The sequence below is a fragment of the Oryza brachyantha genome, chromosome 3 (genome assembly GCF_000231095.2).
Source record: "Oryza brachyantha chromosome 3, ObraRS2, whole genome shotgun sequence".
Lineage (NCBI taxonomy): Eukaryota > Viridiplantae > Streptophyta > Magnoliopsida > Poales > Poaceae > Oryza > Oryza brachyantha.
Window position 1 is genome coordinate 13288876 of NC_023165.2, and position 72089 is coordinate 13360964.

Here is a 72089-nt window from a genome sequence, read left to right on the forward strand (position 1 = left end):
TGCTCTTAGTCAACAATTAAGCCATTTGACCAAGACACTATTTACTTGTTCCTGTCGACACTAAATTCCTGTCAACACTTAAGATTACCCCCTTAGGCCTTGTTTGGTAGCCCGGGACGGCCTATTTCCTGGGTGGCCAGCCCACGAGGATATTTTTCATGGGCCAAATTTAGTACTCATGTATTCGAATAATACAATAATAAAATGCAACTTAGCAGGTCGAATTACCACTTAGCTGCATATGATTTTGTATCGTTCGCATTGTATTAGATCATTTTATGACCTAAACGTTGGTCGTACTACTCATGCCTACCTTCGGTTTTGATCTAATCCTCTCGTGTCGTCGCTTTGGCAATCCACGTATTTCAATTTATGCCAATTATGCTTTCTTATTACAAGAGACATAGCGGTCATCGTTTGGCTTTTTAAAACAATTTATAAATAAAATTTTTTGTGTTCTTAGTAATCTAAAAGCAAACGCTAAAAATAAACTACGATGAAAAACCCAAAAAATCAACTCCGGATTTCAAGTCAAAAATTTAAATTTAGCTTATATAAGCATAAACATAATAGCAGGTACAATAGTAGGCTATAACCTAGTATAAACATATTTTAACGAGAGAGTAAAGTACATGACCGGTCCTTAAACTTGTAGCGCGGTACCACTTAGGTCTATAAACTTAGAAAATGCACGTTTAGGTCTATAAACTTGTTTTAATGTACCATCCAGGTCCATAAACTTGTTTTAAATATACCATCCAGATTCATGAACTCGTTTTAATGTACCATCCAGATCCATAATTTTAGACATTAAAATAAGTTCATGGACCTAAACATGCACTTTCTAAGTTTAAGGACCTAAGTGGTACCACGCTATACCATGTACTTTACTCTTAATGAGATAAGAGGCGAGAGAGAATAGCAGTGGGCTACAGATTTATAGCCAGCTGTAGCACGGACTCCAATAAGCAATGTGTGTATGATATGTGAGACATATTAGTATGGTTTGTAGGTAAGTTTTGTATGAATTGGCTATTAGATTAACTATAGAAAAATTAGGACTAAGTAGTTGGCTATACTATTGAACTTGCTTTAAGTGAACACCACTTCCTGCTCTTCTTGTAGTTCCCCGAGCAAAAGAAAAAAGATGAGAAGAAAAGAGGAAAAGGCAAACAAATCAACCAAGCAAAAGGGATGCAGGCAGCGATGGAGATGGGCATGTCTCCGTGGATGCAAAGCACGGGCGCACGCACGCACGCTCACTTGCTGAAGAGAAAGCAAGCAACGAAGGCCGAAACACCTACATGCATGCACACGCAATGAGAGTAAGTTCAATGGTACAACCAACTACTAGCTTTAATTTTAATTTATATATAGTTAGTCTAATAGTCAATTTATATAATAATTGTATTAATACATAGTCTCATATATCATATATATACACTGTGTCTTGAAGTCCGTACTATAGCTGGCTACAAATTAGTAGCTCACTGCTCTTTCCTCTTATCTCTTATGTGTTTATAACTGGCTTTAGTCTGCTAAATCGACAATAGTACTTCAGTTTGATAGGTGACAAAAGGAAAGCAGAATGCCTGTATGAGCCTCCGTGGACGCATCCATCCATGTATATGTGCATTGGTGCTCGATGCCATGCGCACTCCATTGCGTTGATAGATGCGGCAAAGCAGTGCAACGCAATGCATGATAATATGATATGCAAACCCCACAAGCAAAGCAAAGTCACAGCACCTAACCTCCTAAAGTGAGGCAGTATGTAGCTAGTGAGTATAATTAAACTAGCTAGCATAAAGGTGTGGATCAATTTTCCCCTCCTTTGCCACTTAATTTTACCCGATGTCGTTTGTATCTTTTGATCTCTTATATACCATTGAGTTTTTATTTAGATTTTCTGCGTGCTAATTTCGTTAGCTAACCATTAGTTATTCTAGAAATGATTTTATTGTGCTTGATCTCTTATGTATAAATTATTTGGGTTGTGAAAAACAAAAAGATAAATTTCTAAATATTTGTTATTATTGTTTGAAAAAACGAAACATAATTTCATTAAAAATTTTAAAAAAGATTTATTGTAAAAAAATCGAGCTCTGCATCAGATTTAGAAATTACTTTTCAATGAATATGTATTGAAAAAAGATTCATCATTAAAAAAGGGATGAAATTGTTCTATCACCAATTAAAAACCATATTTAAAATTTTTAAATAAATTTCAAATCAAATTTGATGAATTTCATACATCTTCACAAAATTTTAATTTAAATAACATATAGTTTTAGTTCTCAATATTATGATAAAACTGATGTATGGATTTAATCAAAATTAAAAAAGTCAAAAAATGCTTTTCGAGTTTGCCAATAAATACTTTTACTTTAGTATAAGTTAATGTTTTTCAGATGAAAAATTATGTAGTAGATAGGACCTAAGTATGGGGGGGGGGGGTTAACGAAGTTATTTTGTAAATATTTAACATTCAATTGATGGACAACTGACGAAAGAGGTATAGAGGCGATTGAGATGAATTTCTAGAGCATGAATTCAAGAGTATATAAGAGATTAAACAAAATTTTAAGGGTAGCTAGGTAGTGAATTTTATCTAACACAAACTAGCTCATTTGCCTTGTTGGCAATTAATTACCCTTCCTTTAACTGCTCCTTAATTACGGCCCTAGCTCCTTTTGTTTCCATCATGCACCGACACACCGTACCTGCTGTCGATCGTGTGTCTTTTTTTTTTCTCCTTTGTGGAACACGTCGATCGTGTGTCTGACTCCGAGATTGCTGCCCACACCTAGCCAGCCGGCTCCCTGCAGTGCGAAAAAGTTGAAAAAAAAATGCGAAGAGTTGAGCCCCTTTATTTGGAAGAGAAACTTATGAAATTTGGAGGAATCTAATCCTATAAAAATTCCGTAAAGAAGCTTTTGAAACAAATGGCTGAATCCTATCCTTTTCTTCGAAATTCTTATATAACAGACAATCTCACAATCATATGGAGAATGTGGAGAAACAGTCAAGAGATCATCATTGTTCATGGTTTTTCAATCCTTTGTCCCTTGCAATTCTACGTTCTTTCTCTGCTGCAGTCAGTCGAACTCCTCTTTTGAAGTTTCCATGTAGTTTGTCTCTTCCTGTATGTAGAAATTGATAATCCATGCCACTTGATTCCAATGCTCTTTCAATTATTAATATGTTTTAAATTTACTGTGTTTTAAAAGAGGTCAAATTAAGAAGAAGAAGCCGGAAACTGAGGTCAGAGCAGAGAGAGACGAGGTCGGATGGTGTGTGTGCATGTGCCCCGTAGAATTGAAGGTGGTCGGGTCCGGCCGCACGAGCGAGAATTGTAGGGTGGTTCCGTCGATGCATCCGGGGCGGAATCAAGGGCAGAGCAATTAGAACTTAAACCCTACTCTTAGCTATATAATTTCACTTATACCTTATTAATTTATCATGTAAATGTAAATTTTATAAATAATGAAGTCCCTACATCTGAACCTAATTAACTCTTGGTTCCGCCCCTCATGCGTCATGCATGCTCGCTATCATCAACCTGCACCTGGTAGCTTGATCGATCAATTGCTCCTACATCTCCCACGACCTTATTTTTTTCCGTGCACGTGTGGTGACCTCGTCAGCCGTATATTTATGCGTGCATAAATTTTTTTTAATAAGACGAATAGTTAAGCATAGATTTATAATTAACGGTATCAAATAAAACTGGAGGGAGAATGCAATTATTGTTTGCAGGTCATATATTGATGCAAAGACTATTGCAACATCTTTGTTCAATTTTGTGGAAAAATAAAGTTGAAGGATCATAATTTTAAACATCCACTAGTTTTTTCACGATTTAGACCGACAAAATACCAAAGCAATTAAGAATGCCCAACCATGAATAAACTTTTTAAAACATCTTTTCTTGAAAACGGATCGGAGTGGCTGAACATTAAAATTAAGAGAAGTTATTTTTTCCAAGGCAGGACAAAAATTGTCTAAGGGCTTGTTTGGTTGTTACCCTAAGGCCACGTTCATCGTTTGTGTAGGGGTAAGTTAACTTACACCGGCATAGAATACATAGTAATAGATTAGTACATAATTAATTAATTATTAATTATTAAAAAATATAAAATATATTAATATGATTTTTTAAAATAACTTTCCTATAGAAATTTTTTACAAAAGATACACCGTTTAACAGTTCGGAAAACGTGCGCGCGAAAAACGAGCATACATGTTATCTTACCTAGGGGGACAAACGCGGCCTCCTAAGCAAATATGCTTGAACTGAGTCCAAGCCCATTGGCTGAGTTGTGTTTGATTGGTGTCCTGAAGATATTGGCCTAATAAAACTTGCCTGAGTGTGCATGTCTAAGTCAGGACTAGAAAATGGATCGCCTGAGCTAACCTCCCCACTTGCCTTAGTATTAATTATCCATTTACTGACAAAACATAATCTCAGGTACAAATTGAACCAAACAATGTCTAACCATTGTATTCCCTAGGCTTGTTTTTGCATCAACTGAACAAACTACTCTCAGGGAGATGTGCCTGACAACTTTGCTATCCAAGCTCAGACTACTCTTAGGGATGTAAAATGCTTATGCAGGTTGCTTAGGACCAAACAAGCCCTTAATCCTGGATATTAAAATGAACATAGGATGATCAAAATTTCCCCGGACATGAAATACATTATCTCTGTCATGAACACGAAATAAACTTATGCAGTCAATTTCCTTCTTTTCTTTAAAAAACAAGATCTCCAAAACATGGTCCTATGTGTAAGCTACCACATAATCTGTGTGTGCCACACTTGATCAATTTTCTTGTATGAATCATTTTCCCCAGGTTCGTATAGATCGGAATGAGTAATTTACAACTTATTATTCCTATTTACATCCATATCACAAGTTTATTATAAGCTAGGAACACAGCTTACTATGAATTATATATATACCTACTACACCGGAGAATATAGCTCATTTTATATACTCTATCCAGTAAAAAATATTTATCATTTAGGACAAAATTTGATCAAACTTCTAAAATTCTAACAAATCATTCTATGTTAAAACAAACTTATAAAATCTAACAAGTTTATGGCACTACGATAGTATTTTTTGAGGAGAATTTATATGCCTAATTTGTCTTGTATTGCAACTAAATATTTAACAGATTATCGATGGTTGGAGTTTTAGAAGTTGGAATAAACCATGTTTTAAACGACGAATATTTTGATCAGAGGAGTAATTTAATTTGTATGGTCGGCGCGTGTTGGCGAAATAAATAAATCAGCAAAAGAAATAGAAAACAAAATGTTCATACGTGGGCCCAAGTACATTGAAGCTCTGAAAACTAACAAATAGAGTATTTTGTCGGCCTAATTTTTGGCCCACGGGTCCAGTTCATTTTGGCAGGTTGGTCCGGAATGTGGGATGGGCTACAAACCAGCCCGGCCCTTAATGGGCTCAGCTGGCGAAGGAGTGGGCTGGCGCTGAACAGGCCACGAGTTGGCCGGCGGAATCGCCACTTTTCATTTATTTTTTTTGTTTTTTTACGCATGTATAAATTTATATTTATAAATACTTTATATATATATATATATATATACACGCACGTAAGTTTGCATGTCTAAAGTTTACCTATATAAATTTTATGTGTCTAAAGTGTGTGTATATATAAACATGCATGCGTACGTACGTATACGTATCTAGGTCCTGGAAACAATCTTTTCGCCGGTGATTTCAACTGTTTATCTGCTGCTGGCTCTCACCATAATAACGTCTACAGTCATTTGCATGGATAGGCGAAATACGAGTTGACCAAACAAATCAAGTCATAAAAAATATTGAGCATGGGATTCCTGATCGGACACATCGGCATTCTTCAGTTAAAATGGAAACAGCCGAATTGTATCATTACTGAGCAAATTAGAAAGTTCAAATTTGATATTATTGTTGAATCACTATCGATCGAGTCATCGAGCCATTTACATCTCTCCCAAAAAAAAAAAAAGATAGCCTCGATCAGCTAGCTGTAGACGGGGCTACTAGCGAAGTTACCGACGGGGAACGACACGGTGCTACTGCCGACGGTGAACTTGAGCTGGTCGCCGGCGCGATCGACCTGGGAGATCCCCAGCCACGCCCACTTCACCTGAACCCTCACGCCATTGACCTCGCTGATGGAGCCCGGCTTGACGAGCCCAACGAATGTGCTGCCGAAACGGAACTTGTACTGCGCGCCGGCGACGGTGACGACGAAGTTGCAGTCGCCGGGGAGGGTGACCTGCAGGTGGCCGTCGGGGTGGAGCACGTACGACGTCACGCCCTGCGGGATGAGGCCCCGTGGCAGGTTGTTCTGCTCGAGGACGTCGATCGTACACCGTGGCGGAGGAGGCCGCGTGGAGGATGGTAGCCACCACCAGGACGACCACCAGAAGATGCTGCTGATGAGCCATGGAGATAATTGCTACTACCTGGTAGCTATATGTCTATCTTAAATTTCTCTATTTCAACTCTCTTCTCTTGTTCTTCTGAATCAGAGAGGCATGGAGTCATGCATATATATATAGCTGGCTGGCTGCCAATGGCCGTTTAGGGTGGGTTTGGTTCAATGATAGGGTGGGTTGGGATAGAGCCAACCCATCCCAGTTTGATTGGTGGATGAGTGAGATAGGTTGGAATTGGATCTGGGAGAAACTTAACCCATCAAAATAGTAGGACGGATCCATCCCAGAATAACCACAACCCACCAAAATAGTAGGACGGATCCATCCCATAATAACCACAACGTAGGGAGGGGGTATCTATTTTATTTATTAAATTTATTTAAAATATATTACTTATATAAATATACATCCAATTACTTTAAATTATTCATATATTAATCCTAGTATTTAATATTTTATTTTGGATATAAGATATAACCTCTATCTCATCTCATCCCTTCAACCAAACAAAAATAGATACAACACATTACATCTCGTCCCTCCCACAAAAAAAAACAGGTCTAACACATCCATTCAACCAAACAGAAAAATAGAACCAACACATCCTACATTCTAAAATGGTTTCAACCCAACCCACCTCGTCCACCAACCAAACGCTTCGTACAAATCCCAGAGTTAACGTAACGCAATACGATTTGTTTCTTTATTAAACAATCACAAATATATGCAAATAATGCCATTCAATTACATAGGTTTATTCCGCCTAATTAAGTTTCAATCAAAACATTAATCACATATAGAAAGCTTGATATACGGCCACACCTTCATTAGTTACATCATTATTTTGTTACTTTTGTCCGCCTAATTAACTTTCAATCACATAGAGAAAGCCTGCTATACGTATGTCCCCCACCTACACCTTTAATATAATTTCTCTCTTTAATTAATTGTATTATTTATAATACAAAAAATATAATACATTACCTATCATTTTGCGAAATCAATCATTCCGAGAATATGTACTAATAGTTACACTAGTAAGTGCATGTACAAAGATATTTATTAGCTGACTCTGACAATCGCTACGTAAGCAAATTTGTGACGTGGAGGACAAAGAGGGAAGGAGAGAGGAAAGCCGTTGTCATGCGGTCGACTCTTAGCATTTATTAAAGGAAACTTTTTACATGAGGCTGGATAAAAAGGAAACTAGCGCAATAAAAAATATTTTATTGCATTAATGAAGAAACCATACCTGACTATAGCTTTGTATGTATCATTATAAAATATGTTCTTGTTGCTGATATGAATCAGATATGAGTCGATAATGAGCTCTATCTTTAAACATACCCTAATATACTCGTGCTAATGCTATAACTCAATTTTGTAAATAAACAAGGTATTATAAATTCTTTTAAATACTATCACATATAAACCAAACATTTGAATTTGTTTATCTTTTAAGCATATATTAATCTAACTATTTAAGCAAACTCTGGCAAAATAGCAACAATAATCAGTTAATAGTGACTTATTATAACTTTACATAATTAATTATATATTGGACCACATTGTAATAAATTAAAATTTTCAAGTTGGATGGTAATTGCATAACTTGTGAGGCAAAGTTTATCTGCTAATTTTAGAAACATTGGAACAACAAATTGATGCTAATTTCAGAACCAGTACAACAATATCAAGTTTACATAATGCAAGGATAATTTTAATTAATTAGTTTCTCCATATCTTTTTATACGACATCGTTGACTTTTAGGTCCACATTTGACCATTCGTATTATTAAAAAAATTATATAATTATTAATTGTTTTATTATAATATGATTTATTATTATAGGAACTTTAAGTATGCCTATAATTTTGTATGTTTGGATATAAATTTTGAATAAAATGAATGGTTAAACATAGATTCAAAAGTCAACGGTATCATATAAAATAATATACATGGAGTAATTTATTCACATTTTCTAATATTAACATAAATTTAAATTCTACAAAGCTAAAATTAGTAAAACTACTTTTTATAAACATGAGTTGCATCACATACAATTTTCTATCTTCTTATAATAAATACAATTTTGTTGACGTTTGTATACATTGAAGGAACAAAATAACTATGCAACTCTCAGATAATACATAATTCCAAGTCTAAATTTATTATAAGTTATAAAAATTTTCATCATGTCATTTTATATTACACAAACAGATATTTAAATTAAATATTAAGTGATCATATAATAATTAGATGTTATTTTTGATTAGTTGTGTTTCCTACTCGTTATTATCATTATGTGCACATATATTTTAACGATTTTAAAAATATTTCTGGAGTGATGATAAATTTTTTTACATATTTCAAATAAAAATATGGTGTTAACAAAATACTTATTGCTATTTACTAGAGATTTGTCTCTATTTTTTTTGTTGGTGATTTGAGTATATAGGCAACCAACAATAGTGATCTAGAGCCTTAATCGATCTTATATTTAGTACTGTGGCATGATGTTGCACATCAACTTTATTGTCATGGTACCCATTATCGGTGTTCTAATAGCGTGACTAAAAAATTGTGAATGAACTTGCGTTCTAAAAATATACATCGCATATTTATAGAAACTTTATGATTAAAAATATATATTTATCTTTATATAAAGTCTAATATATAGAAAATGTTTCTAAATGAAATGCTATCTTATAACATATGGAAACTTCATAATTAGTAAGATAATTTATAATTTAAAAAGTCTCTGATATATGGTTACCCTCTAGCAGTCAACTTACTAACCTTGCACCATAGTAGATCCAAAAGTTGATCAATCCATACCTAGGCCAACCCGACCCTATCACGTCCACCTTTCCTATGTGCCTAGAAAAGGAATGAGCTATACTTCAAATCCAATTTTACTCACGGTGGCTCATGGTGTGTACCTAGAGCCACAATAGGGTGTCCCGTGATCGGTCATTAGTTGCCATGAGTATGACTAACAACAACATACATTGACAGCTCACTATTAAATTATATTTTAATTTAAATGGTTACGCTCGTAAGCCATATTTCAACAACCTGAGCGCGAAGCTCAAATGATCATGTCACAGTAGTAATGAGTGACAAATTAATCACAAATATATTAGCTAATTTATACTAAGTAGTGCTAAGCATGCATCATCCTAGTTCTAGCCAAAAGTGATAAACTCAAGCTAATCACATTATTTCCCAAGTTATCAAGGCTTTCATCAAATTGACAAGGCTAAACAATAAGCAAACAGAAGTAATCCAAAACCACATGATATAAGAAAACAATGCAATTTAATTTGCAGAGTACGTAATAGTTCACAATATAGGTTCAACATAATCAATTAGGGATCGTATGACTTGCTTGAACTCCTCGTGCAACCTGAAACTTTGGATTCCATAGCATACAAAGGAAACAATAAAAGCGGTGCATTAGGTCATCCTCAATGTAAGTTTCACGAACACGATTATCTAGAGTGATATGTCATCTAGAAAGTTTGAAACTAGGATAAAACACCCCTCTCTCAATGCATGGTTTCATCTATCGTTGTTTCCTAGGTTACATATAAGACACAAGCTATCTAGGTAACAGTGCATAAAATGTTTCATCTCTATAAAAAAACTCATTTCATCTCTCTCTTCATTAATACTTTGCCACATCATCAAAAATGTCTATATGACACCCTATTTATTGCCCATAAAACTCACATTGAGATTGGCCTTAGACTACTAAAACAGTAAAACAAACCATTTATAAAAGGATCGTAGACATTTTTAAGAATTTGCTGCTACCTCCGTCCTATAATAACCCTATTTTTCAGTTTTTTGATACAATGTTTTGACTCTTCGTCTTATTTGAAATTTTTTTGCGATTAATATTTTTTTACCAGATAATAAAACATGAATAGTATTTTATGCGTGTCTAATTTTTTTAAACTTTTTGTACAAATTTTTTAAATAAACGAAAGGTCAAACGTTGGATACGGAAAAATGAAAAATAAAGTTATTGTGGGATATAGGTAGTACCATTTAAATGGACCAAAACAGATTTCTAATAAATTACTCATTAATTTTAAAAGTTTTCCTGTGTTATTCTATCTAATAGAAAGTCCTTGATCAATAATTGTGCATTAAAAAAAGAGCGCAGATGTTACCAAACAGGGATTGGCACAGGAAAGCGGGCCCCACCCATCAACGGATGACTTGTGCACGGTGGTCTAGGTCCACAGTGCAGATGCAAGGGTGGAGCTAGAGTAAAATAGAGGGGTTGCCACTTATTTGTTTTTAAGTATAATGAACGAAGCTTACACTATACCGGGTGTCTAAATTTGGATCAAGTAAATGCATATACGGAGAGAATCAGATAAACTCTGGCTAAAACTTTTTTTTTTCCCAAGAAAGAGCAGCTCGGCCCCTGTGCGCGCATGACCACGCCATGTTGCATAACCACGCAGTCTGACGTGATGGCACACGCGCTACCATCCCATCCCATCCCATCACTAGGTTAGTTGTTCGCTGTACTGATCCACCACCGGTGCCGTCGCCGTCGCGCGCCATGACACACCGCCAGCCAGGCTCGCCATCGTCCTCGTTTACCCTAACCATTCCTTCCTTCCTGTGGCTAGTCTGTAGAGCACCCGAATGAGCGTTACATCAGCCACCACGTTCGGGACCCCATCTTTGGCTTCCAGAGACAAAGCAGAGTACGTGCTACCTATAACAATGGGGCCTGAGAGGAGAGCTCGTCAATCTATGGCCTAATTACCCTTCCACCCTTCGAATCAAAGCTAGCCTAGCCTAGCTGCACCTCAATCGATCTATGGCCTAATTACAGCGCATACACATCTATCTTTCTAGTTAATTAATTGTATCTGCTGGTTCTCACCATATTAACGTCTACAGTCATTTGCATGGATAGGCGAACTACGTGTTGACAAAACAAATCAAGGCGGAATCGGATGAAAGAAAAGCAAGATAGTTCGCTGGCCCATTGGACTCCTGATCAGACACATCAGCATTCTCCAGGTAAAATGAAACAAAAAAACGAAAATGTATCATTACTGAGCAAGTTCAAAGCTGATATTATTGATGGGTCACCATGCAGCGATCTACCTGGGAGATCCCCTCCAGCGCCCACTTCACCTGAACCCTCACGCCATTGACCTCGCTGATGGAGCCCGGCTTGACGAGCCCAGCGAATGTGCTGCCGAAACGGAACTTGTACTGCGCGCCGGCGACGGTGACGACGAAGTTGCAGTCGCCGGGGAGGGTGACCTGCAGGTGGCTGTCGGGGTGGAGCACGTACGACGTCACGCCCTGCGGGATGAGGCCCCGTGGCAGGTTGTTCTGCTCGAGGACGTCGATCGTACACCGTCGCCGAGAAGGCCCCGTGGAGGATGGTAGCCACCACCAGGCGAACGACGAGCAGAAGATGCTGCTGATGAGCCATGGATCAGCTAATTGATACCGGCCTGGTACTACGCCTCTGCCTTAGTTTTCTCTCTCTCTTGCTAGTCTTAGTCTCTTCGTCTCTCCTTCCTGTGATTAGATAACAGATGCGTGACACAGGCATGGAGTCAGGCATATATCATATAGACGTCCGGCTCACTGGAATCCCAGAATCGACGTAACGTAGCGCCATTTGTGTATTTATTAAAGAATCGGAAATAAATGCAAAGGATTCCCTTTAATTACATACGTTTATTCCGCCTAATTAAGAATCACTCGAAACGTAACGTACATTGATCGCATATAGAAACCTTGATATATATACAGCTAACCACACCTGTATTCAGTGACATTATTTTGTTATTTTTTCTCGCGTAATTAACTTTCATTCAGTGCGCTCGTCACATATATATACATTTGAAAAGCGTTTATTAGGTAGCTTTCATTCAGGGCATCTAGAAAAGCGTTTATTAGGTAGCTTTCTCCATTTTCATGGAAGTAAACATGACAATACAGAGGACAGTGAGAGAGAGGAGATGATACAGAAATGTTGTTACCACGTCGACGTCTCGGAGCTAACTTTTAGTTTTTATTAAAACAATTGTTGCACGCGGGTGGATAAAAAGAAAAAGATGGTAATAAAAAAATTTTACAGATTACCTGTGATGGGGACATCACTCATTCGGATACACACAATAATCCTCTGAATTTACAGGTGACCTCCTGCTTAAGTTCTTCTCTATATGATTTAAGAATATATTGTTATCTAATGATTATATTATGATTAGGAATAATGGAGAGGGAAGGAGACACTTAGGAGGGACTTATATGTGTGGAGTACCAGCAAGAGTCATCCAAATCAAGATGGAGGCCCAAACCAAGTCGACTTCGAGTATGATTTGGAGTCTAGGACCAGTCTGCACTAAAGTCGGTGCCTAGGTCGCATACGAACTCAGATTGGAGCGTTCTTTATATGGATGAAAAGCTAAGAAGATAAACTTTCCACTGGTTCTAGTCTCACGTCCAAATTCATTACAAGTCAACATGAATCTTCCTAACAAGCTGACATTCAGAATATGTCTTGGTGCTACGCCACAAAATTTTGGACCTTTGTGCCGTGTATCGTGTTGGAGTCCATTACGGTTAGGTAAAGAGGAGTTGCACGACCCTGAACTCCATATATTAGTAGTTGTCGCTATAGTTAAGGTTTGGGTTTTATTTAGATTAATCTGTTTAGAACAGTTCTGCTGTTCGTTCGATTTGTGAGGCCCCAACTTGTGAGTTTAATTAGTCATCTACAATTTGGTTGCGATCTTTCTTTTTCTTTTATGTGTTCTTCGATTCACAAGAAGGGATTAGCCTTCTTGGTGAGGTCAACCGGGTTTCGACACGGTTGATAACTGGAGGAGACGTGGTGCTGTGATTACGGGGCTCAAGGGCGTGCTCATTCAGAAGCCGGATCAAGTTGTGTCGTGACTCCACTAAATCGAGAGATTATCATAACCTATCGGAAGATTGGGAACTCTAGCCCACATCAACCTGATTTTATAAATTTATAAATGCCATGAGTCTCTAGCTAGATGACCATTTTAAGATCGAGGACAATCTGTGAATGAGAAAAATCATATATTTATAAGTGGAAGGGTATCTATGAGTAAAATGAGAAGAAATTTAAAGGCGATGTCATAGGTGGGCGAGAGTGGCCAGTTGTTTTACGACATTGAATCACATTATTAATTTTATAATTATTATTATTTACTAAAATAAATTTATCAAATTATATATGACAATCAAGCGTGCTTACCATAGCTAAAATTATTGATTTGTCACTGGCTTTGGTTATTGGGGGATGTACATGAGTTAAACATGAATTGCACAAGTCACAACTATCCAGGATTCAGTTGTGTACAGAAAATCTAACCACAAGCTTAGCAAAAAAATACTTATTTAACAGTGAAAATATGGCATGTCGGTCTAGCTTTTCGAAAAGACCAACCAGACAGCAAGGAGAAGATCCAACAACTCCACATGCAAACTTGAGTGAATGAGTGACCCTAACACAAGCAACCTTGATGAAGACTTCATCTTCTGAACCACATTTTATGCAAGAGGTGAGTACAAATGTACCCATCAAGTCATAACCATAATTAAATGATTATAATACATGCAAGGAGTACAAACAAAAGAAATATGGTTTATCAAGGAGTGTGTGGTAACAAACCTATTATAAATAGTTTTGCCCTAGTTTCATAAATATTTTATTCACAAAAGGTATAAAACAATATTTTAAAACAATAGCAATATTAAATCACCATTGCTCTCAACATTATCAATTCCACATTTCAATTACAAGAGACTAATCACACCATGAGAATAGGAATCACCCAATGACGTTCTCCGTTAACTGGGAGCACGACCTATTCGAATACTATACAACTCTACAACGTCTGTCTAGCTTTACCTGTATGATATCCATAGTTTGCAAGGTTATAGATAACATAATTTAATATTGCCCCAAGCTCATATAAGATCTGCCTAGTAGGTTAAAAGATTTTGTGACTGTTGGCCCTGTCCCGAACGCATAGGGTGTGTGTTCCAACCCGCCACAACATACACCCACTATTGCACGATATAGAAGGACATTAGCTCCTCAGACTACATTAGGCACTGCAACACCCTCACTCAATCAACTCCCATAACACTTAGTTGCCAGTACACACCTAAGGCCGATAAATATTGTCATATACATTGAAAGGCTACAGATCATCAACTCAATGGAGCAACGTACTGTTAACACCGAAATTTGGTAAATTTTCGTATTGGATTCGGATAAGGAAAGGTGCAATTGCTGATAGAAAATCTTATCCAGAAGAGACCGAATTCAAGTAGGGATCATGAAGACCAAGGCTTAACGGCATAAATTTATCTATTAATTAGAGTTAGTTAGGATTTTTATTTTATCTCTAAGGTTGTTAGAGCCTGATGGGGATTTGTGTGTTAGAGATAGAATCTATCTAGCAGTTTGTTATTTCTTTTTATCTATTAGGAGTTGTGTGTTGTGTCCGACATGGACTACTTTCCACCCGAGGGTATAAATATGTGTGCACCGGATCATTGTAAATCATCTACACATCAATTAGATCAATACTTTTGGCGCATCGCCACCCTCCTAACGAGGTTCAACTCCGGCAGAACTTGGCACCTGATGCGGGGCTGCATCGCTTTGATCTCCAGCGGAGGGGTAAGTCCATCGTTCCGCCGGGCCACGGTAATCGTTCGGCTCGATTGGAACTGTCTTGGTTCGGTTTGATCTTCTAATATAGTTGTGCGATTGCTAGTTATTGTATCAGTTTCAACTTAGATCACTTTCGTGTTTTGAGTTGATCTGGTCAACCACTTTGGGTGATCTACATTGGTTTGATATTCTCTATTTGACAAATTCAATCTAGTACTGTCTCGGTTCGGTCCGATCTAGTAGATTGCATTTGTCAGATAGTTTATATCAGATTGATGTATCTTACTCATTGTTTTATCGGAGTACTAGCCGATAAGATACCAGTCATCGGCTCATTGGCTTGATAGCAATCTAGATCTGTTTAGTATCTATCCTGACATTGCTAGGTTTAATCTTGAACTGTCTCGGTTGGGTCCGATCTTCTATGATTATTCTTAGCCATCTGGGCTAGGTAGATCTTGGTTGTTTACCCGCCATCTATAGCCGATGATTTCTGTCGATCTACACGCTTATCATATTTACATCAATAGAGTAGCCGATTGCTTCACTGCATTATTTTTACACCAATCGGCTTGATTTAGTTAGATCGGCAGTTATTTATGTTACATCGGCTTATGAGAATTACATGCGAGTTGGGTTTAGCCGATCGTAACATATGATTCATTGTTTATTCCAAGTAATTCGTCTGTTTATTTATTAGCTTTATCGATCTTCATGTTTCCTATAATCATATCGTGCTCGACTGCATACTGTCTTGGTTAAGTCCAATCTCTGACTAGTTTGACCTGGTTATAGGGGCTCATCCAATCGACTAAGATTAATAAGTAACTTGGCGGATTACGTTGGTCTAATATTTAATTTAACTCTATTTCTACCAAGTTTCTAGCCGATCAAGCTTTTTATAGCCGATCGTTCATCCTATCGGCTAACCATTACAACATCAATATCCGATCGACTAGGTATTTAGTTACCTATCGGCTTGATAGCCGATTGGCTTGTTTCACTTTTTATCTTGTCAGTTGCAGGATGAAACTGGCTGGCGTGCCCGCGCATCATTCTAAGAATTTAGGTCTTGCACTAGAGCTGTCTAAGATTGACTCCTAGGCCTTCGTGTGTGATACGTCAGATCATATTTTTGACGTCAACACATACGCTAAGTTCGAATACCTCGATCGTGCGATCGGGCGCAATTACATCACTTTGCATGGCACAAGAGAGTGGTCCAAAAAACATCATCTTTACCGGAGTTAACCTCCATATCACTCCAAGATGAGTGGTTCACATCAAAATAACATTTTATAGAGTCCGATAGCGTCATCCCGTGATAACAGGCAAAACAGATGTATGTATATAGGGTTTTAGTGTTATTACCTACTACATGTTATTCTGAAGTATGCAACCTATACTTTGGTTATCGGACAACATGATACGGTAGTTTATAGTATCAACAATAATAGTAAATTAAATACAAGGCATTAGCTAATGTAACATGAATATTTGTAAGTACTAATACGCCAAAATAACTTTGCAAGTAAATAATGCATGAAATAACTAAGTGGTTCTCTATATAGGTTATCAAGTTGATCAAGGATGGATAAATGCCTTGCTTTGCGATATATGGTTTTTTTGGGAGCTTCAACATAGTTGTCTGGCAGGGTCCATGTCAACTCTTGTGGTGGCTCGATAGACTTTTCTTCCATACAATCACTAGTTTAGGAGATGGAGCAGCGGGGCGAAGAATTTCACAAAGAACGGCGTCGGCGGTTGCACTGTTACCAATGGTTTCATGTCATCAGCGATGGCAACTCCGGTGATGAAGCTTAGCATGGCTTTGGGGAAGGGAGGAGGAGGCTAGGGGGCTTCTCCCTTCTGTTGGTGGTGGCCAAAGAAGAGAAGCAGAGAGGGAGATAGCGAGAAAGACAGAGGCGGCAAAGGAAAGGGCGATGACTAAATGAATGAACTCGACTTCAAGTGAGTTCCAGCACGTCGGTGGCGAGGCTACGGGTCTGACGATGAAACGTGGGCACAGGGCGAAGCAGGTGCATGGCAAAGAGATGAAGACGACGACGGCGGTTGCAGCGGCAACTTCTCTCTGCCTCACCGAGAACAGGGCAGGGAGCTAGAGGCGGTGGAGAGGGAGTGAGCCAAGGAGATGGGCTGCTTGGGGTTTTGGCCCAAAATTAATTTGGAGAAGGCTTGAGAAATTTAATTAACAAGATTTTAGATAGGCGAGCGAATCAATAGTTCGCTAGGATTCGGTAGAACTTTCTGAGTAACGAACTTAGAAATTTTGGTAACCAAAGTAACTTTGGGACACTTTTGGATAGAAAATAAATATGAAGGTTTTGTAATTTGAATGGGATAATTTTAAGTAGAGATTCGATTGGAAACTTTGGATAGAAATCGGATGAAGCAAAATTAAATAAATGAGACTGGAATTTCCGGATATCGGTATGACTTTCAATAGGAATATTTATGACCACTGAAATTTTGTGGCAATGACTTGATAAACAGATACTTGCAAAAGAAATTGGATCAGCACTGGACTCTTGCATCAATAGTGGGAATCAGGTAATAGTTAATTACGGATAAATTTGAATTAATGATGAAGATTTAGATAGACTGTGATGGATATGAAAAGAAAAGGGGATGGGATAGAATGGATTCAAGGGCTCCAACCTAACAAAAGCAAGAAACAATAACTTAAAATATTTTTCGCAAAAAAATTACCCTAAAATTTATAGTATGTTACAGTTATGCTCAGGGTGGACCGGCAGATGTAGAAAATTAGTTTATTAGTGTTAGAATATGCTAAACTTGTTCTTTTAACTTTTAGTGTTATCTTTATTCCCTAAACAATTTAATTATAGGTTTCACTGGATGTGGTTGGAGTATTACTAACCTTGACCAGGGTTCTGTGGTCAGAATATCTAACCTTCCGTATGTATATTTGGATAGTTTTGTAACCTTGTATACATACGACACTACCCGGCTGCATTTGAGCATACGTGATGTGACCACAGTGGTTGTAGTCGGATCGTCAACGTTTCTTTTAAATCGTAGTTTCTCTTAAATTGTAGTTATCCTAACTCACCGAAAGATCCGGCCAACCCTGTGCACCTCAATACGTGGTGGTCGTCAGCCTTTGAAAGGAACATAGCTTGAAGTCGCGAGTGTACGCGTAACGGGTATCCATAGCAAAATAATGTACATTAAAACTTATAAATATACATGGAATCTGTAGGTGTTTGATCGATCTCTGTGAGTACGGTAACAATGTTCGATGTTTCTATGTATAAATCATGGTATAACATATTTTCTGTTTTTTTCATTTGATGCAGTTAATTTTGGGGTATATGTTTAATGATTCATCTTATTTAAAATATATACTTATTAATTATTTTGTTATAATTTGATTTATTACTAAAAATATTTTATGCATGATTTATAGTTTTGTATATTTGCATAATATTTTTGAATACAAATAGTCAAATGTTGTTTCAAAAGTGAACGGATAAAATAAAATAAAATAAAAAAGGAGTGTGTATGTAATTATTATTTGCAGGATTTATATTGATGTAAGGACTATTGCAACAGCTTTGTGCAATTTTATGTAAAAATAATGTTGAAGGATCATAATTTCAAACATTCACTAGTTTTTCAAGATTTAGACCGACAAAATACTAAAGCAATTAAGAATGCCCAACCATGAATATAAACTTTTAATTAGAAACACCATTTGAAGAAAACGGATCGGAGTAGCTGAGAACAAGAAAATTAAGAGGAATTATTTGTGCTAAGGCAGGAAAAAATGTACTAGTCCTGAATATAAAAATGAATATTCGATGATCGAAATTTCCCAAGACATGCTATCTCTATATTGAACGTGAAATAAATTTATGCACAGTCAATTTCCTTCTTTTCTTTAAAGAAAAATAAGATCTCCAAAACATGGTCATATTTGTAGGCTACCCCATCATCTGTGTGTGCCACACTAGATCAATTTTCTTGTGCGAATCATTTTTAGCCAGGTTCGTATGGATCGGAATGAGTAATTTACAACTTATTACACCAATTTACATCCATATCACAAGCTTATTATAAACTAGGAGCTCAGCTTGCTCTGAATTATATATATGTACTAACTGCACTGGTAAATATAGCTCCTCTTATATACTCCCTTCAGTAAAAAATATTAAATTTGGTCAAACTCCTAAAATTTCAATCAGCATTTTTTATTAAAAAACTTATAAGATATAATAAGTTTACGGTATTACGATTGTACTTTTTTAGAAGAATTTGTATGTATCATTTGTCTTATATTGAGACCAGGGTTTCATTTACCACGGAAGGGGCCAAAACCGGTCCTAGGGAGAGTGGCAATAATGGATGATTATCGTGATTATCATTAAAAAACCATACGAATTCAAAACTCAAAAATTTTTAAAAAAAATCATCACTGTTTTGGATGTTTTTGACACGATTACCATGCGGTTTGGAGAGATTATTGCAATGATTTTGAAGCCGACGATAATCACGGCTTCAATAATGATAATCGCACGGTTTGGTGCGATTGTCGCGTGATTTTGAATACAATGATAATTATGGTTTTGATCACGGTAATCACACATTTTTTTATGATTATCGTGCGGTGTGCTACGATTATCGCGATGATTTTAAATTCCTATGCATTGGACCCTATTTGGCCTCGGAAACAGTGCATTAAAATATCACCTTTTGACCTTTTTAAAGTTGATTCATGTTTTGTTTTCGAAAAAAGTTCGCCACTATGTTTAGGATAGATATAACTTCACCTATATTTTTTACTATTTTTTTTAAAAAAGAATTGAAACGATATTATTCGTGGAACCGTATCGCCAAAACCTGTTACTGTATTTTGGCAATACATGTGCTATCACGATAATCGCGGTTTTGTGAACAGTGATTCAGTCTAAGGATTTAAGAAATTATCGATGGTTGAAATTTTAGAAGCTTGACTAAATTAAATTCTAAATATCAAATATTTTTTAACGGACGGAGTAATTTAATTTGCATGTATGGTCGGCGCGTGTCGGCGAATAAATAAATCATGAAAATAATCGAAAACAAAATGTTCATACGTAGGCTCAAGTACATTGAAGCTCCGAAAGTTGCATATGAGTATCTTTTATGAAATCTTTTATCGGCCTAATTGGTTGGGCTCATGGGCGGAGTTTATTTTGGATTATTTGAATGTTAAATTTTTAACATTAAATTTAGAGTTTTTTTTTATTTGTACTCATGCTTAACTTTACATAACTATGAACACATAGATAAAAGTTTTATTTATAGATTATATTTTGTCTGCATATATATATACCGATTTATGTTTTCTTTAAAATAACCAATCGATCAGACGATCACCACCTTCAATTCGCAACTAGCGAACCACCGTGTTTAGCGTCACATCAGCGTTGCGCGTAAACGACGTTCCATATGTCGCAAACGAGAAAGATCGCGGACCTGCGATCCGTGCATGAGAGCTCGAAGTAGCGCGCTGCTCCGATCCTGTGCGTCTTTGGAACGACCCGCGATCAATTAATTATCCTATACTAGTCAGTCGTAGGTGGTGAGTAATTAAAACAATAATATTCTTTTTCTATAAAAAGTCAATAACCGTAATTATAAGTTATAATCTTTCACTCCAAAATTTTATAGAACAACACAATATTATTGTATAGATTAAACAAAATTAGGGTATTAAGATAAAGATGTCAACACACGCATATCAACATACACGTATAAGTAATAACAATACTCTGAATGGAAGATTTGTACACCTTGCTTCGTACATGAGAACTACAACGAATTAGCGTATATGGGCAAGTGCAATTAATTGGAGCTGAATTAATACAGCTGATCAACCATTTGGCGGATATATCCCGTCGACCCTAAACTTATTTGTTCGATCGATCTAGCTAGCTAGCTCGATCGGCTGGGTGATAAAACCAACTGAAATTTTCTCGGTGTTTACATATATACATAATTCCGCAGGCCTTGCCGGCTGCTGTGTGGCGTTAACCTTGAAAGTTACTCCCTTCAATTTTATTTAATTAATACTATTGACTTTTAAATTTATATTTGATTCATCGCCTTATTCAAAAAAATTTCAAATATACAAAATCATAGATCATACAATAACTTAGATAATAATATAGTAATTAAATCATAAATTATATATATATATATTTAAATGAGATGAATAGTTAAAAGTATATTAAAACTTAACTGTGTCAATTAAGAGAAGAGAAACCCGGAGGGTCTGGTCGATTTTGGGCTGATGCACAGGACAGGGGCGTCACGTACAGCTCGCGAGATGGAGAAGCTAGCTAGGCGAGTAGAGATCGACGATCGGCGCGTGTCGGGGGAGCTTCTCCCTGCAGTTTTCTCCAAAAATACTTCTGTGAGAAGCTATTTCAAACGGTTCACAGCATCTGAGATTCTGTAGTTATAAATTTTAAAAAATAAACTGAGGATCCAAAAACTGAAGAAATTGGGTTTAAAAGACTTTCCAGATTCTCAGAAGCTGACCATAACCGCTTATCAGAATCTAAAACTTTCCAAAAACCGAATAATTTGCATACGTCGATTGGCACCAGACACCGGCCCCTTGGGATGGCGAATGGCCATCGAGCCTCTCTCTCTCTCGTCGTCAGGTGTGGGACTGTGTGGATGGACAGACCTCACTGCACATGAAAAATGATTTGATTTACCAAGGGGTAACCGCGATTATCGCGGAAGTTATCGCGTGCTCCACCAGCGATAGGGGTCGAGTTGTTTGGTGACAGAAATCTGTGAGTTTTTTTTTAAGCGAAGATTAGGGTCTAAAATATTGTTAGCCCGGGAAAAAAATAGCATTGTTTATCAGGACGTTTGAAGGACCGACTATAATATGTGTACTTGTACTGGTTATTAGCGTATTATGGTGTAGGCATGTATTTTAATATCCAATTGTGTTCTTGTCGTATATAATTGTTCAAATGACCATATTTTAGTAGAGTTCATGCCGAAATTTTCTATTTTGCAAATAGTATGTCCTAATTGTTCCAAATATATCATATTACATACATTTGAGACTAAAGTGATTATTATTCTATATGTCGAAATTAAATTGACTCTAACATGCAAGTACAAAACTATAGAACTAATTAACTTGCCCCAAGAATTAAAACACATGATTAACCATCATTGAATTAACTGTAGAGTAGATTGACAACCTGATCTAGCTATCTATAGTACTCCACCTCTACCGCATCCAATATTTGTCACATGGAAGTAGAGAAAAGCTAGCTCATGGGTCAATATCATGATATGGAGCACATCAGTACATGAACAGAAGCTAAATGTTACTCCCCCCATTGCATATTATAAGACATTTAAAACTTATATAGATTCATTCCGGAATATATATATGTGTATGTGTGTGTATATATAACTGTATGGCCACTGAATTCATGGAGAGAAAGGAAAAGTTCAAGAGGAAATCTAGCTAGCCCTAGCACTAGCATCCTTTGTCCATTGTGACAAGAGGAACCTCCAATATTTCAGGGTCCTTGATGTTTTGCATTCAATTCCATCTTGATGGTCAGGTTTGGTCCCTGCCAGCATCAGGAGTTCGTGAGAAACATGAAACTAGTGATAGATGTCTACATATCCTGGGGGCCCCACTTTGCAGGCATGCATACATGCATGAGATGAAATGGAGCTCAGCTAGCCAGCCATCATCAAACTAACCTGAGCCATCTCAGCTTTCTGGACTGCACTAGGTTACCGTGTACTTGATAATACTGTAGGAAAAGGAGCTACAGCTGCAGCCTGCAGAGGCCCCTGGCCCCTCTCACCTGTGCTACTGTTAACTGAAGATCATGTCCTCAAAGATCCAATGTGTGATCAGAGCAGACTGTCGACCGGCCTCGAGCATTGACCATGATCACAGGGCTCAGGAGACAGTAGTACATCCTACTATATATCCTAGTACAAGATGTATTTATTTCCTGAACCAATGGTAGTACAAGGTTAAACTGATGGTATCTTCAGTAACTTGTGCTGCACTGTTCCATTGCTAAAGACCTCTCACCATGTGCCCCGCTGCTGCCTGTGACTGAAATGTGCTCGATATAAATTCAGTGGCAGGAGGCATTTCCAACTTAAGAAGTAGGTAGATTCATCGATTGCTGAGTTTATTAATACGAGGTGATTCGTCAGTTTGCAATGTAACTGTTGGAACTTTCCCCAGATGCTACAGTATGCATTCAGAGGTGAGAGTCTCATGAACTGTTGACTGCTTACAGATTGCGACTTATCATGGTACAAAGCCTCGAGAGAAGCACTAAGGCCTGGTTAGTTCCAAAAATTTTCACGTTCATCCGTCGCATCGAATATTTAAACACATATACAGAACATTAAATATAGTTTAAAAAATAACTATATAGTTTGGAAGAAATTTTTGAGACGAACATTTTGAGCCTAATTAGTCTATGATTAGCCACAACTGTGACTCACATATGCTAATAACAGATTAGTTAGGTTTAAAAAATCGGTCTCATGGTTTCCTGACACTTTATGTAATTAGTTTTTAATTTAGTTGTTAAAATAGTATTTCGATATCTAGTCAAACATCCGATATGGTATTCAACCTAAAATTTTCGTGAACTAAACGAGCCCTACACAAGAAACAGTACATGTTGTTGGATAACAGGAATGCTTGGACTATTAGCTTGTCTTGAGTATCTTCCGTCATAGATTAGTTGTTAAATGTGACAAAAGGGCCGGGACCCTGGGTAATAAGCAGTACCCTTTTGTTTTGAAGTGTAATTACGATTGACTCTCCTTTTCATGTAGTGATCGAGGCGTAGTAAAGCCTGACAGGAGTCAACTCAGTAAAAGAAAGGGCAACGATGTGGAAGAGATGCATGGGCAAGACTGATTTTCCATGTAGTCAAACAACAAATAAATGGATGTTCATTTCTCTGATTTTGTTTCCCTATATATCTCTGAAGGAGAAGACTGTATTAAGAAGAAAGAGAAAACATATGTAGCTAGGACCAATAGGATTGAATAAGAAATATGATTTTTTTTTCTAGTTACCGCATACTGTTTTTTCCTTTTTTTTCTAAATTATGCCTACTACCGAATTCGGCAAAACGATAAACAGAATATCAATCTGGTATGCCTATGTATGTGATCTCATGACATTGGTGCTGCCTCTAGCCTTGTCCTTTTGGAAGCAGGAGTGCAGGCCTGGTTGTTGTTGTTGTCACTGTTGCCATTGTCAACTTGTGGTGGTGATGTTCCTGGTGTTGTGTTGTCATCACTCTTAGAGATGAAACATGAGGTGTCCAACACATCAGATGGACTTTCTGTGCTGTTGAGCATCACCAATGCCATCTCTTGCATTGCTTGATGGCATCTCCCCACATTTTCCTGCAAATATAGCAGGTTTATTTCTTGGAAAACAATGTAAAGGAAATGACATGATGTGATTCTTCTGCTAGATCATCGATCCACACCTTATCTACAGGTATGTTACAAGACTCAAGAACACTGCCCAAGTCAAGAACGCGGCCGTCAGAAACTACAGAGAGAGCTACAGCTGTAGCAATCTCAGAAGGCCTGAATTTCAGGAACTCAGTAACTGCAAATCAAAGGCACAAGACATTCCAATCAGATGGTATTTGATACTGGCAGTAGCAGTGCAGATGAGTATGCTATCATCAAGAAGTCAAATTCAATGGTACCTTTGATAGTGCCGAGTATGATCTCGGTGCATCGAGAAACCAGCTCGTACTTTAGTGGCTCCCCCTCATTGATCTTGTCCAAGAAATGATCAATGTAAGAGAACGGGGTCACGGCTTGCATCCTCCACTTCAGAGTGGTTAGTATAACAATCTCCATCCTGTGGATAGTCTTTGCATCGAATACGTATTCTGGATTGCAAACCTGTGACAAAATGATAGAATTTCAGGAAAAACATCGGTCATCAAGCAACTTTTGAAATGTATTTTATCAGCTATTGACCATCATTATTCATCACATGTAATGCTACTGTTTCTCCTTCACCTGAAGGTCTAGGGTGCCGGGAACCGTAGTTTCCTCCATCTTGGCAGCAATAGATAGGCAAGCAACTATCAACAGCTGCTGCATCCATGGCATGTCATTCTACATACACAAAGGAACAAAAGTATTTTTTTTGTCATATTAGCATTTATGGATGCAATAATCTCATGATAAAAAAAAGACATGCTTACTAATGACCGTCTTGACAAATAAAGGACAATGTACAATTGAAGTACTTACTGTTACTGAGAACTGTACCGAAGAGAGGAACCTATCCAGATAGTTGACAGCAAGGTAAGCACATAATGGTCCAAAATTGTATTGAGCCTGAACCTGCAAGAACAAATGATAGAGACAAGCAGTCCACTTCACTTATTACCATCTTTGATCAAATAATGGCAAAGCAAAAGTCAATGATATCTTGGCAGTTATTACTCACCAAAAAAAAAATTGGTTTATGTTTTTGTAAAAGAGAAAAGGGAACATGATGTAAAGCAAACAAACCTAAGAACTATATTGCCATAAGTAGAATAAAACAGGACCAAGACCAACAACAAAAACTACTGCAAAATTTCCAGAGAAATAATGGACAGCTCAAAGCATTAACCAATCCTAAAACAGGAAAAAAAAAGAGAAGAAAAAAAATACTGTTTGATGGTTTCTCCTCACCTTGAAAATCCAATCAATGGCAGCAACCCTGCAGGCAAACTCTATGCCTCCATTGCTCAGCTTCTTCAGGTACTCTCCCCTTGCAGTTCCAACCAGCTGCTCCACCTCCTTCTCCATGAAAGACCCCACAAGCTCGTCACAATCATCCCCAAGTTGCAACCCGAAAGTGCAAGAGAAATCAGGACTCATCATCATCATCTTCCCCAACGCCGGCACCATCTCCTCCACATCACCATCAACGCAGCCGAACGCGCTCTCGCTGTCCTCCTCGCACAGCAGAGAGAAGGACGCCGGTGCAGCTCTGTGGCGGCAGAGGAACCCCATGGCCGCAAGCAAGATTGCCTCAAGAAATCAAACTACTCTAACCAAAAACAAAAAAACAAAAAAAGCAAAAACAATGTTGATTCTCAAGAAATCATGCGAAACATATTTCTTGGCAAGAATTCTTGGACCTGTTTGGCCTGAAATCCAGTAGCTATATATATATATATATATCAGAACTTGTAGACGCCAAAGATTGCTACCTGTTCTTGGCTACGGTCTCTCTCCTTCGGAGACAATGAGAAAACCTAGCAAGCAGAATACATGGAGAATGCTTGCATTCAAAAGCTTCTCTGCTCTTTTTGAAGAGGAGGAGGAGGAGGAGCTGTGGGTTTATATGGGAGAAGAGGAGGAAGATTAGTGGCAAGCATTTAAGGGCGATTAGCCGATGTTTATATCGTGGGTTGCCTGCAGGAAGAAACCGGGTGGCACAAGAGCTGCAGAATTAAATGGCGCCTTCGCTGATGCACGCCACCGAAAAAATTGAGAGAGAAAAAAAGATCTATCCTAATGTGGCATTTGGCTTGATTTTGTTGACGTGTAATCGATGGGACGCGTCCATACGCATGGCTGCTCGTTTTGGTTGTTTCTGTTTTCTGCATGCTCAATCCAGATGCTGATTAGGGAAGTAACTAGACAATATGATACAGCTGTTTGTCCTTCTCCAAGCATGATTATATTTTTTCTAATTGCAATGTTTGTATTTACCATTATTGTCTAAGAATATCCCTGCTTATAGCAATGCTGCCCGTGGGTGTTTATTATTTTATATTTGAATTATAAAGCTAAGTAACTTGATTTGCAATGTACACAGGGGTAGTGTGTATAGTTGTGGTCTTTTATGCATTTTTATTACTGAAATGTGAGGAGTTTCCCCTCTCTGATTCAAAAAAAAGAGAGAGAGAAAAGCTGTGATGTTTTCTATGATTTGTTTGCATTGGCTGTTGTTGGTCACTTTAAGTATTTGCATATTAGAATTTACTATAAGTGCAGAGAGCCATAAGTGCCACGTTGCAATTTGCTTTCCTAGAAACCCTATTAATGATTTGCTACAATAGAAATTTGTCACTTTTCTTCCCAAAGATGATTGGCTATTAATTATTTTGAGATGATCAAACTGGCATGATCTCATCGATAGTACTTACTGATAATAGCAAGAGAAAATCTTGTAGATAGAGCAATGACATGTTGTAGATAGAGCAATGACATGTTACATCTAACTAATATCACAATATGTGGCCACATATATTGCAAGAAAGCCACTCAATATAATAGAGAGGGAAAAACATTGTTTCTATATTTGTATTTGGTCATTCATAAGTCTGCATTGCATACAGGACTACTATATGTCTCACTTCACCCTTGGTGGACTCTAATGAAATTCCACACAAATCCTATGGCATTGTTTTTTTTAATTCGATATATATGACATTGTATTTTTTTTTTGTATAAGCTATCACCTTGAAAACTTTCGGTTTAATTATCTCTAGTGATTTTATATTTTTGAGGCACTACAAGGGGGTGCAGTGAGCATCAGTTCTCAAACTAGTGAATTTACTTAGATTAGCCCTGCAATGAATCCATCAACAATTCGTATCAAATTGATGGACAAAATATGTTTATTAAACTGGGAATTTTAGCTTTAACGCCAACAACAAATGTTGTTTTAACTAGATTGATGTTTACCCAAACACAATCACCAGCCAATTAAATCTTTACATTTCCTTGAAGATGACTCTGTTATTTCTATTGTTTTCATTATAGCAGATTACTGTGTATATCATACAAACGGAGAGAGAGAATATCTATCTATAGATGACAAAAGTCAAGTCCAGTAGTATATTCAGATGTCACTCCATGAGCTAGAGAGGCTGAGATATTAGATATATATCCCAAAGGCCAAAAGTCTAGGTCTACAAGATATATTTTACAAAGATTCGCTTTGCCTAGTTAGGTTTGAGTCAATGCGTAATTAGTTCATGGTTCAACAAAGAAAAAAGGGTCTTCATATTTTAATAACGTTTGACTTTCCTAAAATCAGTTGTGGTAGTTCTACTTATGAACTTAAAATTCCACTGTTATTATTGCTCTCCGTACAGATTATTTTTCACCAAAATGTGCACACTATATGGAATCGGAGGAGATGAATGCATGGAGATAAATCACATGTTTTTAAGTTTGAAAGGCATAGAATTTTCTGGTCCATATGGTTCATGGAAAAGAAGTGTGAATACACCCAAAGAAGAGATAGGGACAAGAAGCAGATCAAATCAGGCCAAGCCCGTTACTTGACCAAAAAATGACGCCATGCCTTCCCTGGAACTGGATGGACCTTTGCACTCAACTCTCTCTTGTGGTAAAAGTAGAGACATGCATGGATTGTTCCAAGTACTCATTGGTCCACTTTACTTTGGTTGAAATCAACTTTGACTACGCTCGTGGAGCTTTGGATTTGAGATTTGTTCCGGTCCAACAAAAAATAACGTAAAATACCAGTACTTTTTATGACCAGAGCAAATCTCTTTGAATTTAATTGAATTAGGGTGGGTTAACAACCACTCATGGAGCGACCTGCGCCCACTATCACGCACGTGTTACTTTGGAGCTTGCGACTACGGAAATCTTGTGCTCCTTTGAGTTATAGGAATTTTGCCAAATTTAGTTCAATTCCAGTGAAATTTCCTTAAATCATTCGTTCTAAAGGAGACCTTCCAGAAGTAAAGCAGCTTTGTGAAGAATCATGAAGCTTTTAGCTAATTAAACAATTATGGAAGTCGAAATGCTACAAGTACCACATCCATCAGTGCAAGTCATTTGACACTGTCATACTCCCAGATTTCATGATTAACTCTTAGCAATCTCTAGCATGACCTAACAAGTAGTAATGTGCCAACATGGATCCATGGATCCTTATCATGCCTTCTCTTCATCGCACTAGTTCCCTTCATACTTCACGTCTGCCATCACAAAGTGGTATGCCATGACCAAAACGAATATGAAGATTCCCAGGAAATTAGCAAAGAAACCCAAATCTTGATCGTCAAACATCTGCAGGAACGATATGCAAGAGAAATGGTTCAGATCTTGAGAAAGACCAGAAACAGTATCAGTATATATGCATTCATCATTATGGTCAATAAAAAATCTAAAACCTAAAGCACAATCAGAACAGAGGTTACAAAATTGCTCCACATATGGTCTGAGGTTATAAAATACTAACAAAGGTAGCAAGAATAGTTTTTAGCCTTTGAAAATTGAACTGTACACCATTAGGGATAACGGTACTTTGGACAATGCAGATTCTTGCAGCAAATCCTCCATGAATTATCCATGTGATGACCCAGAATCAAATTATTCTATGCTAAACATCACAGATAGGTATTCCAATAATGGGTTTCTGGGTTGCCAAGGTTAAAACAAATCAATTGTATAATAAGAGCATTATGTCTCATTCATATAGTTCACATCTTGATTATTTTCATGTGTCGACATCAACAATTGAGTAACCTTGAATGTTTCTTTTAGTGAGGAGAGAAACAATCGCGAGGGAAATGCACCAAAGATCACAAACAACCAGTTAGACAGGGGATTTGATTAATAACTGTTCGAAAAACACAAGCATGAAATGTACACAGCAGTTCCTAATTGAATATGCACTATAATTTCGAAATCAAAATCCTGTTCTAATTGATCTTCATTTTCCTTTTTTTTTCCCTCTACAACCCTGTTTAACAATGCACTAAATGTTTGTCACACCATATAAAAGCTCCATCCTTAATTACTTTGAGGTAGTAATGTAGGCTTGTTTAATGTTTTTCACTCAAACAATTTATCCATCTCTGGCTCTGCCCCAACACCATGGCAGTAAATACACATAAACACCCGACTTTCCTTCAGAAAGCAGACCAAAAACGAACAATTACAACATGAGTATGTACTAACACCTGCCATCTTGGCTACAGCACTTAAAACCACATCTAAATTGGAGATGGAAATGGACAAATTAAGAAACTGGGAAAAAATCAGTTTATTTGTACAAAGCTTTATACCATAAATGATTAATTAGACCAAGAAAGAATTAAGGGAGAAAATTTGGACAACAAAACTAACAGACAAGTAAGCATAATTTAAGTTTAAGACAACTATATTTGCTTTTATTTATTAATTTTCGGTGAAAGAATTAATCGCCATAAAAGTGATGTGCCACATTGAGCTGTGCTTGAAAACCATCCTGTCACTAGATTCTGTCATATTCCATGGCCGCCATGCTACTGGAAAGGCTTAGGTGCAAGGTTCCCGGAACCCTGCATCAAATATGCTGTAAGGTCCCTATATATGTTGCATCATATTGCAATTACACCAAACACATTTTTCCCTATATTTTTCTAACTGGAACAATACCAAGCCCCCATTTTCCCCTTTGTAATCCTTTTTCCTGGCTTTCTGCCTTCTTAAATTCCTCTTCTACCTGATAAATTGCAGCTGACCCAAGTTAGCCAGCACCCCATGGTTTTCAGGAACCAATGGCTTAGCAATGAACATGATAGAAGGAAATAGTGGAGACGAAGAAACATCTGATGCTACACACTAGGATCTTTATTAGCTCGGAGATTTCCATGCTTTAAAAATGAAAAGCCCTGTATATTATGGAAAGGTGTTAAAGCAACCTACCGAAGATGCAAAAGAAATGACAGAGATGTGTTGATCCTTAGGAGTAAACTGATACATCTGCTGAGTGTTCATCATGTGCTGAATTAATATCAAGCCATGAGTGAGACACAAAGTAGGGTTACTGGCAAAATCAAGTAACCATGTCCAGATAGCAATGCTATGATAATAGGTGCAAACTTTAGTTTGCAGCTACCACCACTACCAGTATTCAGGAAACATGGCAACTCTAAATTATGTAAAGAATTGATGGAACTGAATTTGAACATCAATTATGAACAACATACTAGCTTCTCACTCTAGGATCCATAAAACAATATAGGTAGTAATAGGCTTCAAAAAATATGCACAAGAATATATGGACATTATTATTTAATTATAATTGATGTGTATTCCTTGACTTCTACAAGTTCTTTCTACTGAATCAAGCCATCCCACACTCATTAGTCATTACTTACCACTTCGTTCAGGTGCGACAAAAAATAATCTTAATAGAGAATTATCGTGCATTGAATCCCTAGATAGATTATACATTTATGCTCATAAAATAGGGCATGAAAACAGGTGTCTCATCAGCAACTCAATTCTCTATCCACCAGAATTTTTTTTCCATGTGCATCACAAAAACTAGATAACAAAGACACGACGACATGCGTGCCTAGTAGTATAAGTTTTCTCTACAATAGTTTTCTTTTAAAAAATTATTCCACCACCCATGAATGTTTTTTATTTAAAAAACATTTGAACACAAGATCCCTTAAAAGAATTTCCTTGGAAAACTCATGCAGTGCCAGCCCAAGTGGATGTTTTGCCTTCCTATCAAGTTGCCGCATTCCAAATAGCCAGTAATAAAGCTTTCCAATATCCGGCTTCGTTCTACACATGCACTGAAACAAAATCTAATCTGATGCGAAAAAAAATCCCCACGCACGACCACCCTGAAAACATACCTACCACACATTCACAGGCCAAACCGTGTCCAGCAGATGCCGGGGTCTCTCTCCAAGGGCACACAGACAACCGCCGCCTGAGACTTGCAAGATGCGCAGGGGCCATTTCACCAACGAGGGAGCAAGAAATCAAGAAACCAGGCGGTTGATGCCCCCACCTTTGATTCGCGCGTGGGGGGAATGGACGAAACAGGAGACGGATCTCACCTTGGCTGCGCCGGATCTGGCCGGCTTCGCGCCCGTCGCTCCCCGATTCCGGCAGCGAGAGAGAGCGGCGGAGATTTGAGAGCGTTTTTAGTGCTTGTGCCTGCGACTTTGGGTGTATCTGTCTACTGTGCTACCCGAGGGAGTTTGGGCCCTCAGTTTCTCGTAAAAACCTAAACTTTCGCTATTTCCCTCTTTTTTACACGCACATATCCGAACTGTATTTTTCATAAAAATTTTTATAGGAAAGTTGTTTTAAAAATTCAGATTAATTTATTTTTTCTAATTCTATAATTAATAATTAATTAATCATATAATAAGCAATCTGTCGAAGGCACCCTAAGCTTGCAAACCAAGCAAATTTTGCAAACCTAACCTGAAATTGCACACAAAATACATTTGTGGCTCAATCATATAACCTCTAGCTTATTAATACAAAAAATAATTTCAGAAATTAATTTTTGAGGTGTTCCTTTTTTCTATTTTCTTTTCACCTTGGCTTATTTTCATCATTTACTCTAAGAAAGCATAGTCACTTCATTTTATATTATAGGTTAATTTAGATTTTTTTAAGACAAACTTCTTTAAATTTAGATGAGTTTATAAGAAAATATACAACATTTCAATACTATAAAAATAAATTCAATTGTTGATTTAACAAAACCTAATATGTTATCTAGCTAGCAAGCGCGCTCATACTTAAGTCACATGCATGGCTGGGGGCACGAGTGCAGGACCATGTGCTAAGCTTAGCTATTACTCCCTCCATACCAAATCGATGAGAAAAGGAGAAATCAAAAATTGATCATCATATAAGGGAAGTGCCTATTATACATTAGTTAGAATGCAAACAACATTCGGTCATGCATCTATTCAACCGGCTTTAGTGTGATTTACAAATTTATTTTGCATGTACACATGCATCTTGGATTTGTGACTCACTAACTTTTCAATGTTGATTAAAGAGTGAAGTGTATTAGCGGTCCCTAAACTTGTGTGTATGTGTCATCTAGGTCCATGAACTCTCAAAATGTATTTTTGGGTCTTCGAACTTGTCTGGTGTGTCATATAGGTCTAAATGGGCTCCAACCCGCTCCACCCATTGACGTGGCATGCCATGGTGGTGCCTACGTGTTGATGGAGCCATGTGTATCCCACATGTCAATATCTATCTCTTCTCCTTATTCTTGTCTCTTCCTTCTCGATTCCTCCACTAACATATGGGACCCACACAGCCCCACCAACACGTAGGCGCCACCGTAGCATGCCACGTCAGCGGATGGAGCGGGTCGGAGCCCGTTTGGACCTATATGACACACCAGACAAGTTTGGGAATCAAAAAATGCATTTTAAGAGTTTAGAGACCTAGATGACACATGCACGTAAGTTTAAAGACCACTGGTGCACTTCACTCTTGATTAAATAGATTCTTGGTCTTTGTACCCAAATCTTATCTGATGATCAAATTGGGATAGAGGGAGTACAATAGAACCTAATAATTGTCCGTTAAATATTCCCTTAATGGTTGTTTATTATAAAATAATAAATAAATCATTTCATTTGAATGCTTCAAATTTTAAGTTAAATTCTAGTTTTTTGGGTTGAAAGTTTCGAAATATGATTTAATTTTTTTAAAAAAATTTCAGTTGAAAATTTCTTGTTTAGGAGTTGCAAATTTCAAATTATTTTTTGGATTGTGAGTTGCAAATTTTAAAGTGTTGGTAGAAAATTTAGATTTTTTAAAAAATTGAGTTGTATTTAAAAAATTATTTAGATATGATCATATAAGGATAAATTTTCTTTCCAAAACACAGTTACATCTACTCTAGAGGGCATCAACCGATTTTACTCATTCTATGTCATTCATTCATCATTCTTCAAATTCGATAGATAAAATGATCTTTATAAGATCAAACAGCTAGGACATACTCCAACTCTCCTTATGCAGACTTCCTATATATTAGAGACTTTATAAATTAAAAATTATTCTACCAATTATAGAGTTTCCATATGTTAAAAATTATCTTTTCAAATAGAAACAAGACAACACTCTATATATTATATATTAAAGACTTAATATTAAAATAAAGATATAAAGTTTTTAATTATAAAATCAAAGTCTAATCACAACATCAGCACGACTGGCATAGGAGCACAAGCCGATGCAAAATGTCATTAGAACAATGGTAATGATGTCAAGACAATAAAGTTTGTGATCATCATCACGCCACAGTTGTGATCATCATTAGATCAATAAAGGCTCTATAACACTATTATCGGATGCCCAAACGCCAAATCACTAATAATAACATCAAAAATAAATATAAAGTAAATATGAATAAATATTTGGAGTTGTTGGAATATTACATTGGCATAATCTTTTTATGTGACATAAGTAAAGTCATTGAAATGTCAAACGATGCATTACTACAGAATTTTTTTTAACTATTAAATGATATGTCCACCTCTAGATAATATTGAACATGAAACACAACCATTAAGAACATAACATGTAATTTGCTTTATTAAAAGCAACGTGGTATACTTTTTAAACTGAAATGAACTCATGGGATAAGTATTTATTAGTTATCATATGATCAATTTGATTTTAATTTCTTTTTATATAATATAAGGAGACATAATGATATTTATTTTTAAACTCATAAAAGTTTAGACTTTGAATTACATGTTATTTAAGAGTTACGCAATTGTTTTGTTCATTGGATATGTACAAACACCATTAATTTTTCATTTAGTATAAGAAAATGATAAATTGTATTATAAATTAGATTTCTTTAAATTTAGCTTTATAGAGTTTAAATTTTATGCAAATATTATATAATGTAAACAAATTATTTAATTAAAATTATACATGCAGTGTGTGAACTCAACCTTGTAGTGATTAGTGTGTGAACTTAGTGTTACAATGTTTCTGAAATTAGTGTATAAACTTGGCCTTGCAAGTTCTGAAATTACCATCCAAACTTAAAATTTTTCACTTACAATGTGTGCCAACCTATAATTAATTATGTAAAGTTGCAATAGTCACTATTAATGGTTGGTTTGCCGCTATTTAGTCAGATTTTGTTTAGATAATCAAATTAACAAATGCTAGATGGATAGGCAACTCCAAATGTTTGGTTTATATGCTTGATTTGAAGGAGTTTAGCATATCTTATTTGCATTACTGTATTAAGGCTAGTGTTAGCACGTGTATAGCTAAGATTGAATGGCTACAGACTCCACTACTCATTGCCTAGACCTTCTTATATATTAAAGACTTTCTAAATTAGAAATGATCTTAATGATTATAGAGTTTCATGTTAGAAATTATCTTTCCAACTAGAACAAGTCAAGCACTTTTTATATATTAGTAACTTTATATAAAGATAAATACATAGACGTTTTATGACATAGTTATGCTAATCATACTATTGATCAAGATGCTAGACCATTATTATTTTATACCTAAATAGCCAAATCAATAGACAATAACATCAAATATAAATCTATAGTAAATAAACATGAGTATTTGAGATTCTAGAAATAGTTCTATTGGCGCCATATTTTTACATGAAATAAGTAGATTTCTTGATCTATCAAATGATTATTCACTACAGAATATGTTTTAATCATTAAAAGATATGTGCACCTTCTGACAATAACCACCAAGAAACACATCCAATGGAAACACCATTAGTAATTTTACATTGTTAAAAATTGTCATATATTTTTAAACTAAAAAGAACTCGTGCGATAAAAATATTTTCTAGGCATTATGTGATCACATAATATTTGGTTTAAATATACTTTCCTGTAATATAAGAAGACCCAATGATTTTTTAAGAAAAACTCATATATATTTAGACTTTGAATTACGTATTATTTGAGTATTGTACCGTTGTTCTGTGCATTTGATATATCAAACATCAACAATTTATTATTAAATATAAGGATATGGGAAGCTATATGGGATGGAACTCATATTTGTATAAAGTAACTTCCATTAACTTTAGTTTTATATAGCTTAAAGTTTGTGCTAATATTAGATAATATAAAAAAAATATTTAATTCAATTATCCTTGCAATGTGTGACTTAAGCTTGTAGTGATTATAAACTCAGGGTATGAACTTGTTCTAAAATTAATGATCAAACTTGGGAACTTGCACTTATAATATGTGTCAACCTATAATTACTCATGCAAAGCTACAATAGTCACTATTAACCGGTGAATTGCTGCTATTTTATTAGAGTTTGTTTAGATAATCAAATTAACAAATGCTAGATAGATAGACAACATCAAATGTTTGGTTTGTATGATTGCATTTGAAGTAGTTTATGATATCTTATTTACATTACTAAATTGAGTCATAGTTTTAGCATAGATACAATACTCGTGTATATATATGGATAAAAAGTAGAAATGAATTGCCTACATAGAGTTACATCTCTACGTGGATGCCACCGATTCAAAATTTAGGAGCCGCATGTATGAGCACTGCCTCTAATATTAGCATATTTTTCTACAAATTGATTAAATTTAATGAGGTTTGAGTTAGAATAAACTCAATGGGATTTATCTTTACCGAATTTTAAAAATATAGAGTGTTTCTATTCATCACATGTGCTCCGTCATCACAAATGCCCCGTCATGACCTGGTCCAAGTGAAACTAATTCTAGGTACTCACTCTGTTTCAGATTATAAGACTTTCTAGGTTTGTCTAAATTCATACATGTATCTATGTATATGAATCTAGGTTATAAGTCTAGATTCATTTGGGTGCTAATGAATCTAGGCAAGGCCAAAAAGTCTTATAATATGGAACGGAGGGAATAGTTAGCACCATGTGGTTGGGCAGCTGCAATAAGCAATGGCATGAGCTTGCATGCATGAGTGTGTCATGCGAGTGAGGAGAAGAAACAAATAAGGTTACTATGCACAAAAGACTCAAAGCAGATCCAACGACAAAAAGTTTGCATGATATAGGGTGGGATTATCTATCAAATGCGATATAGGCAATCCCTTCTTAAGATATCGGCTTATTTTTAGTTCTCTCGTTGTGAAACCTGTCGAAGACGCCTACCACCAGGCATTATGTTTATATCGGTCTATTGCAAGGGCATGATTTGGCTAGTCTAGATTTTGAATGTCAACTTAGAAAGGTGTTACTTAAAAAGCTAGATTTTGGGCCAAATTAGGTTCAATGGATCATAACCTGCCTAGCATCTTCTTCCTCAAAAGTGATCCTCAATGGTGTGGCAGGGCCGAGCTTCAAACATGCTTGGGGCCTGCGGCAGGGTTAGCCACTCTCCACAATGCTCTTCATATTGGCCATTGACCCCTTTCAAGCTCTGCTGGCAAAAGCGTGGGAGGTGGGTCTCCTCAAACCCGTCTCCCACCAAATGGTGCATTTCAACTCCACGCTTTACACCGATGATGCTTTACTCTTGGTTAACCCGGTGGAACAAGAGCTCTACACTATTTAGGCAATCCTTGGGAAATTCGGTCAAGCTTCAGGAATGAAGACGAACCTGGAAAAACCCGAGCTCTACTCGATTCATTGTGACCATCTGAACTTACAGGCTTTACCGGCAGCTTGCCCAACAAAGCAAAAAGCTTTCCCTTGCAAATACCTCGGTCTACCTCTACATGCCAGGAAACTTACCAAAGCAGATGCTCGACCTCTCATTGACAAGCTAACATCCAGGTTGCCAAAATAGAGGGGAAAGCTACTCACCAAAGCAGGTCGATCAGTGCTCATAAACTCCAACCTTTCCTCCATCCTGACCTATCATCTTATAGTTTCCCTGTTCAATAAATGGACCATCGAGAAACTAGACAAAATTGCAAGGGTCTTCCTAGTGGCGGATCCACCACTGGGGCTAGGGGCTTCAGCTCCCCTAGCCCCTCTGTGCCATTGAAGCCCCTGCTTAGCCCCCGCAACAAAATTTTTGGTATTACTGAAGAGAAGGATGGGCTAAAAGCAATTCTCTCTCGTCCAGCCCCTCCTAATATTTTTTCTGTATCCGCCACTAGGTCTTCCTTTGGGCCAGTTTTGAGAAAGCTCACCGAGGCAACTGTCTGCTAAACTGGACACGAGTCTGTAGACCAAAAAACTGGGTGGGTTATGCTTGCTAGAATTTGAAAACTTCGGTAGAGCTCTCAGACTAAGATGGCTTTGGTACGAGTGGAAAGATTGTGCCAAACCGTGGAATGGAGGTCCAGAACCCTATGATGATACAGACAGGGACCTGTTTAGGGTAGCAACTACCATCACATTGGGCAACAGAAAATTCTGCAAATTCTAGAAGGACAGATGGCTCAATAGTATCTTGTCCGGAGAAGTAGCCCCAACCCTTTACCAGCTAGCCTCCAGGAAGAACATGACTTTCCACCAAGAACTCTCAAACAACAATTAGCAACGACGGATGCTTAGGATCAACTCCCTAGAACATGCGCAACAATTCTTCACCCTCTGGACAGCCTTGCAACGAGTCAACCTCACCACGGATGTCAACGATGATATCCAATGGAGGTGGTCAGCCAATGAACAATACACCTCCAAATCTGCATACAACATGTAACTCTGCACAAGCCATAGGATCAGCACTTTATGTTCATTTGGAGGGCATAGGTAGAAGGAAAAAAGCAAAATTTTCAACTAGCTTCTCAACCATAGAAAAATCCTAACCACGGACGAGCTCCTCTTGAGAGGGTGGCCGAACAACATCTTTTGTCCAATGTGTGGTCCGAAAAATGAAACCGCTACCTATCTAATCATGGCTTGCGCCTGCACTTGGCAGGTATGGTGCAAAGTCTTTAGCCTGATGAGCCTCTCCCTACCTTCCCGAGACGGTTTTCTAGGGTGATTATTTGCAATGGTGGAAGGCATGTTGCCAGGAAATCAGGAAAGGTCACCAAACAATCTTTGATGGGGTGGTTCGTGTATATGGTCTGGTCTATTTGGATCAGCCACAATCTATGTCTCTTCAACAGTGACTACATTGCTAACCCAGTGGATATAGCCTCCGAATTTTCAAACCTAGCTAAGGAAAGAATGTACGCCTTCGGGCGGTAAGTCTTTCCTTCGGAAGGTCTTTTTATTAGGCCTTGCCTGCTGCCGTACCATTGTTTGAACCTTCTATCTTCTAATAGAAATTGGTAGAGCTCCTGCCTTGTTCTTTTCAATAAAAACCTAGAAAGGTGTTGGGCAATAAGGCAGAATCTAAGTTCATTGTAATATCAAGTATATGCTTCTAGTAGCGAGAAAAGTAAACAAAGAGAAAAGGATAGACGACTTATATAAGTGTCAGAAGAAAATTTTGAGGTAACATGCACTATGTTTTCTATATAAATATTATTTTTAGTGCAATTTAAATGTTTATGATGATAATTCATATATATATATATATATATATATAGGTAATATATATCTTTAATTATTATTATGTAGTATGATAAGGGCCTTCATGTTTAGTTTCGTACTGGACCCCTGAAAAGTATATGCCATTCGTAAATCTCCACTCAAGAAGAGGAGGCAAGGACTTAATGATGCGTGTTTAGACAGAGAATTAAAGAAATCAATCAATTGCATATGTGATAGCATAAGATTAAGAAATCTCACGTATCTTTTATCAGGTGGGAAACATGTAGAACACAATTCCAATTACATAGAGAATAACACTATGTAACAAAAATTATATAGTTGCTTACCATGAATTGCCCCAAGATCTTGTTGAACCTAGTCTTATGGACAAGCCTAGCTTGGCATGACACTCCAGCAAGGTTGCCGAGCTCGCATTGCGACACATGCATACCTTGTTAGAACTATAACACCATACATAGTATATAAAATTGCTATGCACTAACTAATTATTTTTATTACTATAAAGCTTAAATAAATGATGACGAAACAATGAGATTATTTCTATGAGCACACGTGTACGAGAACATCCTTCCATTGCTTCACCTATTAAGCTCGAAAACAGATCTCTAACTTACTATTCTCTAACTTTGAGCGGTTGACAAACAAATAATGTCTCTGGACATGTACGAGTGATCATGTGAGAGTACAGTAATTTATAAAGACTCGGTCCTTCGAGCCTTGTTTGGGTGTTTCATAGGAAAAATCAAACATCATATTTGTAATAAAAAATAATTTGTGAATAAAAATTTTATAAACGTATTTTTAGTGATCCAAAAGGCAATGTTGAAAAATAAATTTTAGTAAAAAAAATACCAAATCAACTTTAAAATTAAAATTAAAATTAAAATTATGGCTTATAAGCTAATCGAAAAGAGTGGGTGTCACTGTGTGTACACCGAATCTAAGGGTCTGTTTAATTTCCAAAAAATTTTCCTAAAAACATCACATCAAATATTTAAAAATCTAAATGAAGTATTAAATATACATGAACATTAAAACTAATTACGTAGTTATGGAAAAATCATGAGACGAATCTACATGATTAGCCATAAGTGCTACAGTAATCAACATGTGCTAATGACAGATTAATTAGACTCAAAAGATTCGTTTCGTGGTTTTCAGACGGAATCTAAAATTTGTTTTGTAACTACACTATATTTAGTTAATACTTTCAATGTGTAACCATATGCGTCGACGTAACATGTGTCCCAAAAATTTTTGGATCTAAGAGCATCCCCAATAGCTCATCTATCCCATTCTCTATCATGAAAATAGAAGATAAAGACTATAAATTAAGTTCCAACAGAACGGTCATTCTATCATCTATTTTTAGATATCATCCATATTAGGAGAGAGAACCTTCATATTTGAATAATCTCTCTCCATCCTCCAAAGAGATATAGAGGATGTCATATATGGATGATTTAGTGGAGTACAAATAGATATGAATGATGAAACTAGTTTAGATGATCATTCAAATGAAGATATAGATAACCAAATTTAGATGAACTGTTGGGGATGCTCTAAACGCAGTCTAAGAGCATCTCCAACAACTCATTAATCCCATCCTCTATCCTGAAAATAGAGGATTAAGACTACAAATTGAGCTCCAACAGAAAGGTCATCCTATCATCTATTTTTAGATGTCATCTATATTAGGAGAGATAACATTTATATTTAGATAATCTCTCTTCATCCTTTGAAAGGATATAGAAAATGTCATATATAGATAATCTAATGAAGTATATAAAAATATAAAGCATAAAACGATCTGATGACCAGCTGTAGGGAGCGGTCGTGCGGCCCAGCTGTCGTGGTCGTGGCGTCAACGCCGAGGGGTGGCAAACCCACTCACCCTCGTCCTCGTGCCGTGTCATTCCCGCGCCGCGCGTGGGGACCCACCCGTCATACGCACACCGCCCCGGAGCCGCACGGATCGGATCCACCCGCACCGCACTCCGCCGCGCTCACCGTCACAGAGTGGTAGGCAAGGCAGCATCTCCGGCGCGGCGGCGACGACTAATAAGAGGATTCGGGAGACCCAGCGGCGAAGGCCACGGCCACGGGCTAGCGATCTCTCCGGCCGCACTTACCGGTGAGCGACCCAGATCCGCTCTGCGCTCCCCCCCCCCCCACCCAACCCGCTCGCTCTCTTTCCCGATTCCCGGCGCGAGGTTTTCGCCCGCTGGATCAGCGGCAGCTCGCGAATCCTATTTAAGCAGGATCGGATCGGTTGCCGTGATGATGTGCGTAGAGTGTTGACCTCTGCCTTGGTTGCGGGCGGGCTCTATCGATGTTGTGCTGATGGTTGATCGTTGTGGGGGGAGGGGGATTGTTCTTGGGGTCGATTTTAGCGTAGGTACCATTTCTCCTTCGATGTGCGCTTGGGTTTTAGTCGAGCAGCGTTGGAGATGATAGGATCTTCCTAGGGATTCCATGCCCCTTTCAAGGCAACGCCGGTTCATACTTGGTACCGCATGATTGCTGATGTTATTGATTCCTAGGTCAAAACATGGTTCCATATTCCTACAAGCTATGGAGGTTACTTTGTGATGCTGATGGCTCCAATTCACACTTAGTGGGGGATAAGTTAGTTAAGGGTGTTTATCTTGAGGACAAATTGCGTGTTTGCATGCACCACCATCTGATCCATGGGGGTTCTCTTCACATCATGAAGCATGCCAGCGGGGAGGGTCTAGGTCCATGGTGTATGCTCTTGCAGGAGCAATGCAAGTTTTCTGATCCTGGAGGAGCTCTGAGAGGCCATCTAGCATGACTAGCATTTAGGATTTTAGAGTTCTTTAGAGTAGTTTGGGTTTTTTTTTTCCCCCGCAGATTGGATTAAATGAATATATCTAATGCATTATCACTTTTCAGGAAGTGCACTGGCCATAGATCATCAGTCAATACATCAGTTCATTGTTCAGCAAAGCAGGCTAGAGCAATGTTCTCCCTGGCGTATGGTCTATGGAAGTACATCTTTAACAAGACAGAGTTTCATGTTCTTATTCTAGGTGTTGACAAGGCTGGCAAAACGGTAATAACTCTCAAGCTCTTCTTTTTAATGACAACTAAGACCTATAAGTTTGTAATTTCATGTTCTACTTCCTTTGTCATAAATGCCTGATCATCTATTAATTCAAAGATTTTTCGCCCCTTTCAAATAGATGCAATCATGGTTGTACATTGTCAAGTTATTCGAATCTACCATTCGTACCTCATTATGTGTGGCTCAGTGTCTGTATATTGAAAGATAATTTATTGTTAAGATGTTTTTTATAGCATACTGCAGAATCTTGTTTTGGGAGACTATTTATTGATTGCATTGATGGGAAATTGTTTAACCAATGGTTTGGTATTTTTTTTAGCATATTTGAAATGTAGACGTTTGTCCATGCAAACTACTACTATGGTTCTGTTGGAGTATCTATATTAGTAGTATCTACTAGCATTGCTTATAATGGCTTTTAAATTAACTTTCTTTCATCATGGACATCATATACTAGTCCACTGCATCTTCCAAGTTGATTTTTATCATGTCCATGTTATAGTGCTTATGCTACACTTTTCAATTTCTTGTAAACACTTTTACATTTTAAAATGTAACAATTATAATTTTCAGCTAAAACTGATGTGTTATCTACATTTTTATGATATAGACCCTGCTCGAAAAGATAAAATCGACTTATCTGAAAGGAGAAGGGCTTACACCTGATCGCATTGTTCCCACTGTTGGACTTAATATTGGTCGTATTGAAGATGCAAACGCAAAGCTTGTTTTCTGGGATCTGGGAGGTCAGGTATGATTGCAAATGCAGAATTACAGGCCGAAAATCTTAATTAAAGATAACAGTCTAGGACCAGGTTGGGTCTGTTATGGTAGAAGTTCTCCTATGTAGGCTGTCAAACTCTTTTTTTGGTTACATATCATTTTGAAGGTGTATTATGTGTAGAATGTATACATTGGAAAGTGGAAACTGAAGGACTAAGATCTTGTTGATTTAATTGGTAAACTAGCACTTCTGATAGATAAAACATCAAATGATATGCTTAGAGTGAGTGTAGATTCACGAATCTTCCTTGTAAATCTGGAATAAGTGCATACTTGAACTCAGTATATTTCTGGAATGAGTGGACTATTTTCATATAATCAATTATGTGCTATGTATGTGAGTTGCTGATAGGGAGGATTTGAGAAGCATTATATTTGTGCTATTGTTGCTGTTGGAGCCATTGGCTACCTGCTGTGCTCTTATGTATATTCCATGCTGTTGGGATGTTACCTGCCCTTTGTACTAGGAGCTCAAAAACTAAAATTTATCTGTATATGAGTGATTATCTCCCAGCAATATAAGATTCCATTTCTCCTGGTTCATATATCCGACGCACTTTACATGCTTGTCTGCTTGATAGGTCGGACTTCGCACAATCTGGGAAAAATATTATCAAGAGGCCCATGCTATAATATATGTTATTGATGCTGCTGCTGCATCGTCATTCGAAGATGCCAAATCTGCTCTAGGTAGTTGATTTTTTGTTGTTGTCAATTATTATACTGGTAATTGGTAAATATGGAAGGAAATCACAGAAGAGATGCTGACATTGAGTTCTTACATCAGAAAAGGTTCTTCGTCATGAGGATCTGAAAGGGGCACCACTGCTGATATTTGCAAACAAACAGGTGAAGGGTTTGCTTCCACTTTGTTGAGATGGCTTATGAAGTACTATTTTTCTTCGTGTTATTATCCATTGGAACAACATACTGATTCGTTGGGATAGAAATTGAAAACAAAAATGTTAGTCAAATACCTCACAGTATCAAATTTTTCACCAAATTAACATGTCAGTACAATGTAGACATGCACTTATTATCGAGTATAATTTGAAATCTGAACTATCAAATATACAGAAAGAAAAGTACATCCTCAGCTCATGATTGTCTAAACTATTGAATGTAAGCAGAAAAGAGGAAAGTTTGTATTCCTTCCATTAAAGAATGGGCGATATTTTAGGTCTTTCCTGGTCTTCAAGTTACAACTTGACCCTTGATTTTATGAATGTTAGGCTTTTCCTGGTGTTTGAGGTAGAACTTTAACCCTTGACTGTATGAAACTACAAAAATACTTTGATGCTAGTTTCAACAACGTATATTTAATATCATTTTATAATCTAATCACTCTATAATTTATCTTTAGCACTTATTGTAACTGTATATGTTAAAGTTTCTCTACACATTCATTAACAAAAAGGGGTTTTCAGCACATGGTAGTCAAAATTTTCAGAACATTTCTGGGGTATAGCAATTAACTCTTCAAGTATCTTGTTTATAATTATATATTGGAATGGTAAGCTGAATAGCCTTTATTTTGCTGTTTGTTCTTATTGTATGTTTCCCTTTTTGCTATCATTTCAAATACATAAGCTGATGATATATTTGAGACACTATAATTTCAATCCTTTTCTAAATTGATATCGGAATTCGAAAAGGCGTTGGGCAGGGAATAATTTTGTGCCTTTCTAGTTTAATCAAACAATTTATTGAAGTTTCTTGTTCCCTCAGCTTCCATTAGATTTGACATTTTCTCCATAAATGGATCATAGTATCATTTGTGACTTATTTCATATGTACGGATGCTAAATGGTTTCTAAAGTCCATATTCTTCTATCAAATTGCTTTGTCATTGATGATTCGTCTGATGATATCATGTTTCATGGAACAGGATTTGGCAGGGGTCATCACTGATGAGGAATTAGCTAGATATCTGCACCTTAAAGAGCTAGATGAGAGGCCATATATGTTTCAAGCTGTATCTGCCTATGATGGGTGAGCACAGCAATCCTAGTGGGTCCTTCACTTCATCTGAACTTGAAATTGTTGGAATATGTTTGCACCTTTGTGGTCAATAACTATTTTGAGTTATATGCTCATGTTCAAGCTTTACTTTGCTCCAGTACACAATCATGTTCAAGCTTTACTTTGACCTGACTATTGTCTATTGGGCCTATGTTTCGGATACTCCTACTTTGACCTGACAATTTTCTCGTAGGAGGGGAATCAAATCTGGCATAGACTGGGTGGTGGAACAGATGGAAAGAAGTAAACGAACCGAGGTTCTAAGAGCGCGAGCGGGCATAACCGGGCAGATTTAGAATGTCGGCCTGCAGTTTTCATCAACGATTTTGTGAAAAAGAACATTTAATGCATAGGGCTTCTGTTACTTCTGACAATATACATCTCGGTGGTTTTCGGTGACTATAAGGTTCATCCTCCCTGACGGCACCACAAAAATTGTTTGCCCTTGTGCACTAGTGAGTGAGATGATTCATTTAGTTTCTGAGCGTGGTATTCTTCTCTGTATCTAAAGATCCCCTTAGGAGTCGTGTTCATATGATTGCTTTTTTTGATACTTGGAAAGTGTCCGTATAGAGGAACCAGAGATTGATGTACTAACGTTCTTGTGAATGGGAAAAACTAAAGGAATCCATTGTAGTTGGAGTTGCATCGCATGATCTGTGGACTCGAGCTTCTGATTTTACCAGGGACGACTGAATGTAGCATTGTCAGGTTGCTCAACTTAACAGTTATACGCAGCGCTGGAGGTGGTGGATAATGATCATCTACAACCACGGCCAGTGTGCCTCAACGTTACCATCTCGCAATTATCTTAGTTAAGCATGAAATCAAGACAAGTGGCAACGGAGGTGAGTCAACACACAATTTGACGAGGCAACCCAAACATGGCCAATTTGGTGTTGAATGCGTGATACTACGATATTTACGATGAGAAGATTACGTCTGACAAAACGATGAATTTTGGTGGGTGAATTTGCTTGCCACTCGTCCAAAATCCTGCCAACATTTAGGCGCACAGAACATGCGAATGTTTCCAATGTAATTCAGGAAATGGGTTGTCTCATGCTACAATGAAAATGTTCCAAAGGCAGAATACACCACTCCTCTCTCAAAAAGGGCAGAATATGACCTTGTCAGCAAAGAGAATTTGAGAACACTAGACTCACCATAGAACATGAATCTATTATAGATCCAGAAATGGCTCCAAGCAACGCCAAAAAGGCCAGAGCACAGTCAGGCACTGCGTTCAGACGATCACAGGGCAAATCTGTGATCCATTAACGGCAGGCAACCGAGACGGAGATGTTGCCCAGCAATTTTCAAGCTTAAATACTCATTCACATCATCGCGTGAGCACAACCGTAATAACCACAGAAACACTGAAAATGCTGGCATATAGCAAACATAGGAAACATAGCAACTACAGTGAGCATTTCTTGGCAATGGTGGATCTTTACATGCTGCCCATATTTCTATTGCTGACTAGGGAGAAATTACTTAATATTCTGACTAAAATAAACAAAATTGTTTACAGGCTACACATCCCCTCTAAAGCTGAGTCACTTCAGTTCCGACAAGTAGTCCATTCTGTTTTTTTTTTCCTTGAAAGAATTAAGGTAACATTTAGTCCAATATCAAAATGTTTGCTTTGGGCAATGAGTAAATATTACATATAATCTGAGGGCGCCTTTGAACACAAAAGGAAGCCTACAGATGTAAAGTGCACAAGTAACTAAAATCACAAAAACGAGAACTTTGTTATATTTGGTACATAAGAAAAGACAACAGGCAAAAAAGAAATAATATGTAGCAACATTGATTTTTTTTTTACGTTGTAACAGAAACTATGTTCTAAAAAAATTACTGACAAATGCACAATTTCAACATCAAGTTTGCAATAATCATGTTTACAATAGGAACCGAAATGCAACCAAGAAGTTTACTGAACCAAAATGTGGTACAAACCCAACCCAATTCTACCATTCCCATCATGACTCTATGCACCAGACTAAAGACTCAGAGCAATCTATATTACTACACAAGAATCATATATCACATCAACCTAAATTTAATCACAATTTCATTTTTCTGAGGTTTTCATTCATTTAGTGATAAATACTGATATCAAAATAAAGAGAACTATGGACTTATAGACTGACAGTCAGCCAAATTCATTTAAAGACAAAATAGTTTTTCATTCAAGCACTTGCTATTCTAAATAATTATATCAATGATTTCAAATCCATCTCACAAAAATTCTGCAACAAAGAGATTTTAAATGTGTGTTTAAAAGAATAGTTAATCAAGTAAACTACAAAAGCAGTTCAAAATATCACACAGATTGTTCCCATTAATAAATTGTACCTATGATTTTCCGTTCTATTAGTATAAACTATAAACTTCAAATGTGTTATGTGACATATGACATTTGACTGATGAATCCAGAACGATGATTAACTGATTGTTCCCATTAATGCAGTTGTGACCTATCAGTTTATTATCACCATGTTCTGTATAGTAGGATAGACAATAGCCCCATAGCCTTTGAAAAGGGAAAAAAAAATTCAAAACCAAGTCATACAAGTTCAAATGATTGTGAAACGTAACTCTTGCTACATCAGACCATTTTGAGGTCCATAATGTACTAGATGCAATCCATTATTAGGCCAATAATGTACTAGGGTACCAGATTTGTCCTAAGCTAGTTCTCTTTCAATATTGATAATCACAATTTCTGCCAATATTCTTCTGTGACGTATAATACCAAATTACCAGCCCTAAGGGAAGACCACACACAAATTACTTGAATGGATGTCAATATCAGGATTCAGGAATACAGTCATGGTTCATGATAAACAAGAATCAATTCAATTGAATAGAGATTCTTATTTAATATGGCTGCAACAAAAGAAGATTTGTTTATTAAAAAAGATGAGCCACTTCACTTACTTCTCTCTCGGCGACTTGTCTCACCACCGCCCATCCATGAAGCATTATATCTATCCTGAGAGAACTCCACAACCACAAGTTTGTTTGCTGAAGGCAAAATACACATCCCCAGATAATTTAGAGATACCACAAACTTGCATATGGAACTCCACAAGTTTTATGGGACTCCACGGCCAGCTAAGTAACTACAACCACAAGGTAGACTACTACTACAACAAGAGATAATATCACAAGAACATTAACAACAACAAGAGCGGTAAGGCTCAGTCCTTGGAACATCTGTTTTGACCCAATCAACCATACGGTATTTCTCCACGGACCAAATGCCACAGCCCGTTACAGCATCCGCCCAAGATTGTCTACCCTCAAGAACGGCAAGTTCTGCAAATTCCCCAAAATATCTTCAGATGGATCCACATCCAAATGGAAGGTGCCCATGTCCTCAACCCCACCGCTGACATTGCCCCTGGTGTTAACATTTCCCCTGGTTGTACCATCTGTAGACTGCGCCTCTTCATTTATGTTGATCCCCCTCACCTCCTCTGCCCGTTCATCACCAGCCTCCTCACCCTCAGCCCATCCATCCTGCCCAAGCATCGATGGCTCAATGCCACTCTCTACGCCACCGCCGAGAGATCGCCTCTTGAGCCCCGCCCCAACCTTCTTGCGAGCAGTTGTCTTCTTGACCCTACCTCTGGATGACCCACCCCGAGCACTCCCATTTTGCGGCTGGCGAGCAGCGCTGCTTCCCCCACGGCCCCCCCTACCACTTGAGCCCCCACGAGCTGGCGCATTGTTCCAAGGGAACATCTTGTAGAAGGGCTTCCAGTTACCATTGAGGTCAGCAGAGGTGGGGAAGCCGAGGGGGAAGAAACCCCAGGCACAGTGGTACATCTCGGTGCCCGGCACGATGGTGGGCGGGGTGGAGATCTCGATAGCCACGAAACCCTTGCGGCAAGACTCGTTGGGGCACTTGAGAGCGCGGCCGATGAGCTCGCGCTGGTACTGGTGGACGAAGCAGCAGAAGGGGCACGCCGTCCAGAACTCCGGGGATTCGGCGGTGGCGGCTGGCTGGGACGGGGCAACAGGAACATGGCCAAGAGGGATGGAGGGCGGCGGGCGGCGGGAGGGATCGGAGAGGATGGCGTAGGCCTCGTAGACCAGGCGGAGGGCGACGTCGGCGCCCGGGTGAGGGTTCGTGGTCTGCTGGAGGAGGAGCGCGAGGCGGCGGAAGGCGCGGGAGGCCGCGGCGTGGTCGGCCGGGTTGGTGCCCGGGGGCAGCTGGAGGACAGCGAGCGGGTCCGGGAATCCCGAGGGGAGGACCGACTGGGAGGCGAGGAGGACGTCGGTGACGGCGAGGAGCTCGTCGGCGCCCGGGAGGAGCGGGTCCGCCTCCACCGCGCGCTCCGCGAAGCGCTTGCACCCCACGAGGTCGCGCGCGGCGAGGAGCTTCCCGGCGATCTCCAGCCACCGCTCGGCCTGCACCCTCCCGGTCGCCGCGCCGCCGCCGCCGGAGAAGTCCATGGCCGAAATGGTTTTGGGGGAAATGGTGGTTTTGGTTTGGCTCCTTCGGCCCGGGTTGGGGAACAACAAGCACCTTTTGTTTTGATTTGGTGGGTGGCCGCGTGATTCGGTTTTTACTGCCATTGATCCCAGTCATTAATCAATTACTACTTAATTGCATTTCCCCCCCCCCCCCCCCCCCCCCCCCCTTCCTTTTCCTTACTCTTACTACTAGCAGCACTAGGCAGCGCAGTAATGAGTTGAGTGTTATCTGCCGCTGCTTCCTCCATCTACAAATATAGTGTTTTTCCTTAAAAACAAGGCAGGATTACGAAACCGTAAGAATAGAGAGACCGTAGGAACAAAATACCACACCCATTAAATTCTTACCAGATTTCGAAATACTAGAAAATTTCAGCATTGTTGTTTGACCACTACATTGGAAAAGCATGTGAATTCTAGATATAAGAGTATCCCCAACACCTTATTTATATTTGGTCATCTATATCTTTATTTCGGTGATCATCTAAAACAGTTTCATCGTTCGTATCTCTTTGTACTCTAACTGATCATCCATATATGACATCCTCCATATTTCTTTGTATGACGAAAAGAGAATATCTAAATATAGAGTTATTTTTTTCTAATATGGATGACATCTAAAAATAGACGATTAGATAGATGTTCTGTTAGAACTTATTTTTTATCTTTCATCCTCTATTTTCAGGATGGAGGATGAGATAGATTAACCGTTGGGGATGCTTAAGAAAGCTAAAACATTATGTGAACCTCATACGGTTATTTTCCTCCAAAATTCATAGAGAATAACATATTTCTTAGGAATTTCAAAGAAATAGAAAGGAATCAATCCTTTGATTTAGAGGGCTTCTTATGAATATTTTTTATGGGAAACAAATTATATATGGTTCCTATAGTTTTCCTTTGTTTGGAAGGGGGCCAAATCTTAGTTTAGTTTTGTTTATAGAAATTGTTTTTTAAATAAGTTTTACCAAAAATCATAAAATCCCAAAAATAGAAAAAACATAGGAATGAAATGCCCACATACATTCAATTCTAACAAGATTTAAAAACACTAGAAAACTCAAAAACCAATGTTCGATTGTTACACATGAAAAGCACATGAATTCTAAAAATATAAAGGTAAAACATGAGATGAGACGTCATGGGCTTATTTTCCTCCAAAGTCCCCTAGAATAGCTCATTCCATAGGAATTTCAAAGGAATAGTTAGGAATAATCCTTTGATTCAAAGGACTTCATATGAATATTCTCTATGGGAAACAAATTCTCCATGGTTCCTATAGTTTTCGTTTATTTCAAAGCGGGCCTAAATCTTAGTTTTGTTTTGTTTCTAGAATTTTTTTCAATACCTACTGAAAGTTTTAGCAAAGATCGTTTTGATGTCTATGAAACTTTACCTTATTAGGAAAATATTGTCGCTAGCGATACAATAATAAATATAGAATTGTGAAATATGGTTGGATTGAGAAAGCATTAAAAATGCTCTTTTAAACTCCAGAGATTCTTATATTTATGAAAGGGGGGGGGGGTATTTGATATCCAACAAAACAATGGTTATGAACTCACCGAGCGATTCACTCACTATAATCTTTGTGAGCAGCGCACAATATGGTTTTAAAGTTCTCCTTGGAAACAAAGGATTTTTGTGTCAATTAAAATTGGTTATTGCGAAATTTTTAGTCTATATTTGGTTCAGGGATGAAAGGGGATATGTTAGACCCATCCCTATTTATTTGGATGGGGTGATGTGTTTGGGTTGAGATATTGGATTAACCCTATTTTTTGTTTGGTAAAAAAGACGAGGATGGGATAAGATAGATGTTGTTTGCATCTATCATCACTAAGTCGATAGCGTGCATGTGCGTAGGAGCTCGGTCGGGGGAGGGGGGGGGGGGGAGAACTTGGAGGAGCTCATCCTCCACTCCCTCCTCACGGGTGCGCACGAAGGAGCAGCCTTGTCCTTCTTTTCCAGATCTGGCATGCGAAGGGACTTGTGAGTGGTCATCGTCATCCTTGTCCTCCTCTCCCTTCTCGTAGATGCCATCGTCCTTCTCCTCCTCCTCAATCAGATCCATCATATGGAGGACGTGACGACTGCAACCACACACACAGGGGCTCGATGATGGTGGGTGTACGCGAGGAGCGTCGCTCGGTGACGGTAGCCAAATGGCGGGGAGCAGACCTAGGTGGGTTGAGCTTATCTACCACTTATTTTCAGGATCGTCTGTACTCAGACATGAAACCACTTATTTTCAGGATCATCTGTACTCGGATATGAAGGAATATTATTCTTCAGGCGGTCTAGCCCATCCCACCATTGATCCGCTCCAACCCAACGTATCCCAACCCACAACTAAACGCACCCTTATAGAATTATCATGTTTTCAAGGACCAAATCCACCAAAACAACCAATCTATTTACCTATGTAGACATGTATACATATAACACACATGTTTTTTCCTCACGCTTTAATGACTAAAAGCTACATTATTTTGTGATAAATATTTAATGGTACAAACAAATAAATTAATTATAATACACACATATATATAAAGTTTTGTTGAAATTTCACTATTTAGGAGCTTAAAAGATGTGCATGTTAATTTATTAATCCATTCACTAAAAAAATTCTACACCCAAACGGAGGCACGTAAAAATAAGTCCATATTAATTAGATTTACGGAAAAAATATATTGATCCATCTAGGCCACATTAGAACATCTAAGATTAAAAAAAGAGTGCACGTAAGTAGCAACTTGCCAATCATTACTATATATTTGAGAATTAAATGTAAAAGATACTAAAGCGATGGTTGGTAAAAAAAATCATTCATGAGGTTTCTAGAGATGAAAATATTATAAGAAGCACGGAAAAAAGGAGGTAAAAAAAAGAGGTTTCTCTAAACAAATAGATAAGGTCGTGCATGTAATTTTATGATTTGCCCCTTTAGGAAAAGTTATTTGCAAATAAATCCTTATCCTTTAGCAAAGATTTATGGAGAGCTTCAAAACATTCAAAATAGATATTTACACTAATGGTGTGCTTATGTGAGAATGAAATTACTCTATGTATAATATATGATGACAACAAGGTGATCCTTTTCGAGTGATGGGGAATTTTGGTGGTCGTGTGGCATTGGAGAATGAGAATGCAACAACTCATGCAATCTTGGAGAGAGGAAGATCAAACCCCAACCCTAATTACCGACCATCACCCTTTCATCTAGCCATCAATCTGGACTTATCAAAAAGCCAAAAACCACACGTTCATGTGATTACTTTTATTTCTTGCAATAGGTTGTTAACATGTTTGAGGAAAATAATAAAATAATATGCATGTCCCTTCCTTTGAGGAGGGTTACAGTTGATGAATTTTGAAGATAGTTTGATAACAAAACTGTTTTCCTATAGGCTTAATGTTTCTAGTATGAATTTAAAGTAAAATAAAAATTAATTCCTTAAAAACAACAAAATGTATGTGCATATATAACATAAAGTGTCCACAAATAAGAGGTTCATGAGCAAAGAAGATAATTTTTACGGCAACAACTTATACGTATGTATAGCTTACGATAAATGTTACTACATTCATTTTATAATGTAAGACTCCTTAGCATTATCTATATTAATATGGATGCTAATAAATCTAGACATATATATGAACAATGTACATTGATCAATAGATAAATCTAGGTGCAACCAAAACGTCTTGTTATCAACATAATACCACTCATACATTTTTTTGTTAGGCCAATGTTTTTACAAGCAATGAGAAGCCTAGGATAGATGGAGTTCCCACACCTACATACCACCTCCTATATTTCCAATAATAGGAAGGTTAGAGTAGCACGAATACGTGACATTATATGCTATAATAAATGAAAGTTGGTTCCTTCAATTACAAATTCTATACTCCCTCCACCTGCCACTTTGTTTTGAGGATGACTAACACCTTACATTAATAACAGAACCACCAAAATAATATCCAAAATTACAAGAAATGGAAATTGTGCTCTCCCAAGTGACTACTGATTGGGTTTCGTTGGGGCTCGGGCAGTAATTAAGGTGAGAGTGTTCCCTTAGACTGTTAGACAGAGGGATGAGCAAGAGAAAGATGAAGGATTAGGATGGTTAGGAGGCGGTGGGAGGTGATGGTGGATCCATTGACAGAAGCCACACTCAAGAATGGTGAGAATTATGGAGAAGATTATGGTGGGGCATAGGGTGGCTAAGGTGGCGCAATTCATCTTAGTGTTTAGAAACTTAGGGAACATGGTTTAGAAATTTAGAATGGAGAGTTGATGGTGGGATGAGATTGGTCATGTTATTTTACTTTTTTCTTTTTTACTCCTGATCTGTTGTTTCTTAAAAAAATATATATATCAAAAGTTGTGAGCAGTGTTGTCACACCCGGAGTTTCGTCCTAAGCCTAAATCGTAAAAAGAAATCCGTAAGCAATAATTGGCTTAATTAACTCAGGAAGAATCCCTCTAAAAGGAATTAATCCAATTAAATCGAGGCTCGCAAATCGACTAACTGGATTTAAATTCAAATTGCAGAAGTATAAAATTTGGCCAAACAAATTAATTTAAAACTCGGCAAAAGTGGGGTTTTCCTTTTTCCCTCCTTTTTCCTCTCTTTTTCCCTTCCTTCTCAAATTGGGCCGAAGTCCAATTTTCCTCCCTCTTTCTTTTTCCTTTTTCTTTTTCTTTTTCTCCTTCCCGGGCCGGCCCAGCCGAGCCGGCCCACCTCTCCCCGCCCGGCCGGCCCAGCCGAGCCGGCCTTCCGCTCCGGCCTCCCCTCTCCGCGCGCGCCTCCTCCCGGCCGGGCCGCCTCGGCCCAGCTTGCCCGCTCGCGCGTCCGCGCCCGCGCCGCCCCGAAGTCCGCCTCGCCTCCCTTGCGCCACTGACAGGCGGTCCCCGCCTGTCAGCGACCAAGCTTCGTCCGCGCCAGTCCGCGCCCGCGCCGCGCCAGCCGACTCCGCCTCCGCCCGACTCCTCCGGACGCCGTGCCGCCGCTGCAACCACCGCCGCAACCGCCGCCGCCGAGTTCGCCGCGTCGTCGACTCGGTCTCCACCGGCCGCCCCGCCCTAGCCGGCGCCACCACCCTATAAAATCACCACGCCGCCGCCCCGCCGCCACTTTCCCCTCTCTGCCCGAAGCTCCCCTCCGTCGCCGTCAGCCGCCGATTTCCTCGTCGGTCGTCGGACGTCGCCGCCTACCTGCGTCACCACTGCTGCCTCGTCTTCGCCGACCTCCCGCCGGCCTTCGTCGCCACCGGTGGTCGCCGAGCTTCGTCGCCGCCCCTTCGTCCCTCCCGCCGCCGTGCCCCGTCGTCTCGACGCCGTTGGCCGGTCTCGCCACCGAACGTCGCAAGCCGTCGCTCGTTCGCGTCTCCACCTCCGCCTCATCCTCGCCGACTTGCTGCCGTCCTCCGTCGCCGTCGGTGAGCCCTCCCCTCCTCTCTTCCTCTCTTTCTTCCACCGTCGCTGGGTCCCCTCGCCGCCGCGCCGTTGCCAGGTGCCGTGCGCTACCGCCGCGTCGCTGCCGCATCTCCGCCCGGCGACGCCGTCACCCCACGGTCGCCAATCCATCGCTGCCGGCGCCCGCTGCCGCCTCCACCTCCCGGCGCCATCGCCATCGCCCCCGGACCGTGCGATGCCGCCCGTCGCCTTGCATCGCTCGTCGCCCCTCCACCTGCCGTCTTCGTCGCGCTCGTCGCGTCGTGGCCGTGGCCGAGCCGCGCCGTCGCCGCCCGCCACCGCCGTTCGCTCGTCGTCGGCGCCGCTCCTCCTCCTCTCCCCGGCCATGCTCGGCGCCACCCTGGCCTCCCCTCTCCTCTTTCTCCCCGACCCTGGCCGCCACTTGCTCCCTTTCGTCGTCGCCGCGCTGCCTGGGGCCGTCGTTCGCCACCTTCTCAGTCGCCGCCACCCCTCCGCTCACCGTGACCCCTGCCTCGCCGTGCGCCGCCGCCCGTCGCCTCGCGCCAGTACTCGCCGATGCCGTCGTCGCCCTTCGGTCGCCGGTCGATGTCGCCGACGTCGACGCCCTCGCGCCGCCGGTCATCGCCACCGCCACCTCCCCTTTCTCCTCGGCCCTCGCCGTCTCCGCCGCTCCCGCCGCCGCTGCTCGCACCGCCGACATTCCCGCTTCCCGGCTGCCGTCGCCGTCCTCCGCCGGTCGCCGTCCACCGCCGCCCGGGCGTTGCCGCCCCTCTCCCTCTCCCGGCCGGACCCCGCTCCTCTCCTCTCTGTTCCACGGTCGCCGACCGACGGGTCCCACCCGTCAGCCGCCGCCGCGCCCTCCCTTCCTCTCTTTCCTCCCCGGGCCCGCGTGTCAGCCGCCCACTTCCCCCTCTCTCTCACCGACAGGTGGTCCCCACCTGTCAGCCGTCAGCCTCCTCTCTCCTCGCTGACGTCAGCAGCCCCATTAATTGCGCAATAATTGATTTAGGACTTTTCTGTTTAGCTAAAAAACCCAGAAAACTTCTAAAATTCATAAGTAATTCATCTAGTCTCCGTTTAGGTCCATTCAAGTTTCATTAAATCCAGGAAAATACCAAGAATCCATTAAAAATAGTTTCTTTCTCTGTTTCGGTAGTTTTATAGCCTGTTTTGTTGGTTTTGCCTTGTTTGTCGTAGGTTTTGACCCCGTCGCAGCGCCGTTCGTTCTCGAAGTCGTCGCCGAAGTTCCTCGTGGGTCTAAGCAAGGCAAGTGGCACCCTTCTTTGATCATATTGAACCTATGATTATAAAATCCCCCGCTTTTACATTCAAACATGCATTGTTTTACGCAAACGTATTTATTGTATTTATCTATTGGGTATTTACCAATATATCCGTTGATTCCCACTCACTATTATTGTCATCCCAGGGTTAATTTGACTAGAATTAGGGTTAGTCAATGCTTAGCCATGCTTAGTTCAACTAGCTCACCAATTATTATTTAATTATTGTTAAACTTTGATAGACCTTCAATGGTTGTTATCATTATTCATTTCCCGTTGAGGATTAATACAACTAAAATATTGCTTATGGTGGGCTGTGGGTGCATGGTTTTGAGAGTCGCACCCATAGCAATTAAGGACCGGTTCTCAGGAAACCCTGAAGGTCTTACACGTACTAACCACAAGCCAGAATGGGCAACGGTGAGACTCGTAATCTAGCTTGTCCCTATTCGACGTACCCAGGCAAGGGTAGGCGTGATGGAGTATGGACGGGCAATCGTGGTGTAACGAAAGCTTCTCCTGCTTCCGGATCTACCAAGGCACAAGAGGGGACTGCCCGACTTGGTGTAAAGGAGGGGGTGAAACCTGAAGTGTGGTGCGATTGTCTAGGGAGGGTTGGGTGAAAGATCTTATCATGGTTTCCGTACTGAGGTATCGTGGTGATACGTTGGGGCATGGTAACATGCTTGGCAGCCATGTCTTGTGGGTATAGTTGTACACCTCTGCAGAGTAAAACTATTCGAATAGCCGTGCCCGCGGTTATTGGGCGAACCGACAGACTCACTGGGATTAGTTGAACCCCTTTAATAATTTTATTAATCTTGGAACTGCTTTGATCCTGCGCAACGTGGTGTAACGTTGGCAGTGGTGTGGGTCTGTCGCAACGTGGTTTAACGTTGGACAGAGGGTTGACCCTGTTGCAGTGTGGTGTAACGCTGGACAGTGGTTTGGGCCTGTTGCAACGGGGTGTAACGTTGGACAGTGGATGATTATTTTAAATGTTTACTTTACTTTTATTTCAGTCTATTTTATTTACTGTTTTGCTAAATTACTGCAGCTTTTGTGCAATTTAACCTTAGCCTATCCTTGATACCCTATTGCATTCATTATTCTCCCTCTCTTGGGTGTTACTTGTTGAGTACGGTGGTTTGTACTCAGCCTTGCTTAATTTTTCCCCCACCAGAGCAAGTGCCAGAGCCTGTGTCAGAAGAAGGTTGTTCCGAAGGTTGAAGTAAGGTTCAGTCCGCCGTCGAGAGTGCCTGTGGTGTGGAGCCGTCTTCGTCAGCTGAAGCTGAAGATTAGATGGTTTAGTTTGTTTTCCTTTTCCGCTGCATTTCGATAGATAATTGTTTTTACTTGTTTTTAAGTCGTGGAACTGTGTATTGATTTGTCATAGTGTGTACTCGGGCTGATGCCTGGACCGAGATTTAATACATGCTATTGTTCAGAAATTTGGTGTAAATTTCTGGGCGTGACAAGTGTGCATGCAAATTAGATTTTAAATAAGAGCCATTTTAAGGCACTCCACAATATTAGCTCCAAGGAGCTAAGAGGTATTGGTAAATTTCATGCCTTGAATATATGATTTATCATTTATAAAACATATTTTATTCTCTCAATTAAAAAATAACATAAAGGGAAATTAATAATACATTAATGCACATTATTACCCTTTCCAACTTAGGCATGCACGAAGGAGATTAGGCTCCACGGAATTGGCGACTATGTAGTAGGGAATAAATTTTCCACTGTATTTAAACCATATACAAAATGTTGTTGTAAAACCAAGAAAACATGAAATATATCTAAAGCATATTTGTATGGAAATAAACAAGGAACAATGATTTGAAAATGTTAATTTCAATATTTGAAAAAGGCATCAAAATGACCAGATTAAGTTAAATTTTTGGATGTGATTTGATCTAATAATTTTGAGTTACTCATTTAACTATGTATATATTATTTTGTACAATGAAATTTAACAGCTAAATGTGATTTGAATTAGAAATAGACAAATAACAGGTGAGATTATCATATTAACGACTTCCCATTCTTGTAAATAGCAAGTACAACTTATTATTTAATTTGAGTGAAATAAATGGCTGATTCTTAAACTTGAAAGTGTAGGTCATCTAGGCCTGTAAACTTAAAAATTACACATCTAGGTTCTTAAACTTAGGATATGCTGTTATTTAGATCATAAACTTAAAAATTGCATATTTAGGTCTACCATTTTAGTTTAATGAATCATAACCGGTCCAAATCTCATTTGATTGAAGTTCACCGTAGACGTGATTGTTTGCAAATGTAGTACCTATGTGGAATGTCACATCTATGGTCAACGTCAGTCAAATGAGTTTTGGACCGGTTATGATTCATTAAATCAAGATGGTGGAGTTAGATGTGCAATTTAAAAGTTTACGGACCTAAATAACATCCGCTCTCAAGTTTAAGTATCTAGATATATAATTTTTAAGTTTACGGATTTAGATGACATCCGCTCCCAACTTTAATAGCCGGCCATGTATTTTACTCATTTATTTTCTTTCTAAAGATTTATTACCTCCTACGAGGTAATACCAATATGATCAACATGAAATGGATGGCCAAAACGATCTTGGAGCACTCTAAAAATCCTTCTAATAAAGACAGATGGTTCAAATCTAACTCGTCATATTAAAAGGAGAAATTCATTCCCGATTTCTACCGCTCAGGTGTTAAAAGAGGGGATTCCCCGTCACCACCCCTTACAAACTCCATGTCCTTCAGAGAAAGAAAGAAATTCATCCTAATATTTTCACTTTTGATTTATACTTATAAGCTGAAATTTAAATTTTAATCTTAAATTTAAAGTTGATTTTAAGGTTTTTTTATAGCACTTTATTTTTTAGCCTTTGATTTTATTTTTTTGGGTAAATATACCGTTTCATCTTTTACTCCAAACAACCAAAAGATGACCATCATTAATAGCTGAAGAAATGTGATAAAAGGAGGCAGACGAGAATCTAGACGGTCCAATTTAGATTCAAGGGCGAAGAAAAAAGTGTCTGATTTGGGAAGAGAAAATATATCAAGTTCCGCTACCAAAAAGGTTTGGTCGCACAGCGCATTCTCTCCCCCATCACGCCAGTGGCCAGGGGGAAAAATAAGGTTAGAAATAAAACCGAACCACGACCAAACAGAGTGCAACTGTTGATGTCCAGTATCAGTTTAGTACTAACTTTTGTTGATTACTGTTTATCCGCTTAGTTTCTGTTTGTTTGGATGAGCGAGGACATGATTACACTAAACTAGCCAATTTTTCTGCGCACAGGTTTGCTCTCTGTGTTCGGGTGGGGTGGGGGAGGGGTGTGTTGGTAGTCAGGTCCGGATCACCTGCTGTAATGCAGAGGAAGTACATACGAGAGGAACAATAAATTAAAATCATAAACGATGACTAAACACTGTAGCAATAGTGGACCTGAAATACTGTTTACTACTATAGCAAAAGTACTATAGCGTTAAATCCTATCTGTTCGTTTTGATCTAACGGTCACAAAATGTATCAAATGCACGATACTGCAGCCCCTGCAGTATGATGCTACTGCAAGGGATCTCATTCCGTTGGTAGTCTATTGGAAGAAAAATGTTTATATAGATGTTGCATTTATTTCTAAATGTACAATTGTACCTTTTATATAGCTTTAGTGGTGGCCTATGTATGTGCAATAAATTTTGTCATTATAATCGACATACCATACAATGTATACGTGATGGCTGAAAAGTGGATATAGGCCGTTTCTTTTATCTAGATTATCCCTTAGTTTTTATGGCACATTTCCTAAACAACTAAATGGTTTATTTATTTTTTATAAAAAATATATAGATCTTATTTTTATAGAGTAGATTTTTAACTTTATATTAGTTAATTTCACCATTTATAACATTAAATCAATAGAAATAATCAGATAATTCTTAATCTCTCATCTTTGTGAGAAAAACAACACAACTTCTTCTTATCCAATTGACGTGGTAAGACCTTGGACCTTACAAGTGAACGTGGCGTTGAGAAGGGTTATTTTGAAGATTATTGATGAAAGATGAAAAATTACCTGATTTTATGATTACTATTTAATGATATAATCGACAGAATTAACTACTACAAAGTTCAAAATCCACTTTAGAAATGTAAGGTGATAAACTTGTCTATAGAAACGTTTTTGCAAAAATGCATCGTTTAATAGCTCGGAAGCGTGTGCGTAAAAGCCAAGGAAAAATCTATGAAAATTTTGCCGTAAAGAACATAGATGTCTTCTACACCGTATCATCATGAAGAATACAGCCTTTTATTCTCAGTAACATACAAAGAAGTACACATAATCGTATTCTTTGATTTATGAAATAAACAAAATGTTATAACAACAAAAGAAAAAGATCCAGCGAGCGCTGTCATGTAACTTGCTTCTTATAGACCATCATATATATATGCTTATGAAAACCAATCTGGGTTAAATTCTTTTCCTTTCATCCCTTTTATTCATCCACTTCTATAGTTCTATGGATGAGACAGAGCTGAAGATTGTGTTATGGTACTAATCATGTCAAGAGCAATGCAAGGCTGATCAACAGGCACCTGCACAAAAATATGTCCACCCATATTTTACAATCCAGATCGGTGCAAGTTTTAAGTAACACAAAGAAAAAGGTAATTCCAATTATTTGTCAAAAGAATGTGTTCAACGCTTTTGAATTAAACATCAAAATATATAAAACCGTTGATTGTCTTAAAGCGATTTCAGAGGAGTTACTCACAAAATGCCCAGCTCCAAGGATCCAGTAGAAATGCAGGTTTTTGTAGGATCTGACAAAGCCTTTTGTTACTTCACTAGAGCCACAATGAAGAGGCTGCCTTGGTAAGCTCAAGAAGTTATTCAACCCTGCCCATCTGAAAAGAAATAAATAAATAAGTAGTTTAGACATTTCTTTTTAATAATTGAAGAAAAAAATGGCAATAGGACACTGAAAATCAAAACTCTTACTTGAGCTTCTGAACCCAGGCTTCCGCACCGGCGGTTGAGCAGATTACATCGAGCTTCATACAGAAAAGAATTTTATGAATTCTGTACTCAAAATTACAGCTTCATGTCATTCCGAACTATAAGAACAAATTTCTATACCCAATTTCGGTCAGCAATCATGATTGGCCAGTCAGGACTCACGAAATTAGTTACATCCATATCTTTTCGCTTCCTTATAATCTAAAATTTAAATTTTTAAATTTAAATTTAGAATTGATTTTAGAATATTTTATTTTAAACATTTTCTTTTATATCACTAAAAACAAATATATAAACGTTTTATAAATAAATTATTTTTTTTATAAATATATCATTTAGTTTTTGCCACCAAACGACGACCCCCTAATCCACTGAAAATACTTGGTCATGAGAGAGAGTACTATCCATTCAGAACAAGGCATGACGTGATGAGTAGCCAAAAAATCTTTTTCTTTGCCTGGTACTATCTCCGTTTCATAAGGTAAGATATTTAACTCTTTTATTGTAAAATTTGATTATTCGTCTTATTCAAAAAAATTTAGAACAGATATAAAAAATGACAAGTCGTGCTTAAAGTTTTTTTTGATAATAAAGTAAGTCACAAGATAAACAAATAATATTTTTATAATTTTTAATAAGACAAATAGTTAAATTATAGGTCAAAAGTCAGTTATGAGGAAGTAAGCCTTATCTTACGGTTGTTCACGGCATGACGAGGCAGCAGAGGGGCCAGTTTCCCGTGCAAGTCTAACGCATGCATGGAACACTCCAAAAAAGGGCAAAATAAATAAAAGTATATGGTTTCAGAAAGCAGAGACTTATATCCAGGCTTTGTCATGTCCTGAAGAAGATGTAACCGCCATGGCTAGATTCCAAACAGGGCTGAAGAAACGGACGAGAGGAAGCAACTCATCGACACTAGAAAGTTGAACCGAAGCAGCAAACCATGTGCAGCTTTCCTTCTTCTCAAACTTGAAAGTGATTCAGGAACGGTCACGCTACATTATCAGCATCCTTTGGAAGGACTGAAGGAGGATTTAATTAGTCCCTAAGTCCAGCGTGTGAGTTCAGAAGTTGCCCCCTTTGATAGTTCTTGTTACACACTTGTTCATGGTTAAATTTTTCCTTGGATGTTTGCAACAATATGAAAGTTTATTCATATTGCTAGGGAAGTATGGAACTAGTTTCAAGCGCAGTCTACAAGTATTGGTTCCAATTAACTGTAAGCAAATAAAGCATTTTTATAGCTAAAAATGTAGTAGTCTGAAGTGTGTGTTCAATCACCTGTCCATTGTACACTGTCACATTGACACCATATGACAGAAGCTCGTCCACCTGCACGAGATGGAATTCATCAATATCATGTGATACCAGCAAAGGAAACGGTTTCAGTTCTACTAAATAGCAATCCCAGAAATGGGTTTATTTGCGATCTTGTTCTAATCCAGTTCACCTCTTGAATTCTTGGCTTCATGAAGTCGTTGATCAGCGCATTGTAGACCGTGTAGGACTGCTCCTCCCATCTGCAATTGATATAGAGCAAGCAACACTATGAACAAGTGATCGAAGGGCTATTTTCTGAACATCATGTTGACTGCAAGACACATTATGATCTGAAGCATATACACTATCTCAGGGAAAAGAAAAACGAGACAATCATGGATTGCAGTTTTTCAGGTTTTAATTCTTCTGCAGTATATATAAAGAGAGATGAACAGAGAATAGATTCCTCTGATATCATGTATGGAAGCTTCGAATTCTGATCAGTGATTACTAAATTTTTCAGACAAAAAACAAAGTTAGGGTCATGGTTTCCGAATTGTGATCACTGATCAGTGATCACCAAGATAGGTTTCTGTCCGGCATGCAAAAACTAAACCAGGGTGGTAATTAAAAAACAGTGGAAAGGCGCTCACACGACGTTCTTGGGGATAATCTTGAGCTTTTCCTTGATGACACCATTCATGATGTCTCGAATGGAATCTCCGACGGCCAGTTTGCTATCCAGGTACGCCGAGTACGCCGGCGGGAAGCTCCTCGCCGGAGTGGCCACCGGGTCCATCCCGCTATCGAGCATGAAGTTGTAGACATCCTAGAAAGCAGCAGAGCAGAATCTATCTTCCATCAGAGACCACGAATGGACGAACACAACCATGGGCAGGATACGCGGTTGGAAGGAGAAGGGTTACCACGTGGCCGCTGCTCGCGACGATCGAGGTAAGCATGCTGCCGAGAGCGTACTGCGCCAGCCTGAACTGTCCCGCCTCGATGCGCTGCTTGACCACCTGTGCTTTCCTGATCGATGAACAAGAACAATGGCAGTGGGTGAATTAAGACCTTGTGTTGCAGTCATGGCGATGCACACGTGTTTGATCAAGAAAGGAAGTTAACTTGCTCGCGCTGTCGGCGCCGTTCTTGTCCAGCCTCGACACTTGCAGCAGAAGCGGCCCGTAGGAGAGCTGCATCGGTCGCCATGGTTCGCTCACGAGTTCGCCTCGCAATGATGCACAATGGAACAGTACGTGGTGGCGCGGGAGAGCTGAGACTTACCGCGAAATCCTCCGGCGAGATCCAGCTGTCGCCGAGCGCCACGCCACCGAGCGTGAGGTGGAGCTCGCCGGCGCGGACGGCCCTGGCGAGGGAGACGCCGAGCGTGGCGGCGTACTTGCCGCCGTAGGATTCCGCGACGAGGAACAGCGGGCTGTCCCGCAGGGCCGGGAGCTCCCTGGCGACCAGCGCCCTGAGCAACGCCGTCAGGTCCGCCGCCGCCTCGCCGTCCGTCGTCACGAGCAGCGCGTCGTCCTCCACGTAGCTGTACCCTGTACCAACTGGGTTGTCCTGCCATGGCACGAGCAGTGCAGAGCAGAGCTTTCACTTCAGCCAAGATAAGCAGAGAGAGAGAGAGATCGGCGAAAGAAAGCACATGGCGACGTGAACCGCCGTCGTCTTCGTTTTCTGACCACGAAGATGAGGTCGGCCCTCTGCAGCCACGTCGAGTTTCGCGGCTTCAGGCCGCCGTCCAGCGGGCCGACCTCCAAGAAGTTGCCGAGCCCGACGCCTGACGCTCCCTGCTCGATCGAGAACACCACGACGGCGATCGACGACATGATTAGCGCCGAGCTCAAACGTGATCCTGAGCTAGAATTCAGGAGATGGGAGCAGCAGCAAGCTATACCGGGCCGCCCTGCAGCCAGAGGATGGTCGGCCATGGATTCGCCGGCGTCGACACCCGCTGCGGGCTCCTGTAGTACCACCAGAACAGGTGCGCCTCTGCAACGTAGCCGTGAGCATGGATAGTAGCAAGTCAGGAGAGTCATGAGCGTCGTGCATGTGGGTGCGGCGTAGTACTTGGTCGGACTTGGACGTATCCCCAGCGCTCGGAGCCGTCGCTGGTCCCGCCGGAGATGGCAGAGAAGCCGCCGCCGCCGTGGAGCAGCAGGATGAGGCAGAGGAGAGCAAGAGCGTGTGTGTCCATTTGCAGAGCCATGCATGCATGAACTACGAAGAGCGCCAACTCATGCAATATTGCAATGTATTAATAAGAGGCACTATTAGGTACTTACATGTTGCTTGTAGCAGTATTAGTGTAGTAACTAACCGTGTCTTGTTATAAACATATTAAATATTTTATACGAATCTTTGTAATATATATTCATCAATTCATCTATTTTGACATGATATATGACACAAATTTATCACAAAATTATATCTTTTAGTTTTCACTTTACCTTTATATAATTTCTACTACCGTATACTCATGGTGTATTATAATAAAATCAGATATGCCATCATTTGGGCGTACCTTTAAAAAAATCCATTAATAAGTACCCCTCCCAGCTATACATCACCTTTGGATTGCTAGGACCTGTTAGTTCTGCGGTTGTTAGAACCATCCAAACTACAGACAAGCTCTGGGTAGGATCATAGGAACAGCTCAGCACTTGTGATTGTCCTATTCGTCGATATAAAACTGTAGCCTCTTGTGTCCATGAATTGGGATAGATTCATGCATATCGAACCACCACGGAGCATCATCATATCATCTATTCATCTATACATGGAAGAACCAAATTGCAGAAAGAATTACAAACTCGTCAGGAAGATAATAAACAATGGACTAGAGCAGCAGGGAGCTTGAGCTGAAATGCACGCAACACCACATGATGCATGCGAGATAGAAGAGGTCTCTGCTCTGCAGGGGTGGCTTTGTCCGTGCGTGCATACAGCTCGCCTTGTTCTGCGCGCACGATTCAGATATATTTATTCAGATTCAGAAACATCAAACCCATTCATCAGCTCTCGGCAAAAGCATGTGTTCTTCAGACTCCAGAGGGTATGGGTGAAGAGCACGCCTGAAATCGCGCAGAGGATATGGTGCTGCATGCAGGATGTATGTCATGGTTTGGCTGTCGATCAGATGAGGACACTGGATTTCAGGTTCTTGAGACGCCTCAGATCTAGCATTTGTAGATGATAAACCAAGGACAGGCTTCAGACAGGAACAACATTCAGCTGCCATTGGAGCTTTGGCCATACAGAACAAAAGTCAAGTTTTTCATTCAGTATGGCAAATTGTCACAGACCATTTATTCCAAACTCTGTTATATCTTTTGCTTTTCATATAGCAGGTAATTGTGCAAACTGCAGTTCTCATCAACTGTGCTACTTGCTTATTACTCAACTGGTGACCGAGTTATGCTGCTGATAATGCCGAATGTCTGGCTGGTCAACAGGCACCTCCACAAGTTGTGGCTGCAAGCTAAGATCAATTTTAGCACCCAATTACATTCGGAGTGTTTTGGGTCATATCCTGCCACACGAATGAACTTGATATGGTGGTTTCTTTTTTCTTTAGAATTTGTCCAACTTTAACATTGGGAACAAAATAACACAACTGTCTACAAAGTATTCCTGTGATACTGTGATATACATCGACACCAGCAGGTGTGGAACCAAAAATTTACTAAGCATAGGGCATAACAATGAAATATATTTTTTTATAAATTTTAACTAAAACATAGCAATTTTTCAATGCATTTTTTTACCAGACGTGGGGCTCAAGCCCAAACCACTCCATGCCTGGTACCGCCCCTGGATACCAGTGTGTTGGAATGTCAGCATCATTATACATAACTAGTATGGTAGGCCACATATATTACACACATTATAAATTGTAACTATATCTTATCTTGATAATTTTTTAGTTGTTAATTTAAATTTAAAATTTCCAAATTATATTTTTACATGAACCCTATTTACCTGTATTTAAACTACACTTGTGCATAAGCTTTTTTCTATATAATATTTAATTTATAATTCAAATTTTAGATACTTCTAAATTGTATTTATATATTAACTTTTCTCTTAATTTTTTCAAAATTTTAACCGAAATTTTAGATCTTTCTAAATTGTATTTATAGACGGATTCTTCCTTCAATATCAGTTATTTTAAAAATTTTAATTGAGATTTGAATTTTTCTAAACTGTATTTACACATGGGCTCTTTTTTATTTTTTATTTTTAATTCCTAAATTGTATTTAGAATCATGTTCTTTTTAACCGGAGTTTTAGATGTTTCTAAATTGTATTCATAGATGGTGGACCCTTCCATCAATGTCAATTATTAAAATTTTTTATCCAAGATTTATTTACGCATGGACTCTTTTTTATTATTTTTCTTTATTTTTAGTTCTAAAATTGTATTTCCAATCTGATTCCTTTTAACCGAAATTTTAGATGTTTCCTAATTGTATTTATAGATGGACTCATCTCTCAGTATCAATTATTTTAAAAATTTTAATCTGAGATTAGGTTTTTTCCTAAACTCTACTACGGACTCTTTTTTATTTTAAATAATTCCAAATTGTATTTATATATTGACTTTTTCTCTTATTTTTTTTCAATTTTTAACCTAAATTTTAGATCTTTCCAAATTGTATTTGTAGTGGACTCTTCCCTCAATATCAATTATTTTAAAAAAAATAATCGATATTTGAATTTTTCTAAACTGTATTTCCACATGAACTCTTTTTATTTTTAAGCCCTAAATTATATTTCTAATCTGGTTCTTTTTAACATAATTTTAGATGTTTCTAAATTATATTTATAGTGTGAATTGTGATGATTACTCTTTCTCCCCTTATTTTCGATTCACCGATTCGCCGGGGCCAAGCCAAGGCAGGCACGCACGCAAGCAGGAGCTAATCGTCCGCTCGCATGGCCGTTGTTTCCTCTTTTTCTTTTTTTCCTCTCCGCGGATGGCGTCGTTTTCTCCTTTCTTTTCCGTCTCTTATAGTTGTCCGATTCAAAAATAATATATTTTTCTTTTTTTCTCCTATTTTCCTTCTATTAATCTCAGAATTTTTAGCCCGTGAGAGACAACTTGGTGACTTATTTTTCTATTATTTTATATATATAATAGATTTACAAAATTTCTAACAGTTCAGTATCATTAGTCTCTGATAATTTAGATTTGAGTGGTTCTGGATTAACTCTCTTTGTATTTGCAAATATGAATCATGTGTTACTGTCGTTTTACTCATGTTTCCTTTGTATAAATTTTGAATCATGTCAAGGAACTATGAGGCCGCTATGACCTGACTAGTTTCGAAAGCAATCAGCGTAATTGGAACTTCAACCACGTATATTGATAGGAGTAACATTTTATATGGTCAGCTTGGATTGTCATTTATTTTTCCTACTCATGAGCATATCGAAAGGCTGCGGGTTTTCTTCTAAGTTTTAGTGCCTTTAAAAAGGCTCAAGGTAATTGTCATGAACAGTGGGCTATAGATTTGTACGGTTTACTGGTACTAAGAGGTACCAAAATTTTAAATAACTTCTCAAGTAGTGAGAAATTGCTCAATTGTCATATCTCATCATAATAGGTATGCCTTTAGAGCAGGTACAATAGCAGGCTATAAGTTGACAGTAAACATATTTTAATTAGATAAAAGAGGAGAGAGGAGAGCAGTGGGCTACAGATTTATAGCCAGCTGCAGCACGAACTCTAAGACGCAGTGTGTATGACGCGTGAGACATAGTAGTATATGTTTTGTAGATAACTATTGTATAAATTGGCTATTAAATTAGCTATAGATAAATTAGAGCTAGCAGTTGAGAACTTAATTGCTCTTAGTTGTTTTAGTGCCAACATATCGTGATTTGCAGGAAATCAAGTGATATCGATCCCACAATTCCTGACAACAAGGGCGTTGACAAGCTGCAGCCCCGTCAGGGATCCCTGGCTTAATTTGCTAGCCGTCGCTTTGGTGTGTGTGACAATGGGCCCGTTCTCTATCACTCAACCTCCTGAGCCGGCTCCTACCCGCGAGGCAAGTGAACCCCTGCTAGCTACAGAGGATGCTTCTACAGAGGTGATCTCCCTCCACCGCCAACTACCATGGTGCCGGGACAAGCTAGCAGTGCCCCTGGTGGACAACCTTTGATAACATCTGTTGTCTAAGGAAGCCAACAGTAACCAACTTGTCTACTTCGTTCGTACCGTGATCTACTTAAGTGTGCTTTTTAAATTCGTACGTGTGTCCATGGATGAAAACAAGAGTTGAATATGTTTTCGTTTTACTCCATGCAGATTATCTAAACTTGTAAACTGTGAAATACGTATGTTTTTTTTCTAATGTCACTGGCATGTGGGCCCATGAGTTTGAATTTTTCCCGGATCAAACTGTCACGTAAGCGTCATGTCAACATCACATGAGATTAAGACCTAGTCAAGTGAGCTACGTAGACGCCACATGAACCAAAACCAGGTATAATACTGCTAAGGGATCTCGTTTGCGGTGGTTTTATAAGTTGAGGGACATGTTGTATCTGTTTTTCGGTCAAAGGACGTCAACCGAACTTATTCCTCCCGGAAGAGAAGACGAGTTACCGCGTGGCCTTGTACATGCGAAGGAAGGCGTGGTCGGCTGGGCCTGGTGATTCTGCGGGATCAAGTCCGGTTTGCCTGATGGCCACCACCAAGACGCTTTTCAGCTTGTCGCGAATGCGAGTGCGCAAGGAAGGCTTATCTTATTTAATGAGACGTTTGAGTATGGGACTTCATCTCTGATGATTATTGTTTTTTTTTCACCAAAAGTTTTTGTTTCGTTGCCATGATTTCCAACATAAGATTTACAAGACAAACTACAAGCAGTCAAGCTTCAATATCGTTTCATACGTACGTACTTCGACAGATCGATGACTAGGAAACTAAAACAGTGTTGCTAAATACACAACGCCATATATAATTTTTATAAGAGTTTAATCACCTTTTCCACTCATTCCTATCTATCTCAAAGTATGTTTTTATGTCTCTCGATGGTCTTCTGTTCTTTCTATCTCCGTGTTCTTTAACTAAGTTAACTAACCCATATTTTTTTTCTCACGCTTCCCGAATTGCTAAATAATGTGTTCTTGCGGCAATTTTATATATAAAAGTCGATTTAAAAATCATATCAATCTATTTCCTAAGCTTTTATAGCTAATAAGCAATTAACAATACATTAATCCACTGCTACGTTTTATGAGTCTGTTACTGCACCATATAACAACACAGCCTAAGTAGCGCCTACAGCGAAAATGCAATTTTTTATCTCTCATCTTGTCTTCTAAGTAGCACTAGCATGAAGATGCCATTCACTAGCATCTATAATGGGTTTTCCACTAGCGGATGGGCCGACCTCCAGGCACCAAAGGCCAGCACTCGCTAACGAAGATCCTTCTTCTCCGGTGCACCACATTACAGATAGGCTACTCGAAGGCAACACTATAACATAGTCCGCCAGGAAAAATCATTTGACCATGAGTAAGACTCTATTATTGGCCCGCCATTGTAGTGTTAGCTAGCTAGCTACATATAGTTACACAATTGCTTTTATCGTAGTTTTATTATGTAGTATGTACTTACAAAACATTAAGTGTAAGTATTAAAATTTAATGTGTTAAAATACTTTGACAGTTAAAAATTTGAAAAATGAAGTTATTTGATTTTCTAAAACAATTTCTATATAGAAAATTGTTGTATAAAATATATCATTTAATAGTTTAAAAAAACATGCTAACGAAAAACGAGTATCAGTACATCTCACATCTCACGAACGTAGCCAATATACGCACCCTTCGTTAGTGGATCGCCCGAGACATAAAAGGCACAACACATTGATCTTGCCATCGGCGTAAGCAACGCTACTTCTCTCTCGTCCAAATCAGTGTTGATAATCTGAACTGCCAAACCTTCCACTATCTGTTGCAACCTAGCCCCTGCAGGGCAGGACTACATGTACAAAGCAAATGAAAGAAGAAGGCATGCATGTCTCTTCACTTGTCTTAGTTACACTAAAGAAAAAGAGAATGAGAAAAATCATATCGCACTCGATTACATGCATTCACATCGATTTTTAGTTTTGTTTAGATTCATGTGTTAATAAATAAATATATATATATATAACATATACATTGATATATAAATGAATCTAGTTAAATTCAGAAAATCTTATAATATAATAAAGAGAAAGGGAATATATCTGAATGACACAAAACAATTTAACCACCGTTAATGCATGCCTTTTCCTGCCTCACACCAAAATAAATGCTGCATCAACCACAGAGATCGACAGGAGGCCCACCTGCCATAGACATGCGTGCACCTACAACTGGATATGTACACATCTAGCCGGAGCAGACCGTATCAATGTTTCAAAAGTTAAGTCAAATTTTATCGTAAGCATCGAATCATATTAGGAACCTCCTCTTTTCGCTTTTATTTATACTTACAACTTAAATTTTAATTTTTTAATATTAAAATTAAATTTGATTTTAAAATTTTTTTATCATGGTTTAATTTTTTATTTTTTGCTTTTAGACCGTTAAAAATATGTATATAAACGTTTTACTTACAAATTATTTTTTATTTATAATTATGATGTCATAATTTTTCTAAAAAACGAAAGATGATATCCTAGGTCGATAGGTACTGTAGCGATCAATCGCTTCAAGGCCACAATTATTCTACTACAACTAGGACAACAGTCGTGCACTCTCCTTTGTGCAAACTAGGTACAATACTTCAACACGCACGATATATGCCCATGCAGTTTTCCGCCACTAGTGCACGCCAGCATTTAATTTGTTGATCTCACTCTCTAGCCGCTCTTCTCACACTATGTCAGCCGTCCAATTGTCAATCCATTACTGTCAATCCATTACTGGGCATGCCATGCATGCATCCACCTCGACAAGCCTCAGGAAGAGCTTAAAAAAATTCCGGGGAAAATTAACTATGGTTGTAGCAAAAGTAACTATTTGCTACTTTTACGTATGAGTGGCAATAGATTTATCACTCTACTCTCACAAATGTGGTGAGAGAGATCAAATGGTTCTGTCAAAGAGTGACAAAAAAATTAAAATCCCCAAAATTTAGAGGGATATAGCTAGCAGTACTTACCCGTCTAAGGATTTTGATCATGTATT

The 72089-nt window shown here is 38.7% G+C and overlaps 4 protein-coding genes and 1 long non-coding RNA gene across 8 annotated transcripts; 2 read left to right on the forward strand and 3 right to left on the reverse strand.

Annotated features, from left to right (window-relative positions):
* Positions 1–24395: 24395 nt before the first annotated feature.
* Positions 24396–26258, reverse strand: LOC102711602 (putative cyclin-D2-3). Its single transcript, XM_006650097.1, has 6 exons — positions 25935–26258; positions 25512–25598; positions 25269–25367; positions 24947–25148; positions 24719–24843; positions 24396–24632 (listed from the first exon to the last, which is right to left on the reverse strand). The coding sequence occupies exons 1-6, from the start codon at positions 26256–26258 to the stop codon at positions 24396–24398; spliced, it is 1074 nt and encodes a 357-aa protein (XP_006650160.1).
* Positions 26259–41398: 15140 nt separating this feature from the next.
* Positions 41399–46013, forward strand: LOC102711869 (ADP-ribosylation factor-related protein 1-like). Of its 3 annotated transcripts, none has more exons than XM_006650098.3 (7): positions 41399–41601; positions 42384–42543; positions 43166–43306; positions 43920–44028; positions 44126–44187; positions 45227–45330; positions 45554–46013. In XM_006650098.3, the coding sequence occupies exons 2-7, from the start codon at positions 42451–42453 to the stop codon at positions 45654–45656; spliced, it is 612 nt and encodes a 203-aa protein (XP_006650161.1). In that variant the 5' UTR covers positions 41399–41601; positions 42384–42450; the 3' UTR covers positions 45657–46013. The 3 variants fall into 3 exon arrangements, with proteins under 3 accessions (XP_006650161.1, XP_015690206.1, XP_015690205.1); XM_015834720.1 differs by lacking the exon at positions 41399–41601 and adding an exon at positions 41840–41861; XM_015834719.1 differs by lacking the exon at positions 41399–41601 and adding an exon at positions 41844–41865.
* Positions 46014–48308: 2295 nt separating this feature from the next.
* Positions 48309–49898, reverse strand: LOC102703200. The gene has a single exon (XM_015834436.2). The coding sequence runs from the start codon at positions 49831–49833 to the stop codon at positions 48646–48648; it is 1188 nt and encodes a 395-aa protein (XP_015689922.2). The 5' UTR covers positions 49834–49898; the 3' UTR covers positions 48309–48645.
* Positions 49899–51751: 1853 nt separating this feature from the next.
* On the forward strand, positions 51752–52390 carry LOC107303891. Of its 2 annotated transcripts, XR_001549866.2 has the most exons (3): positions 51752–51846; positions 51966–52039; positions 52110–52390. It is a non-coding gene; the product is annotated as an uncharacterized LOC107303891 (long non-coding RNA). The 2 variants fall into 2 exon arrangements; XR_001549865.2 differs by having other exon boundaries at positions 51752–52039.
* Positions 52391–60861: 8471 nt separating this feature from the next.
* LOC102712150 (serine carboxypeptidase-like 51) lies at positions 60862–65127 on the reverse strand. The gene is made up of 12 exons (XM_040522271.1): positions 64965–65127; positions 64792–64886; positions 64577–64684; positions 64167–64454; positions 64008–64075; positions 63806–63911; positions 63533–63708; positions 63070–63139; positions 62901–62951; positions 61599–61651; positions 61372–61504; positions 60862–61192 (listed from the first exon to the last, which is right to left on the reverse strand). Exons 1-12 carry the CDS (start codon positions 65101–65103, stop codon positions 61115–61117), a joined length of 1365 nt encoding a protein of 454 aa, XP_040378205.1. The 5' UTR covers positions 65104–65127; the 3' UTR covers positions 60862–61114.
* Positions 65128–72089: the final 6962 nt, after the last annotated feature.

Excerpts from the sequence above, each read along its gene's own strand:
- LOC102711602 (XM_006650097.1), bottom strand. The coding sequence starts at position 26,258 with ATGGGGTTCCTCTGCCGCCACAGAGCTGCACCGGCGTCCTTCTCTCTG. Across the intron at positions 25,599-25,934 it reads CCATTGATTGGATTTTCAAG|GTTCAGGCTCAATACAATTT; the intron begins GTGAGGAGAAAC and ends TTGTTCTTGCAG. Across the intron at positions 25,368-25,511 it reads TCTCTTCGGTACAGTTCTCA|AATGACATGCCATGGATGCA; the intron begins GTAACAGTAAGT and ends TTGTGTATGTAG.
- LOC102711869 (XM_006650098.3), top strand. The coding sequence starts at position 42,451 with ATGTTCTCCCTGGCGTATGGTCTATGGAAGTACATCTTTAACAAGACA. Across the intron at positions 42,544-43,165 it reads TTGACAAGGCTGGCAAAACG|ACCCTGCTCGAAAAGATAAA; the intron begins GTAATAACTCTC and ends TTTATGATATAG. Across the intron at positions 45,331-45,553 it reads GCTGTATCTGCCTATGATGG|GAGGGGAATCAAATCTGGCA; the intron begins GTGAGCACAGCA and ends ATTTTCTCGTAG.
- LOC102703200 (XM_015834436.2), bottom strand. The coding sequence starts at position 49,833 with ATGGACTTCTCCGGCGGCGGCGGCGCGGCGACCGGGAGGGTGCAGGCC.
- LOC102712150 (XM_040522271.1), bottom strand. The coding sequence starts at position 65,103 with ATGGCTCTGCAAATGGACACACACGCTCTTGCTCTCCTCTGCCTCATC. Across the intron at positions 64,685-64,791 it reads TCTGGCTGCAGGGCGGCCCG|GGAGCGTCAGGCGTCGGGCT; the intron begins GTATAGCTTGCT and ends TCGATCGAGCAG. Across the intron at positions 61,505-61,598 it reads GCCTGGGTTCAGAAGCTCAA|ATGGGCAGGGTTGAATAACT; the intron begins GTAAGAGTTTTG and ends ATTTCTTTTCAG.